Genomic DNA, 72089 nt, shown 5'->3' with positions numbered 1-72089 from the left:
GGTCTTTTTTTTTATGTGCAGAAGATACTCTTCAGAAGATAACTTTAGTTTTAAAACAATAATACTTGATATAGTAAATTACAAATTAAAAAACCTAGCTCTTCCATAAGCTTTTAGATTTGACTTAAAATTTTTATTGTTCTATTTATTAGCCTAGCAAATTTAACAATTACTTTTTTTTTTTTTTGCGGTACGCGGTGGGCCTCTCCCGTTGCGGAGCACAGGCTCCGGACGCGCAGGCTCAGCGGCCATGGTTCACGGCCCCAGCCACTCCGCGGCATGTGGGGTCCTCCCGGACCGGGGCGTGAACCCGTGTCCCCTGCATTGGCAGGTGGACTCTCAATCACTGCACCACCAGGGAAGCCCTAACAATTACTTTTTAAACTGGCCTTTGAATACACTTGTTTAATTTAATTAATAAATTTAAATATCTTAAAATAATTTCAATTACATTTACTAATTAATGTACTTGATTTCCTTTTAAAATCTTTTGTTTGATAGACCAACCTTCTCAAATACTCAACTTGTTCTTATAATTCCAATAATTGAAATTTGTATATGGTGATTCTTAAGCTCTCTTAGACTATCCAGTAATATTTATTACCTTAGTTAGATTTCAACTTAAAATCACAAGTCTAAATCAATTACTGGCTCATACATCTTAATACTGGAATTACAAGGCTGATCAGTTACTCTAACAGGACAGATTCTCTTAAATAGTACAAGTAGTATTATATACCAAATATGCAGATTTCTTTCCACTCAAACATATTGAAACTACAAGTTTGAGCCTCTTAACACTTCTACATTTCATTCTGAAAGATTTGAATTATCTCAAGCCATGTTAAGGATTGAGGTCGCTTAATGACCAGTTTCCAAGTAGGACCAAGGCTGGATTCTTGTCAGCAATCCTGATAGAATATGCTGCTGCTTCTTCATAGTCATTATATTTAAACCCCCACTGCCAAATGGGTGATCCCAGATAGACCTGTGCCCTGAGTTCGAGTTTTGTCTTACCTAATTCTTCTGTAATCCGAGTCTGAACACCTCCAAATGAAATCACTAGATTACATTTGACATATTTTTGGCTCTTTATTGTATGTAAATTTCTCTTCTCCCTAATTCTAAAGATCTTTGAACTTCCCAGAAGTGTGCATTCTTTCCATATACTTTTAATCTCTTATGACCATACAACTTTTTCAGATATAAAATAATACCCAATTCGATTGTGGAGATTTCTCACGGCTTTGAGTATTTTGGTCACAACTTTCAAGGTCATTTTAATGACACAGGTGTTTTTCAGAAAGTCAAAGTCTAAATGCGATCAGATTTCTTCATTTCAAACCACTGATGGCATCTCCCAGATGGTGCGTTTCTCACTGCACAGCAAGATCACAGTATGATTTGAAGTTTTTTGAAGTATTCAAATGTAAATGACAAGTAATGTTTCCATAGCTTACTTTAAACCTTGTGAGTTGACCGAGAAATGCTGATTCCTCATTAGCAAATTTTGAATACATTTAAATATGGAAATCTTTATATGTTTACGTCTTGTCTCCTGAAGTAGATTGTAAGCTCCTTAAGGGATAACACCCAGTCTTACATTTATTAGCTGGAGAATAGTAGTTGGCTAGATAATGAAGACTAGTTATTTGATCAGGACTTGGACTCTTGCCTCATAGCAAAGAAGGGATATTTTTGTTCTTTAAATCAGATGCTCAGTCCTGTGGCAAGAAAATAAATTCTGGGGACAAAGACACTGCTTAACTTGTAAAATTTATTTAGAATCCTTAAATCCAGGACCAAGTACGTATTCTCAGGGGACATTGCACTCTCTCTAAAAAGTCATTGACTTTATGTAAAAGACAATCTTTTAAAAATGTAATATAATCATATTCTGGACCATCTGGATGACAAATATAATGGAGTCCTGCCATGTAATTTCAGCACCAAGTCTGTGATTGTAGTATTATTGGACTCCAGTAGTACTTTCACAGTTTCAGACTAATGAGTGGAGAACACCACAAACTCAATTTGTAAAATCACATATTAGGTTTTTACAACTGCATCAGAAAAATGAAGGAGAATATATATTGCCGTTAAAGATCATTATGATAACAATTACTCCAGGAAGTAATGCTTTGACCAATAAGTAATAAGGATCAAATGATGTCAACATATTCTGTTTGAAAAACACTTCCCAGGAATTCAGATAGTTGCATTGGCATGCCCAACTCAACAGAACAAGGGAGGGGCAGACAGCACTGTAGTCATGTTGTAAGTGGTAGTTCAATTTCAGGAAAACATTATGTATCTGTCTCATTAATTTAATGTTAATTTGAATTTTACTGGGTTTGCAATTTGTTTGTAATTAGTGCACAGACTTTGGTTTTATAATTGAATAAGAACTGTAATAGGAGTTCATCACTAGTTTTATGTTCATACATGTTTAAGTAATATTATTATAAACATAATTGAAGTCAACATCTGGGCTTCAATGAGAATTTATTTTTTTCCTTTTAGATTGATTTTACAGTACTCACACTGAGAAACTTTGGTGCAACATTTATATACTAGTATGATTTCCATTTTCATCACAGAGAACTTAAGTATTTTAAGGGCAATTTGAGTATAATAATTGATTAAAAAAAGAGTACATATCCATGTGTATGTGAGTGTATACATGTATACATCTTACCAAAAACTACAAAATGCTTTGAAATCCCAGAAGATAAATTATATTTACATATGTACGATTACAATAAAAATCATTATAACATTGCATCAGGAGACCTGAAAATAAAGCACAGCATGGCTAATCCTGACCCAGGACTATAAGTCTATGCAGTGAGGTATGTTAATTCCTCTCATGGAGTAGAGTTATGTTAACCCATTAGGACACCCTGTTGCTTGTTTGCATTTCTCTCTCTGGGATTTTCATGCCAAATGCAAGCACCAGAATGGAGAGTTCAGTCTGCTCTGCTGGAGGGATGTAAACAGCACTCCCTAGTTCACCTGTTTATTGTCACTGTGACACCGTCTGAGTGATGGGGCCCTGGGAGGTGCCTGAACCTGAGAATCATTTGATTGGGGAGATGCCTGGGGCCTGGTCTTTAAAAACAAACCCCAAAAAAGCGTTTTCAATCTGATTCTCTTAACCTGGGGTTCTTACTCTGGGTAGGACCCTGGGAACTGGGGGGAAAAAAAAGAAGGGGAAAAAACCTCCCCATACAGAGAAGAGCAAATTGAAAGTCACAGAGGGGTGTGCCTCAAGGCAGTGTGTAAATCCACTTCCTTTGTCATAACAAGGACAAATCCTATCTTTGAAGTTTCTCCTTCCTGTTACAAGGAGAATGTCTTTTGTTTAATCCATTTTAGCCCTTAATACCTGACCGGGATCAATCCCATTGGCTAGATTACACAGCATTCACACTGATTTTAAACTGGCCTGGGGTGGGGGTCGGCGGACAGTGGGTGCCAGGTACTGCCTCATTGGTGTGAGAATCTCAAAAACAATCAACATCTCTGTCCAGATCACCTTGATTCTGACCAACAAGCCGTCCTTTTACACTTAAATGCATAATCATAATGACCATTGTTAAACAGATTTTGGTGTGTTCTATAAATGGTATATTTTCAGTGGTCCTTTAAAAACATTCTTATTCACTCATTCACAGTGGCATAGGAGACTGTGAGGTTCATCACATAGAACAAAATGCCTTCAATTAGAATTCAAGGGCCACCTTCTTCCCCAGTCCCCATATCAACTGTGGGTGCCAGTTTGAGCAATAGGGGACATTGAGCTTCTCAGTCCCTAGCCTCAATGTCATATCTCTTTCACAGGGATCTGATTATTGAGTAAGAAAAAGAAAATAAGAAAGAAAGCCTTTTAATAAAATGCAGTCCTATTTTTTTCAATCTCTAAGAAAGCTTTCAGCGCCTTTTCTTACAAGAATTCTCAAACCCAGTGACAAGCAAAGGTGAGGAGCCTTCAGAGCAGACTTCAAAAAGGGCCATTTACGGGCTTCCCTGGTGGCGCAGTGGTTGAGAGTCCGCCTGTCGATGCAGGGGACACGGGTTCGTGCCCCGGTTCGGGAAGATCCCACGTGCCGCGGAGCGGCTGGGCCTGTGAACCGTGGCCGCTGAGCCTGCGCGTCCGGAGCCTGTGCTCTGCAACGGGAGAGGCCCGCGTACCGCAAAAAAAAAAGGGCCATTTGCTAATTAGGTATTTTTCTAGGCACGTGGCTATTAACTGGTTCTTAACCAATACACATTGTCTCTCAAATCACTTCAGGTTGCCTGAGTGCTGAGAAACTATCCCAGAAAACCAACCAGCAGAGCGGGGAGGAAGGAAGGTGGAGCAGGCTGCATTACCAGTGGGACTTTCACTTACTCTCTTATCCAGAAGGAGACCAAAACTTCACAACTACTTCTCACCACCCTGTTGTGTCTTTGAAAAACTTAATCACATAGGAATGACTAGAAAATAGCACAGTCAGTGGGGACAGGGAATGCACATTTGATGCTTGCGTCAAAGGCAAGACAGATTGGCTCCTGGTTTCTTCATTTTGGCTGGTTAGGTTTGCTCTGACAGTCACCCCGAGCTTCCCAAGGGCAGAAAACATGCTATTCATCTCTCCAGCCACAGGTCACTTCACAAGGGCTTGGGACTTCATGAAGTCTCAAAAAGAGGTTTATGGGTAACCAAATGAATTGATTTTGAGAGTACACTGTGTGCCCCCCTCCAGAAGAAGGTGAAAATATCATTTGTCACCAATAACCATATCAAGGAACAAATGTGAAACATGCTAGTATTTTTTTTTCTCTCTTTAATAGTCAGGAGAGAGAAGTACTGTCTGAGAACTGAAATTGTTTATTGGATGTCACGTTAATTCATTTATTCTTGTGATGCTTTTTTCATCTCCATCCTTCACACTGGCAGCTGGAATGCACTTTTGCTTGCACAAGGTAGGAAAAACTGACAAAGTAGAGCACCTTGAGTTACATGGATTAGATTTTAAAGTTTCTAATTTATCAATGTAGCTTAATATAAAAATATTGGGGTACAGAAATTGACAAGCTGATCCCAAAATTCACATGGAAATGCAAAGTACCCAGAAGAGCCAACACAATCTTGAAAAGGAAGAACAAAGAAGACTCACACTTCCTGATTCCAAAATGTATCACTAAGCTGCAGTAATGAAGACCGCAAGGTGCTGGCATGTAGAGAGACATCTAGATGGTGATGGTCAGTTTCATGTGTCCGCTTTGCTGAGCTACAGTCTCCTGTTATTTGATCAAACTCTAATCTAGGTGCTGCCTTGGAGGTCTTTTGTAAATGTGACTAAAGTCTATAATCAGTTTACTTTAAGGAAGATTATCCCAGATAATCTGGGTGGGCCTGATTCAATCAGTTGAAAGTCCTCAAGAGCAGAGCTGAGGCTTCCCTGAGGAAGAAATTCTGCCTGTGGATAGCAGCTTCAGCCTGTGCCTGAGATGTTCAGCCTGCCCTTCCTCACCGCCTGCCCTATGGATTTCAGATTGCCACAGTTGCAAAGTCAATTCTTTACAATAAATCCCTCTTTCTCTCTCTCTCTGTATGTATGTATGTGTAGGTGTATATATATACAGATGTGTGTATATACATCTCTCTACGTATGTATATGTCTGTGTGCAAATATGTAAATAAAGGCATACCTTATTTTACTGGGCTTTGCTTTACTGCACTTCACAGATACTGCGTTTTTTTACAAATTGAAGTTTTGTGGCAACCCTATGTTGAGCAAGTCTACTGGCACCATTTTTCCAATGGCATTTACTCATTTTGCGTCACTGTGTCACATTTTGGTAATTCTTGCAATATTTCAAACTTTTTCCTTAATTTCATATTTGTTATGGTTGTTAGTGAACTGAACTTGGGTCCACTCACCTGCCCTACAGCAAAGCCAATCTACTGACACTGGATTGTGGTGAAGGAACGTACAATGTTTATTGCAGGGCACCAAGCAATGAGAATGGGCAGCTCATACTGAAAAGATCCAAACTCCCTGATGGCTTTCAGGGAAGGGTTTTCAAAGGCAGTATTTGGGGTGAGGGTTGAAGCTCATGGAGTTTCTTCTGACTGCTTGGTGAAGTTTCAGGAATCTTAATCATCAACCTTCTGGTTCAAGCCAGTCTGGGGTTTATGTTTTTGTGGTCGGCATGTACTCACCATCCTCCACCTAGGTGGTGGTCTTAGTTTCTGCAGAACAACTCAAAGATATGCATCAGATTGTGATGTATATCCCTTGAGGAGAACTAGGACTCTGTTTTATTGCTGAACTATTTGCTTTTCCTTTGTTTCTGTATTCCCTCACTTCCCTAATGAGTAATGGCTTGAGTCTGCTCTTTGGAACTCAGGGAAGGCCTAGGAGACTAAAGCCTTTTTCTACAAACAAGAAATGGGATACAGGGAGGAGCTTCTGTACCTGGGAGAGCCCTGCAGGGTCCTGCTCTGTTTCAAATCCCCCCTTTTCTTTGATACTCCCCAATTCTGAGGGGAACAGGGGTGGGACAAGAAAGGGGATAAAGTTTTAGATAGAGAGGTTAATCATAAACTCGGCGGGGAAACTCAGTTTTAGGGGGATTCCGTTTCATGGTGATTGGTGATTTGTGATCGGTGATCTTTGATGTTACTCTCGTAAATGTTTTGGGAGCCACAAACCACAACCATGTAAGACATCAAACTTAATTGATAAATGTTGTGTGTATTCTGACTGCTCTATCAACTGGCTGTTCCCCATCTCTCCCCCATCCTCAGGCCTCCCTATTCCCTAAGACACTACAGTATTGAAATTAGGCCAGTTAATAACCTTACAATGGCCTCCAGGTGTTCCAGTGAAATGAAGAGTCACATGTGTCTCACTTTAAGTCAAAAGCTAGAAATGATTAAACTTAGTGAGGAAGGCATGTCGAAAGTGAAGACAGGCTGAAAGCTAGGCCTCTTGCACCAAACAGCCAAGTTGTGAATGCAAAGGAAGAGCTCTTGAAGAAAATTAAAAGTGCTACTCTGGGGGTCGGGGGAAGATATAAATTAGGAGTTTGGGATTAACAGATACACACTGCTATCTATAAAACAGATAAACAACAAGGACCTACTGTATAGCACAGGGAACTATATTCAATATCTTGTAATAACCTATAATGAAAAAGAATCTGAAAAAGAATATATATATAAAACTGAATCACTTTACTGCACACCTGAGACTAATACAACATTGTAAATTAACTATACTTCACTTAAAAAATGGTTTTAAATAAAATCCTACTCCAGTGAGCACACAATTGATAAGAAAGTGAAACAGGCTTATTGCTGATATGGAGAAAGTTTGAGTGGTCTGCATAGAAGATCAAATCAGCCACAACATTCCCTTAAACCAAAGCCTAATCCAGAGCAAGACCCTAACTCTCTTCAGTTCTATGAAGGCTGAGAGAGTTGAGGAAGCTGTAGAAGAAAAGTCTGAAGCTAGCAGAGGTTGGCTCATGAAGTTTGAGGAAAGAAGCCGTCTCCATAACATAGAAGTGCAAGGTGAAGCAGCAAGTGCTCCTGTAGAAGCCGCAGCAAGTTATCCAGAAGATCCGGCTGAGATCATTAATGAAGGTGGCTACACAAACAACAGATTTTCAGTGTAGATAAAACAGCCTTATACTGGAAGAAGATGCCATCTAGAACTTTCATAGCTAGAGAGGAGAAGTCAATGCCTGGCTTCAAAACTTCAAAGGACAGGCTGACTCTCTTGTTAGGGGCTAACGCAGCTGGCAACTTTAAGTTGAGCTCTCATTTACCATCCTGAAAATCCTAGGGCCCTTAAGAATTATACTATATCTACTCTGCTTGTGCTCTATAAATGGAACAACAGAGCCTAGATGACAGCATATCTGTTTGTAACATGGTTTACTGACTATTTTAAGCCCACTGTTGAGATCTACTGCTCAGAAAAAAAGATTCTTTTCAAAATATTACTGCTCATTGACAATGCGCCTGGCCTTCCAAGAGCTCTGATGGAGATGTACAAAGAGATTCATGTTTTTTCATGCCTGTTAACACAACATCCATTCTGCAGCCCATGGATCAAAGAGTAATTTCTACTTTCAAGTCTTCTAATTTAAGAAATACATTTCATAAGACTATAACTGCCATACGTAATGATTCCTCTGATGGATCTGGACAAAGTAAATGGAAAACCTTCTGGAAAGGATTTACCATTCTAAATGCCATTAAGAACATTTGTGATTCATGGAAGAGGTCAAAATATCAGTATTAACAGGAGTTTAGAAAAAGTTGATTCCAGCTCTCATGGATGACATTATTCAAAAGAATGAAATTGTACCCTTACCTCATAAGCTTTGGAAAAATTATCTCAAAATAGATCAAAGACCTAAATGTAAGGGCTAAAGCTATAAAATTCATAGAAACATAGGTGTGCATTTTGTGATCTTGCATTAAGCAATGGATTCTTAGATATGACACCAAGAACACAAGCAACAACAACAAAAATAGATAAACTGGCCTTTATCAAAATTAAAAATTTTGGGGACTTCCCTCGTGGCACAGTGTTTAAGAATCCGCCTGCCAATGCAGGGGACACGGGTTCGAACCCTGATCCGGGAAGATCCCACATGCCACAGAACAAATAAGCCCGCGTGCCACAACTACTGAGCGTGCATGTCACAACTACTGAAGCCTGTGTGCCTAGAGCCCGTGCTCTGCAACAGAGAAACCACAACAATGAGAAGCCCACGCACCACAATGAAGAGTAGCCCCCACTCGCCACACTAGAGAAAGCCCACACACAGCAACGAAGACCCAATGCAGCCATAAATAAATAAGTAAATAAATAAATAATTTAAAAGTTTGTATTTCAAAGGACATTATGAAGAAAGTGAAAAGATAACCCATAGAATGGGAGGGAAAATTTGCAAATCATATATCTAATAAAGGTCTAGTACCCGGAATATATAAAGAATGATTGCAACTCAACAACAAAGACAAATGGCCCAATTAAAAAATGGGCAACTGATTTGAATAGACATTTCTCCAAAAAAAAAAAAAATTCAAGTGGATATGAAACACATGAAAAGGTACTCAATATTATTAGTCTTTAGGAAAATGCAAGTCAATGAAATACCACTTCATACTATTAGAATGGCTAAAATTAAAAAAACAGACAAAAATAAGTGTTGATAAGGATGTGGAGAAATTGGAACCCTTAGACATTGCTGGTGAAAATGTAACAGCCACTTTGAAAACAGTTAGCAGTTCTTCAAAAGTTTAAACATAAAGTTAGCACGCAATCCAGCAGTTCCACCCCTAGGCATATACCCAAGAGAAATGAAAACATATGACCACATAAAAACTTGCACACAAATGGTCATAGTAGTGTTACTCATAATCATCCAAAAGTGGAAGCAACACAAATAGTTATCAAATGATGAATGGATAAACAAAATGTGGCATATCTCTATAATGAATATAGTTTATTCAGCCATAAAAGGGAATGAAATACTGAAACATGCTACAACATGAATGAACCTTAAAATGATTATGCCAAGTGAAGAAGCCAGACACAAAGGTCACATATTATGGGATTCCATTGATATGAACTACCTAGGATAGGTAAATCCATAGGAATAGGAAGGAGATTAGTGCTTTCCAGTGACTGGGTGAGGGATGGGTGAGAGTACAGAAGTGACAGCTAATGTAGATGGGGATTTCTTTTTGCAGTGAAGAGAATATTCTGGAGTTAGACTATGACAATGGTTGCACAACTCAGAACATACCAAAATCCACTGGATGGTATACTTTAAAGGGCAAATTTTATGGTATGTGAATTATATCTCAATGAAAGAATGAATGAGGGATAATTATAAATTCTTTGATACTTATATAGAATACATATGACCTTACTATAAGTAAGTCTTCATGCTTACATAATATCGATATGTAAAACACACAGCCATTCCTATGGAGATATTCTGTGACATTTCCTTGAAACTGGGACTATAATTATCACCAGGTTTGTTTTTTTTCTAATATAGAGGTGTCTAGATACATAAATGATATGGAGCTAAGAAGTTTCTCAGCTTCATTGTGTGATACAGAACTTTTTGGCTCTAGGGCAGTGAAATAATCTGCAAATGAGAGAACTTTGACCTGACAAAAGTATGTTATTGACGATCCAAGATTCTTTCACTAATAATAATAATATTTTGAGTATCTACCATGTGCTGAGCATTTTACATATGCTATGTCATTTAATACTTATAATAACCCTCTGAGGCTATTATTCATATTCTATTATATCACATTCTACCAATAAGCAAACTGAAGATCAATGAGGTTAGCTAACAGGCTAACTCGTATTGCTTTCTAGTAAAATTCGATAATGGCTGAGCCAAGAATCAAACCTCCGAAGCTCAGACTCTTTTCCCAGTGAAACACTGCCTTCCCAGAGATGGCCCATGTATGAGGGCAATCTCACTCCACCATGTACATTTGGGGAGTAGGCGTAGGTAAAGGGATGGTACCAGAGTGCAGCAGACAAAGGTAGAAAAGTCATCCAGGATCAGCTTCTCTTTGAGACAGAGCACCTCTTCCTTGAAAGGGGTGCTCTTTTCTAACTGCAAATAATGAACACTTCTGTATATGCTTTATCCAGAAATGCCATTTCTTAAGGAATTACAGCATGTAGCAAAACGTTTTGGAGCTCTCATTTATTCAGTTAGTATGTGCCAGGCTTTGTGCTCAGTCTTGGGAATATGAATATGATATATATGAATAAGATTCCGCAAGAAGCCCAATCTGGGGGTGAACAAAGATATGGAAAGAGACAGCTGCAACTCAGTGTGATACATGCCAGGGTAGAGTTGGTTGTGGGAGCAGAGGCATGGACATGCGTAACACTGGGATGTGAGGCCAGGAAAGGGCTCATGAAGATGATTTCAGTAGGATCTTAAGGATGAGAAGAAATTTGCTTGTAATCTACCTGTGCGTATAAGAAGAAAAGGTTAGTTCAGAAGAGGGAGGGAAGGGAAGGAGAAGAAGGTATTCAAGGCAAAGAGTGATGAAGTCCATTGTATTTCCATCCCACAACAGCTAAAAACCATTGGGTCCGACATGGCAAGGGATTGTGACAGACACTGTTAGTTGTCTACCCAATAACTCTTCTTGTTTCTTGCTACTGGAATCCCAATTTTGTTTGTGATAACAAACGGCCTGGCTCTTGGAGATGATTTATGGCTGGTTTAAACCAGTCATGACAATCCTCTTCTTCTTAGACAGACATTCATTTCTCCAGCCTCCATTAGAGCTTGGGGTGACCACATGACCCAGTTCTGGCCATAATATGTAGAGGGAAAGTCTTCTCCTTTCCTGATAGAAGAAGCAGAAATGGTTGGTGTTATATGAAGGGATAAGCAAAACCTAAAATGCCAACATGCTAAGAATGAGGGGCAGAAAAGAGAGAAAAACTACCCATATAGGACTTCTTGGTATGCAATAAAATAGTAAGCCATCGATATTGGGTTTGCTGTAACGTAGCAATCAAAAGCATTTCCATACGATATAGAGTACTTCCAACTAAAAACAAAGAAGCAAAGTTTTCTCCCCACCCTTTCTTTAAAATCCACCCATAAACAGCTTTCCTTAATATGGTGCATGGAATTCATCTCTGATTAACCACCAACAACATAGGCTGAGCTCTGTGTGTGTCCTTCCTAATGTCCATTTCCAGCTCCATTTGCTCTGGGAAGTTACGAGAAGAACACGACCTTGGCAATTTCATGATAATGCAGCAGCCATGGGGGCCATCATATAGTATGAGGCCCTTGGAGCCGCTACAGATAGTAAATGGTTATGGTAGCGATGGCCCGTGATCCTGGGGCCATACACATGTCAGGTTGCCATTACCAGAAAGATTTAGCTTTTGCTCCTGGCAGAGGACCTTGTTTATCTTTGTCACTGGCACTATTGCTTCCATCACTGGGCCAAAAGCTTATTAGCCACTGGAAGTTGGCAGAGGTACACGAACCAGAGCAACCCCCTGTGACACAAAGAACCAAGATTCTTTCAGACTTAACAGGACATCTTCCCATTGGTCAAATCTGTGACCTTAACTGGCTAGATTTACTTATCTGTGTCAAATTCATCTCCAGCCCAAAAGACAGAAGTAAGTTAACACTAGACTTGGATGGATTCTGCCAGTTTTTTTTTTCTTTCATGCCCAAAGTGAGAAAAACCCACAAGAAAAGCAGTCCCAAATGACTTCTGCCCCTGAACTGAAGCCACCTCAGTTTTATTCATCCAAAAGCTCTGAGAAATGACAGAAATTTGAAGATACATATATTCTTTTCTGTGACTACCAGAGACTTGATTATGTATGATCTTCTTCAGGAAATTGTAAGCTTATCAAGGGCAGAATCAGGGTCCTTATCTTAGCACCTCCCCATAATTCAGGGCCTTGTCCTATAACTTCAATTTGTACTGACTCTTTTCCTCTTTTCTTTGCCTGTGCTCTATATATCCAATTCGCTTTGAGTTATCTCACCTTCATATGTTTGCTTACTCTGTCCATTTGGTGTGGGATACCCTTTCTTTCATCACCCAATTCTATCAACCTAAACTTGATTTCCTCACACTGGAAGCTTTAAGTGTTTGTCCTTTGAATTCTCAATAACATTTTTCTGATACCTCTCATAACTTAATTCTCCATTTCCATTTGTCTCCTTGAGTGTAGTAACTATTCTGTGAGTGCTCAGCAAAAGATCATTTGCCAAATGAGTACATGAATGTATCTTTTTTTTTTTTTTTTGCGGTACGCAGGCCTCTCACTGTTGTGGCCTCTCCCGTTGCGGAGCACAGGCTCCGGACGCGCAGGCTCAGCGGCCATGGCTCACGGGCCCAGCCGCTCCGCGGCATGTGGGATCCTCCCGGACCGGGGCACGAATCCGCGTCCCCTGCATCGGCAGGCGGACTCTCAACCACTGCGCCACCAGGGAAGCCCTGAATGTATCTTTTGCGGTGGAAAATTGAGAACATGGGGGTGAAAGATAATGTTCTCTTTCCTTAGTGAAGGAGGCCACAGGGGGCTCATTCTCATACTTTTTGCATCCTTTTACTGAGTTACTGGCAATATATTATAATAGGTCTGAGGATTCAATAGATCCTGCCCTACTCAAAAGAATTGAAAGAAGCAAGCAAGTTGATCTTGATTATTGCCTCCCACCACACACATGGTGAGTGCCCTGAACCACTCTCATTGTTACTAAGTGCCGAGAAAAGCTTAGGCCGCTCTCCTCCTCCAGTGCATCCCTGGAAATGGGTCCCTGACAGTCCCAGCCTCATCTGACCCACCCCTGCTCCCACAGCCATCAGCACTCACATTTTGGGAAGACTTTCTGCCATAGTAAGTCACATGAGCAGATTATTTTACATGAGGAAAAAAATGTTTTCCCACCTAGGGTCAAACTTTTCTTCTATAAGTCATTTCTCACCCCTAGAGACAGAGTAACAAGAATCTCATGGATTCCAGTACAGCCTTCCAGTTGTCGTGGTGACCGACCCAATGTGGTTTTGGAAACTGTGCTTACAGTCAACCAACCATTACAGGAATCCTTTACTGAATAGTTTCCTCAGCGGGTAAATTCATTTCGAGTATTTCTACACTGCCACCTGGAGGTCACTGGGAACGCTGTGTGCTTCTCTTGTCGCCGAGCCGACCGAGCTGTGTGACGACACATTCTCTGTGCCTGCAATGACAGGAGCTGCTGCGGGGTCAAGAAACAGAAACCTCGTCCTTATCGCTGGACATTAGTCACTCGGGCTATTCTGGCCACGAGGCAGACCTGTCAATGGAACAGTTGAGGCCTTATTGCTCTCTGACATTTCCTGAACATAACCAGGTTGCTTTCTTTAAAAGAAAAGCTTAGAAGTAAAAAAGCTCAGAATGAAATGGAATTACAAAAATAGAAAAAAGAAAATCCCTTTCAGAATCTCTACTCCTATGAGACTGACCAGGACTCACTTTTTACAAGCAAAAATCAGAACAGTGACCAAAGAATACATATTTTTGTGTGTGTGTGTATGTGTAGAAGATGGAGAAAATACAATGTTGCTCAATTTCCTTCTGACTTCCCAAACAATTCCATAGCACTGAAGTTAACACTTTCTTATTTTATATGATGAGTTTTTTTTTTAAACCCGAATAATATCTTTAAACAGAAAGTACATTTAAAATTATTTCACTATTTGAAACCCTGGAGTAAACTTTTTCTCCTGGGCTTGTACCAGGTGACTGGTTTGAAAATCTAAAGGATCTTTTTTTTCTCTCTCCACTCCTTTTTTTTTTTTTTTTGAGTTGGAGTGTTTTTCTTAAATAAATGTCTGTTACATTAATGATTAAAATCAATTAAGTTCACCTTGGAAGGTGGTATAAAAGGACACACCAATTTGCTCATTTCATTTAGGTGATGTATTGCCCTCTAGTGGTATGAGATGCTAAATATTGATGTAAAGTGAAGGCAATGAATTTGAAACGACTCAGTTCTTTATTGAACAGCTGCTCTGTGCCATGCACAGTTAGGCTCTGCGGTTAGAATTATGCTGTGGGCAGCAGCAAAAAAGATAAGTCAGGGGCTTCCCTAGTGGCGCAGTGGTTGAGAGTCCGCCTGCCGATGCAGGGGACGTGGGTTTGTGCCCCGGTCCAGGAAGATCCCACATGCCGCGGAGCAGCTGGGCCCGTGAGCCATGGCCGCTGAGCCTACGCGTCCGGAGCCTGTGCTCCGCAACGGGAGAGGCCACAACAGTGAGAGGCCCGCGTACCGCAAAAAAAAAAAAAAAAAAAAAAAAAAAAGATAAGTCAGGATTCTAACTTCAAGGACCATACATTTTAATGGGAGAGACAGAAAATTACAGTTTAAACAAGAAAAATCTTAGATAGCGATACTCTGCAGAGAATTAAAATAGGGTGATGTGGTTGAAAGTGACTGAGTGGATCATTTAGACTTGGGGTAACAAGAATAGTCTCCCTAAGAAGGTGATATATGCCTTTAGATCTGAATGCCAAGACAGTCAGCTACATGAAGATCAGGAGAGAGACAGAGCATTCCAGGCAGAGGAAACAGTTAGTGCAAGAAGCTTAAGACAGAAGTGAGCTTGGGGTGTTCAAGGAACAGAACGATGATCAGAGTGGCTGGAGCATGGTAGATGGAGAGAATGGTTTAAGATGAATATGGAAAGACAGGTAATGGCCAGAACATGTAGGGCCTTGAAAAGCCAAAGAAAAAGTTGAAGGACAACAAGCAGGGGAATAACATAATTTGGTTCACAGTCTTTAAAAGCTCCCTCTGGGTACGATGTGGAGAATCAGCTGTAGGTGAGCACAGGAGGAAGCTGTGAGACCGGTTGGGAGGCTGCTATAGTGATCCTGTGTCAGAAATGATGGTGGCTTGCTCCAGTATAGCAGGGGTAGAAATGGAGAGAGCCGACATATCTGGATATGTTTTAATGGTAGAATCAACAGGACTTGTTGTCCTGGCTTGGATGTAGGTGGTGAGGGAAAGCAAGGACATAAGCGTGAGATCTTGATTTTTTTAATTGATGAACTGAGTGGAAGGAAATGGTATATACCAAGATGAGGAAGATGGCCTGAGGATTAGGTCTGGGAAGCAAATCAGGTCATGGCCTTCATGACTTTGATACAAAATATAGTACAAAGGGGCTTCCCTGGTGGTGCAGTGGTTGAGAGTCCACTTGCTGATGCCGGGGACACGGGTTCGTGCCCCGGTCCGGGAAGATCCCACATGCCGCGGAGTGGCTGGGCCCATGAGCCATGGCCGCTGAGCCTGCGCGTCCGGAGCCTGTGCTCTGCAACGGGAGAGGCCACAACAGTGAGAGGCCTGTGTACCACACACACACAAAAATATATATATATATATATATATATATATATAGTACAAAGGATTAAAGAATGTGTTGTCATGCAATAAGACCAGACCAATACATGTAAATGTTAAGATTTCAAGAGGTACAGGAGAGCTACAGAGTTTGCCAAAGGAAATTAGGAAGAACAGCTCCCAGATTGCAGTGTGAGTCATCCTAAGCAGGTAGGGAAAGAGAATTTAGTGCCAGGGGGCTGAGAGCCAAGGGCTTTGAGACCTTCTATGACCAGCATTTGTGGCACTCCTGAAATATACCAGATACTATATGAAGAACTTCACATACCTTACCTCATCAATTCTTTGAACAATCTTGCAAAGTATTGGGTTGGCCAAAAATTTGTTCAGGTTTTCTGGTAAGATGTTACGCATTGATCAGCTGAACAACTCCGGTGTGAAATCGTTAAGGGCTTGAGATGTGGAAGAGGAAGAAACATGTGTGAAGCATGGCCCTTATTCTTCTGAATCTGGTCCACTAACTTAAAATAGAGCAAAGTTTTTTATTACTTTTTTTTTTTAAGAGTCTAAAACTAGATATGCCTTGGCTATTGTTTACTGCTCTGGTGAAAATCATGGAGCCAATAGAGGGAGCTAAAGCAGCACAAATGGGACTTCTGGATACAGAGACTCATTGCAAAGAAATTCCCAAATACTTGGAGAAGGGCTTAAAGTAACTTTATTTCAGGGAATTTGGGATGCAGTGGAAAAGACACAAAAGACCAATAAAAACATTGCTAACAAGATTCTCTGAATAAGCGGTGATTACTCCAATACCTAAATATTTAATTAGAATGAGTATCATGAATGAAAGAAAAACTTCTTGGCTATCATGCTGGTGACTAGGGTACAAAAAATTTTGTCCTTTTCTCTATTTTGATTGGTCATGCTAAATGGGGTTCTCTGGGTTTATCAAATCTCTGGATTTACAAAAGCTGTGATAAATTTTAAATAGTTCAGGCTTTCTGGAAACAATAGGAAATAGAACTTTTAACTAAAGAAACAGTGAATGTATGGGTATTAATAGACACTAATTTTTTCCACATTCACCCACTTTGGCCATGAAAACATTAGGCAGGACCTATTCATTTACTCTGGAATGAGCTCCATAATTGTAGTAAAGAAAGCAACCTGAAGAAGAATGGGATGTTCAGTATCAATGATTGAACCTGACATTGTCTTAATAATACCTTCTTCTCCACCCTAAGAGAGAGAGGTCAAGCAGGGACCATTTGCTTTTACATGGACCAGAATGCAGTATACTTTTACTATACTATCTTAGGGATACACTAATTCTTCTATTTATGGTAATAAGTAAGAAGAAATCTGACCATGATAACCACAGTCTTTTTTTTTTTTTTTTTTTTTGCGGTACGCGAGCCTCTCACCGCTGCGGCCTCTCCCATTGCGGAGCACAGGCTCCGGACGCGCAGGCTCAGCGGCCATGGCTCACGGGCCTAGCCGCTCCGCGGCATGTGGGATCTTCCCGGACTGGGGCACGAACCCATGTCCCCTGCATCGGCAGGCGGACTCAACCACTGCGCCACCAGGGAAGCTTCCCCACAGTCTTTTTTTTTAAATGATAACTTTTAATTTATTTGGAATAGTTTAACCATATTTTAAAAAATTAATTCTCACAAATTTTAAGAGAACATTCTTATTTGTACAAGATGATAGAAAATATGACATTTTGTTGGCTGGTGAATATACCTAAGTATAAGGACTGGTAAAAATCATAAGCATATCTTAAGCCTACCCTTGACTAGAATAATAAGCTGAGCATATTTCTAATTCCACCCTAAGATGGAAACAGATGTGCTGATAGAGTTATTTGGATATTGGACAAGCCATTCCATACCTGGGTGTATTTTGGAGCTCTGTTTGCCACATTTCACATGAAAAGACTGATTTTTAAGTGAGGAGAAATATAGCACATGCCACTGCATCCTTATGAGCTTCTTGACCCTATAATATTTCTAGTGTCCATAAGAGAGACCTATGGAGATTGGAGACTGGCAGAAACAAGGAGTGTTAGCCGTGGGACTTAAGGATTTGATGATTACCTAATGCAGTTACCCATTGCTCCCTTTTTGAAAGACAATTGTCTGCTACTGATCACTGGTTAAGATCGCATCTCCTATGAAAGGAAACCGAAATAATTCTAATACCAGGAACACCCAAACTGTCTTGGGTAATATTTGAAAGATATTTGGATATTAGTGGGGAAGCACAAACAAGCTTACTGATTAGATAGAAATGAACTGATAGTGGCCCGTAGGATCCACAATGGCAGCAACAGCCCTGGAGCCCAAAGTGTCCCCACAACAACTCAGGTGAGGAAATGAATGCCACCTGTACTCTTTCCTCATACTTTGTCCCTGCTTCTCTGAGTGACAGCGGCATTCTCCCCTTCCACAAACGAGTTTTCTCCTTGGGGCCAGAACCGAGGCGTCTGACAGTTCCTGAGCTCACATCTTCCTAAGTTTGCCATTCAGGAAGAAAAGGACCCAGCTTCAAGAATCCTAGAGAAGGACCCTGACTGGCCCAGCTGTCATGCGCCAGCATCTTGATGCAAACTCCATGACCAAGGAGAAGGAGAATTGTGATCGACAGCTCCCACTGGAGCCACCTATAGGGCTGTGGGCAGGGGGATGGCGTGCGGGGAGAAAGCAGTTCCCCCGGAGGAGGATGGCCTGCTTCGCAGGTACCGCATCTGACGTGCATTGCAAAGAACTGAAAGAAGACATAAGACAGGTACAATTTGTCCCAGCCTCCTCTCCGTTCTTTGCTTCTCCCACCCTCAGCAGAGTCCCAATGTTTCCCCTGCAGCCCACCCCCACCCAAAGGTCAGAAACACTTTGCTTCTCCCTGGTAGCACATTCTCACCTTCCTCAATCCCCCTCCTCAAGATGCATCTTCTCCTAGAAATGTTACTCATGGGGTTTTCATGTTGTGAAATGACAGGAGCTACTCAGAGAAAGTAAGACCCAGCTCTCTATTAGGGACCTTCTGGATACAGTGCCCACAAGGAGACATTTTAATGGGCGATATAGGCAGAGCTTGCAGCATCCCATATTCAGTCAGCCACTCCTGCCTGCACATCTTCTACCAGGAACAAATGAACCACAGGCTCCAATATTTCCTTGCAGGGACGATGAGCTAGCAGTGAAAACTTTGAGGAGTTCTGAGGCATAACTTGCTGGACACGCCGGAAGACAGAGTGGGATCATTCGTTGGTTCCTAAACGTGGAAATTAATACTGTGTATTTGTGTGTGTGCGTGTGCGTGTGCGTGTGTGTGTGTGTGTGAAGACCTTGGGACATCTATGAGAGCGTTCACCTGGCGCAGGACAGATTTTCAGTCCTGCTTTCTCACTTGGGAACCTGTTACACTGTCAGCAGAAAGCGATGCCTTTCAGTAAAATGCAGGTGGAGCCCCTAGGACCTCAACCAAATTCTTCTGGAGACAAGACTGTCAAGTAAGAGCTCAGGCACGCTTCCGGAGCTCTCCGCATAGAGGAGTAAGGTACCCCCTTCCACCAGCAATAGCAGGAGAAACTGCAGGGTGCCCAGGGAGGTCAGAGCAGGCTCCTGGCAGAGAAGGGGTCTACGAGATGCATGATTCATTGTATTTTGTGTGAATGGCGCCCCCGAGGCATGGAAAGGAACAACTATGGCATAGCCCTGGCAGGAGAAGTCAGAGAGTGGTGACAACGGACACTGCAATAACCAGGAAATTTTAACTGGTCCCCAAGCAAGCGCATGAGGTCCTGGATCTCTGGAAAGGAATAGAGGAATAGTCAGGATGTGGTGCATTTGGAGACCTAGTAGTGAGCTTACTGGAAGCAGAAAGATGGATGGGGTCAATGTCAATTACAATCGGTAGCCATGTGCTTATTTGCTGTCCCCCACAGGCTGGTGTGGTCAGGGGAACTGAAGGTTACATCTCTCTTCTGAGTCCTTAGGAATAGAAATCCTAAGATCAGTGAAGAGGACCAAGCTTGGAGGTGACAGAGGAGAAAAAGAGAGCTAAAAATTTCAGTGTGTGAGGTTGACATTATTTACAGCTACAGCTAAGAACAAAGGAAGCATTTTATAACCACACGCAGCCTTCACAAACAAAACAAATGGAAAAGCGGTAGACAGATCATAAATTTCCCAGTGCAGCCAGTGTTTTTATTATTATTTTAATTTTAATTAGCATCTTCTTTTATTCGGTTTTAGGACTGTCATTAGATGATATACCAAGGTCAAACTGAGTGCCAGTGGGCAGACAGCAGCCCTGTGTCAGCCAACTATTTTGGTGATTAACGTTCTTCTTGGCTCAGAGAAAACAACATCCTCTCTCCAAATTCAGAGGGTTTTTTTGGCATTAAATTTTGGAAGCTTGGCCTAAAATTCTCCATGATGACCATCTTGTCTATTCTCAGCCTAGTCATAAGATTCATATTTGTAAAACCAAGGAGAAATTGTAGAGGTCATCTACTCCAACCCTTATATACTTCCTCCCTCCCTTCCTTCCTTCCTTTCTCCCTTCCTTCTTTTTCTTCTTTCTTTCTGAGAATTCATTAATACATTTAATTTTAGATTGCATTTTAATTTGACTATAAAACATACATTAAGATTTTTAAAACCCTGGAAACAGAAAATTTAAAGTAAAAGCCTCAAAATCCTCTACCCAGGGATTAACACTGTAAACTTTTTTTGGTAATCGTTATAAGACTTTAATTCACTACCTCCTTTTGCTAAATCTCAGGCCTTTTCCTTGGGACAGTGGCCTCTAAATTTTTGATTAGACAGAGGCAGCTATCCGCTAGGGGGAGCCATGAAGAACCATCCTGGGATCTTGGGAACTTGAAGACCTGTCAGAATATACCAGCCTCACCTCATTTTCAAATTAGCTAAAAGTCAGTGGCTCTGTTAGGACTCCTCCAATGTAGGTGATAATTACTTCAAAATTCACTGTGCTCCATTTCAAATGTGAAGGGCAGGAGATGGACAGAATATGGCATGTGATAGGATGCCAGAAAAACCTCCAATTTTCTCTTTTGAAGTTATGGCACTTCAAAGTGTAAGAACAAAGTGCCAAAAAGGAACATTTCTTAGGTTAGATAAAAATAGGTAACAATTTTATATCAATAAAAATACAGCAAATTCTGTCTTCTATAAAATGAATAAGTTGGTAGGTAAATACGGTTTAAGGTGTGTCTACTGATATTAGTAATGTCCAGTTTAGTTGAAATATGTAAAAATGTCTTTGAGGAAAGGATTTTTATGACTGTCAATGACCTTTAAGATGTCATACGTACTTTGGATGTCCAATAGAGATTAACTCTGTATGTGGAAGTGGTGGTAGATTTCATTATTAAATGCAACAGTGATCAAAAATAAATAAACATATGGGAATGGAGGTAAATGCTCTCAAAGTCCAAACCAATGCCAGGTAAATATCCTATTATCTACTTTTAATTTTAGATTGTACGCCATTTATTGAAAATGTATATGAGTTAGTAACAGAAAGTATTCTGAAGCCATCACACACAGTCTCTCCCTAATCCGCTATCCATGTGCGAAGCTGACATCTGGGCTGCTGTTTTTATCAAGGGTGGTGATAGCTTTGTGCTGACACAGGTGACCCTTCCATCAGAAGTACAAGGTGAGACACTGGATGGTTCGCTGATGTAATGTGCTACCCCAAAGAGCCTCACTTGGCTTTTGCCTTCTTATCAGGCTGGGTTAGCTCCTACCAGACACTGGTCCAAATCATAGAGTCATAGGATTTAATACTAAATGCAATCCTGAAAATCCTCCAGTCTGAACCCTTCAAACGGCAGAGATTGCTAAGTGTTCCCCACTATATATTCTCCCCTTCTTTGTTTTAGTCGTAGAACTCCCCAAGATTGAACTGAGCACATGACCACCCCAAAATAGAGTGCATATCCTGTGCTCCTTTGCAGCTAGGGATGGCCGTGAGACTAAGTCTGAATCGAGAAGATGTCAGCAGAAGAGATGCATGCAACTTCCAGTCAGTTCTGTAGTAAAGTAGCTGTTTGTTCTCAAGCTTCTTTTATCCCACTGGACGGGAGGCAGCAACAACTGCTGTAGATACCTTGGGCCAAGAGATGCATGTCACATATTGAGAACATAGAACTGACTAGCCGTCCTGGGTCAGTCATGGTTTTGTGTAGTCGACCTGCCCAGCTATTTCAGAGTGCCTGTTCAGCTTTGGATGTGGAAGAGAAACCAAACTTTGCCTTTTCTAACCCACTGAAGCCACCATGATTTTTTTTTTTTTTTTTTTTTTTTTTTTGCGTTATGCGGGCCTCTCACTGTTACGGCCTCTCCCGTTGCGGAGCACAGGCTCCGGACGCACAGCCTCAGCGGCCATGGCTCACGGGCCCAGCCGCTCCACGGCATGTGGGATATTCCCGTACCAGGGCACGAACCCGTGTCCCCTGCATCGGCAGGCGGGCTCTCAACCACTGCGCCACCAGGGAAGCCCAACCACCATGATTTTGAGTCTCTTTTTTTACGGCAGCTTCAGCTTCTGTGACCTGATTAATAACTTCATAAATTAGGAACTGAGGCCCAGAAAAATTATGATTTACAGTGAAAATACCACCTATAAATGCAAAAACAAATCTGTGGAAATTATTTTTTAAAATTTAAAAAACATGTACTCAATTTTATAATGAAAATATTTTTTAAAGATTCCAGACCAAGAGTGGTAGAACACTTTGGCTTTCCTGACTAAGCTATTTGGCTTTGTGGTTTCATCTTAATTACCCTTGAAGGAGAAATCCATGCTTGGTTATCACACAGTGGCTCCTTGGATGAATGAATAAATGAGTGAGAGGATAAAGCAAACTCTGTTTTTACTAAACCAACAGGTATTTTATATTCGCTTGGCCCTTGCCTATTTTAAAGAATGTAACCTTAAGGTACATCTTAGTTTGACTTCTTGGTCAATTTACCACAAGGAAATGCAGTGGCAGCCAATAAAGGTTTCAAATAGGCATATCTTTTATAGTTTTAAGAGTTTTTAATTATAGTTGATTTGTGGGAGGCGGTTGTAGATCTGTGTGTTTGCTGCAGGTTAGGACCACAGCTTAGCACTACTTTTTCCTGTTTGTTTTACGGCTGTGCCTTAATAGTCAGTAAACCAAAGTCATAAAGACAATTGATGGTGTCAGGGCATGATATTATCTACATGAGCACGGCTTATTGGTGCCAGAGTTCAGTCATTTTTGAATTCAAGGTAGTCTTTGGCTGGTACCAACTTCTAAACAGGTTTTTCTAGAATCATATTTCGACTAACATAAGTGAAATTATCTCCTGCTATACAAAGATAAAGACTCGCGCCCAGTGGCCCAGTCATATTTATTAAGTTAATTTAAATATTAATTATTAATTAATTAATCAAACCATTAGGTTATAAAAATAGAAAATTTGACTATATGAGCCAGTTATGGAAACAAGAAAATAACAAAGCCCCAGTCACCCCAGATTGTCTTCAAGCACAGGTAACCCATTGTAGGGTTGTCCCCTGAGGCAAAGTCTGAAAGAGTTGCATGCATAGGGATGTGAACAATATGTAGACTTGTTTTATCTTTCTGTTGTTAAAAATTGTCCATCACTGACACAATGGACCAGGTATCATCTACCTTAGGGTGTGTTTATAATATTGACAGTAACTCCATAAATTCAACATAAAGTTGTCTAAAACGGTTAAAAATGAAAAAAATTTAATGTAAGCAAAATTATAAAATGTTTTAAGTTCATGATAAAAATTCTATAAACAATTCACATCTCTAGTTTGTTTTAGTTTTTGTTGCGTTAATAAATCATATTCCCAAATCCATCCAAGTCTCTTTCTGCTTACACTGGCCTTCTCGATCTTGGTTGCCTATTAAAATCACTTGGAGAGCTTAAAAAAATCCCGAAGCCCGGGCCAAAACCAAGAAATGATGTCAGGCTCTCTTGGGGCGGGACCTCAGTATTTTCACCTTCATTTAGATGTAGGGAGAGGTTTGGCTGGGTCAACAGGTGTAATCTATTAACCCACTAGACAGATGTTCATTCAAGATAAAGGGACACCAGATGTTCACCGGGCATTCCATTCCAAGAGACATTATTTTCCATCTGAAACACATTTGCCTTCATCAGTTATTTCATGTCTCTTTTACCGAAGTCACCAAGAGGATTTAGTGCTTTCAAAATAGAGGGGCCTCCTATTTAGAGGCTCTTCTGAAAAGTTACACCTGAGAGAAATGAATAGTTCCTTGTCCTCTGCATAGAATTCCCATTTAGCCCATTGAACTACAGAAAGGTTTTTAAATAACCAGGTGATGTCTTGGGCAGGTGCCTTGTCGGCAGCATTCGTCCTCCCAAATGACCAGCCTGGTCCAGCCAGTTCTCCCATTTCCCCTCTGGCTCAGAGGCTTCATTCCTAATCTGTCAGCACAGGAAATTGCTGGCAGGTATCTTCTTTCATGCACGAGGCAGGGAACACAAAGAGATTATACTGCTCAGTGCTTTGACTGTGTTCAGCTGAGACCGGAAAAATGTCCCCAGAACAAAGCCGTTCCGTTTCTGATGAACCAGGCCACCACACATAAAGGACCAAAGACAGCATCCAATTCTCAGAATGCTTCTGGGCAAAAATGAAAATGAGCAACGTTTTAAATAAAATTAGTAAAAAGCACATGTAACGTAGCCACTAAATATAAAATCATTCAAATTTCTGTTCACAGACTTCATTTAGTTTTCTCAATCATTTGGCAACCTGCATTTCAAAATATAGTTCTTCTGGACATACCTGTTCTAAATCAATTGTTTAAAACTGAACATTTAAAGTTGGATGTTTATAGAAAACAAACTTATGGTTGCCAAAGCGGAAAGGGGGTGGGGGAGGGATAAATTAAGAGTCTGGGATTAACAGATGCAAACTACTATATATAAAATAGATAAACAACAAGATCCTACTGCATAGCACAGGGAATTATATTCAGTATCCTGTAATAAACCATAATGGAGAAGAATATAAAACAGAGTATATCTATATATTGAAATATATAGTGAATCACTTCACTGTACACCAGAAACTAACACAACATTGTAAATCAACTATACTTCCATAAAAATTTTTTTTTAAAGTTGGATGTTTAGAATCATTAAATTAGCATGAACTGAAGTGTAGTGAAGAGTAAAGAAAGATGAGAATTTGGCTAGTCAAGGTCCCCTTGAATTCAATAGATCTTTGTTGACAACCTAATATGTACAAAGCAGGTACGTGGAATGAAATGGGTTCTCCTCCAGCTGCAGCATTTCCCAGTCGTCCTCAGAGGCTAATCTCCAGCTGACGATGAGCCTCTTAGTTTCATGGTTTTGTTTTCTTGGCTTATCCAATAACTTCACTTATCTGAAACCAATATTGGTATAGACATTCTTCAGAGACTCCAAGGAATATCTGTTCTTTTAACGAGTCTGTATATTGCTCAAATGGTTATGTGTGGAATCCTTCCAGACTTTTCCTCAGGGGGCAATCCAATTTTTTTTTTCATCTCTCTGGCTTGCTTTATTTAAAGAAGTTAACTTTGCCATGATTCTTGGTTCTTATTTTTTTTTCCTCCAGCTTCAAATATACAAAGACTCCCTGGCATTACAGCTATTTCAAAGAAGACAGATTTTAAATTTGTGAAATTTCCAAAGGAACATAATTTTCAAATATTTACTTTAAATATACAGCTAGTTTTCTATCATACACTTCTTACCCCAGTCTTCACGAAAAATATATCTGAGCAAAATAAAACATTTCTTTGTGTCTTTCATTTCAGAGAAGAGCTTTTAATACAGTCCAGGGGAGTTTATTGCGTATTGTGGGAGATCCTAAGTTTAAAATACAATTCCTTTGTAACTAGGCATTTATAATATTATTGGAAATATATAAAATATAATGTAAAATATAAATCATCATCATCATATATATACATATATATGTGTATATATATGTGTGTGTGTGTGTGTATATATATATATATATATGTTTAAAGGGTTGAGATAGCAACGAAAAGTAGTTTTAACAGGCTTTCTAGAAGAGAGCCAGAGAGAGAATGGGGAAGAGGAAATATAGAAAACTTTTATTGAGTTTGGGATGGCTGTCCTCACACATGGAAGAACTCACTGCAGAAGTCTTATCTAACTCATCTGCTTTGCAAGGGAAGGCTCTTGATAATAATGATAAAGTTAATAATAACAGTAATAGCTAATATCTATTGAGTGTCTGTGCTCTACAAATTCTGATATACAACAATTATTCATTCACTGTTCACATAAATGGTCACATAAAAATTTTATTAAGCATTTACCATGGTGCTAGGGAAGGAAGAAGGAGGGTAAGAGAGAGCTATGCAAACAAACAAATTAAAAAAAAAACTATAATAGAGGAAGGCACTGGGTGTGGTCATGCATTTCCTCTTAACTGGCAACACATTCTTGCATTTTTAGGCAAAGATAGAACACAGTGGTGGGACTTTTCAGTGATAACTGAGAACTTGAAATATGATGGGATGGAGCCTTCATCGCTGTGGTATTAACTTTGCTCAAAAGATGGCAGCAAAGTTCAGCTAATTCTTCAGAAGCCACTTAAACGCTAGGGGAGGAGGGAATGGCTGTTCACATCCTTTAAAGGTTAATGGGTTAAAAAAAAGGTTAAGGGGTAAGTTGAAGAAAGACTGTCTTGGTGGTTTTACAAATGGACTTTATTTTCTGATCATTTATCACAATATTTATTAACTATTAAAAATATCACAAGTTTAATGTAAGCCAAGTCACAATATTAAAATTACATTTATTCATTCATTTGTTAATTTACAAATGTGAAGAGCCATTAGTTCCCCAAACGTTTGAGTATCTGCTGGGAGCTAGCACTGTACTGAGGGCTGATGATACTTGACAGAAAAACAGACACAATCCCAGCTCTCATTGGACATAGGGCCCAGTGCAGGACAGACATTAAAAAGGTAAGCACTGAAATGAATTTATAGTTACCCATATAATGTAAGCCAATTTAGAGCAGGGAGTTTTGTCTGTTTAGTTCCCCAACGGATCTCAAGAGCCTAGAACTGTGCTTGGCACAAAGCAGGTGCTCAGGAAAGGATGGTTGACAGAATGAAGGAGTATGATTACAAGTCTGAGCTCTGTGTATCCAGGGTGTCACTCTCTGTGCGCGTTGAACAAAGGAACAGAGCCTGGGGTTGAGGAAATGATGCTTGGGCAAGGCTTGGAGGATAAGCAGGAGGATGCAAGGTGGTTGTGTGTATGTACGTGCACTGAGAGTGGGACAGAGAAGACCATGCGTGAAGGCCCTGTAACAGTAGCTGGGGAGGAGGGGGCCAAGGCAGTCAGCTTGGCGGCAGCATAGCGAGGGAAGGGTGGTGCAGGGAAGCACCATAGAAGCAGATGAGTGATGTGCAGAGCCTTTGGTGTAAAGAGGAGTAAGAGAGGAACAAGAGTGGATTTGAGGAGAAATGCAGGCTATTTATTGCAAGTCCAGATGAGTGACGATGGTAACTTAGGTCGGGGAGATGCAGGTGGAGTGGGGAGAAGTTGTCACTGTCACCAGATACTCAGCCGGCAAAACCAGCAGACTTGGTCATGCATAGGCTCCAGAGTGGAAGGGAGAGAGGAGTTCCCGGGACTTTGCAATGGGATGTGTGGTAGATAGGAAATCAATCCTGCAGGAAAACCAGTTTGGGGGAAGAGGGAAGATCCTGAGTTCTGTCTGGGGTGTGTTGAGAATTTGAGAAATCCTAGTAGACACAGTAAATCCCTAGTTGGATTTAAGGGTCGAAGCTCAGAAAGGATAGGGGTCAAAATGGTTTGGGAGTTAATGGCATGTAGGTGACATCTGAAGGAGAGGGCAAGGTTGAACCCAGTTCGGTAGTGAGTATAGCAGAGGAAAGAGGGGCCTAAGACTCACCTGGAGGAACTCCCATGTTTAGCGGCCAGGTGGAGAATAATGGGCCTGCAAACAAGGCAGAAGTAGTGGCCCGGGAAGAAAGGAGGAAACCCAGAGAAGACAGTGTGAGCACAGGGGAGAGAGCTCTCCAGGAGCAGGAAGACCTTTCCCCGAGTCCTGAGAAAGACAGGCCAGCGTCTCCATCCTCCACCACTGTCCTTCCCTTCAGTAGGTTCATTCATTCATTCATCCATGCAACAGGGGCCCCTACCAGGCCCAACACAAATATCCTTGGCTCCAGGTAGAACCAGGCCCTGGGAAGCTAAAAATTTTACAGCCATAGGTAAAGGCAAACAGGAGTAAGTAATAATGGCATGGACAGCAACTCCTGTTAATTAGTGAAAGAAATTAATGGGGGAATTTATTTACAGATTCAAAAGGAAAGCCCCCTGGACTATGGGTCAGGAATCCTGAGAGCCAATCCAAGTTCCCCCACTGGCTGCCATACCAGCTTGGGGATCTCTCCCTAGACTTGATTTCAGTGTTATCATCATTAAATTTCAGGGCAGAGGATTGCTGGGGAGTGAGCAGGTAGGTGGGGAAAGAGAGGAGAGAAAGGGAAAAATAATACTCACTTTGCGTACTTCATGGGGTTCTTAGAGAAGATCTTATGAAATCAAGTGTCTAAACGTGCTTTTGAAAGCATATAGCATCAGATATGTTTCTATATGGCTGAAGGAATTTTTTTATTAGTCTTATAAAAATAGAAATATATAATTTCTAAATCTGGAGTGTTGCCAGGGATTTATTCCTAAAAAGCTATGTGACTGCCTTTTACCCCTTTCTAGCCTGCTGTGAGCACCATATCTTTTTCCAACTAAAAATAAAACAAAAAAGAGAAAACATCTAAAATCTATCACTGATGCAAGGAAAAAGATAAAGAATTTTAACAAAATAGATTCAGGACCACCCAAGTTAATGGATTTCAGGCCAAACAGTGAAAACAAAAGGATTACCACTAGAACCTCAAATCTATTTTAAAAGCTGAGGAGAAGTGAGAGGCCTCATCCAACATTACTAGAAAACCCTACCTATCTGTGAGGGCTATTTTGACCTTTCTTTCCGAGGGCCACCTGGTGCCTGGCCTTTTAATCTGCTGTCTTCTGAGTGATGGCTGCGGTGCCAGTCCTGACGAGGCAAAGCTCTTTCTTATTTGCAGCAAATTATCTCTAGAGCAGCACCACATTAGCTGATAGAATCACCGCCCTGGAATAAGAAGCAGGTGGTTCCAGCACCTTCCGTCATACACCCTTGTGTTTGAACTGCTCTGAAAGGACTCAAGCTTTCCTTTTCTAAATATAATCTTGACTTGAGAGGTTAGATATGTCATTCATTTCCTTAAACCCTGCTTTAAAAATACCTCGAATTTAGAGACTGATGTACCACATTGCAAATACCACATTGCATTCGGGGCTCTTAGATTGAGAGGTCCCTGCTCAGGCCCATACCTTGTTTTATTTGAGTAATTTGGTGTTCTTTTTCTTAAAGGGTCAGCTCCCCCAGACCTGCTTTGCCCCTGCTCTGAACCAGCAAGAAGATGCCTAGACTTGCGAACTACCCAGACAGTAATCGGGTTGGAGATAATGGCTTCAATCCACTTTCCATGGTCCATTTCACTCCAGATTTTTAAGGTATATTTATGTAACCGGGATTCTCCAGCTCTCTAGGATTCTGGGATCATTCTATCTTTTAATTAAGAAAAATGAATTGAACCCTCCTTTCATATAAATGTAGGGAATCCAGCATGCTTTCCCCATTTCTAAGGTTTCTTGGGAGCTGGGCAGAGGCGGGGTGACCTCCTGTGACTTCTCAGGCCGAATGCCTCCTCCTGGCCACCTCAGCTCTTGTGGCTACTGTCCCCTCCTCTCTACACTTCTCCTGCCTGAGCTTGGCCCCCTCCTCCTTCATTCCCAAAACATCTGCTTAAGGTGACAGATTTCGACTGAAAGGCTGAGGGGACTGAGTACAATCATAGAGCAGCAGGAAAAAATTCAAAATCAAGTACTGGGCATGATTTTTGTTCAAGATTTTTCTCTCTGTGGAAGGATCTGCCTCTGCGGCCTTGGGGCCTGCTCTCTCATGGAAACTTCTCTCTTCTCCTCACTTTCTCCACATCCCTCAGGGACCACACACTTCCTCCCTCTAAAGAAGCTTCCAGAAAACTCATTTACTTTATTACCGAGGCCAATTTCTCTCTCTTCATTTTAATCATCTCCTCTCTGTTCAGGTCCAGAAAGAGCCATTCACTAATGAACCTCATCATGACCCTTTAAGGAGGAAGGAGTATTGATCATTTCCCTCCCCCCAGTTTAAATATAAAAACTTCCTTTTTGTTCTATCTGAGGTTGAATTATTAATAGGAATCCAGTATTTGAGATTATACAGCATAGCTGATGCCTTTTTGGGTTTGTGTTTAGAGCTCTTAGGTAGCAGACTGGTCCTTCCTGTTCTGGATTTCTTAGTAATTCTGGACAGAATGATCTTTTCACTTTGCTCTCCCTGCTTCTGCCCACTCAATCCTCTCCTGCCCACTCGACCACTGTGATGGTGAATTTGGAAGGTCTCAGTTCAATGCTGAGGCAAGTTGCTGGTAACTCAAAACCCATCTGGACTTTGGGCATGCTGTAAAACAAGCAACACTGATGTTTCATGGAAACTCATTTTTTGGTCTTTGAGAACACTGGCTTCTAACCAGCATTATCAATGACTATTGGTTACTTGCCTTCTTAGGCTTTGAGAAGTACATCAGTGTCAAAGTATAATTTTCATAAGGTTACAAACATAACTGTTGTACAAAAGTAAAGTAAGAACACACTAATGGTCTGCTTATCTCTTCATGAAAGACCAAAACTGGTTCTAAGGAATATAGGAGAAACATCATCTGTAGTCACTTTAAAAAAGTACTTGAATAAATGACTAAATTACACACAAAAGTGGTTAATATCATACAGGGCAATAAACCTTAGACCTTTGGGTTGTAATCTTTTTTTCAGGCACAAACAATTTCTCTGTGGACAAAATTCATTTGTATTGCCACCAGACAAGAATCATTTGCATTGCTTAAATTTACTACAGGTTAACATATACAAATCAGTAGGAAATAAAGTCAAACAAAGGTATATATCATACCCTAGAGAATTAGGTAATCCTTATGTGGCCCATTGGACATTTCTCCAGTGTGATGTAGAAAGGATATGCAGTCACCTTTTTCTCTATTTCCAAGTTTTGGATATGTTTTTTTCCCTAAATATAAGAAAACAATTGTATTTTCCTCAACTTCTCTAAGCTATACCAATCATTTAAAAGTTCTTTGCTCAACAATGGCTTCTATGATAGTTATTTTAGAAAACAATATAGTTAATATACTTCTGAGTTTTAAGCCTTCCCTACCTTCTCCCCCTGCAATGCTCTCTTATTTATTTAGAATAATCTATGAATGGGTTAGTGTGTTTACCTTAACCTCTAGAACAAAATATTTATACACATGCAGAAAAATGAATAGTATTGACTATGGTTTCTGTAACATGACACCTAGTGTGATCGGACACTGGGCTAAAGGTACCACGATTATGCTTTCATCGGATATAAAGACAGTAATTTATTTCCTCTCCATTGACTTTGACATACTAAAGTAAAGTTATAGAACCTTAAGAAGAAATGAAACGATAGATTCTTCTGGGTGATAGGCATGATTTTAAATATATTAAAGGGAGGAAAGTGTAAAATGTATTGATATTCTGACTGCTTCTCTTCCGATGGTCATCATAACTATAGAGCAAATATACAGTTTTCTTTTGTTGTTGTTCTTTTGTGGTACACCGCCCTCTCACTGCTGTGGCCTCTCCCGTTGCGGACCACAGGCTCCGGACACGCAGGCTCAGCGGCCATGGCTCTCGGGCCTAGTCACTCCGCGGCATGTGGGATCTTCGCGGACCGGGAATCGAACCTGTGTCCCCTGCATCAGCAGGCGGACTCTCAACCACTGCGCCACTAGGGAAGCCCAAAATGTACTCTTTTGAGAGAGCAGATGACTGCTATAGCTGAGCATGTGAGCTGTGCTTACTTCAGTGACTGCCTGACTGTTTCCCAGCAGATGTCCGGAGGATACTGCTGTATGATAAGCAAGGGATGTTTCCAGCAGTTCCTGCTTATTAGTACTAGAGGAAGGCGACTATTCAGAGATAAGCAAACATAGGCAAGAGTTAGCTGTGGTTTGGAAATATGACGTTAACAAATAGCCTAAGTGTCCATCTGCAGCATCCCAGCCTCTGGGCCTGAGCTTCAAATTCCAGCTCTAATCCTACAGAATTCCCACCGCTCCCCTTGGGCTGAGCTATTGCAGAAATTCTTTTTGCAGCTGTTGGGGAGACTGGTTGCCATCAGAGGAGAGTAGCAATGACGGCACGAGCTACTGCACATCCAAAACATAATACCCTCAACCGTGAAGGAGAAATGGGGTGAGAAATTTTGAAATCTACTGATAATCTCTACACTTAAATATTGATTAGACTGTGATAAACCCCATGTTGCAAGAGGACCATGGATTAGATCAAAAATCAGCAGTATTTATAAGGTTAAACTTCCTCTCCCTTTATTTCCCTTGTTGAAGAACAATATAGGACAAAAGGCCAAAGGATGACTGAGGGGGGAGGTGGCAGTAAATATCTCTGAGTTTTACAAAATTGCATAATGTGCCTATTTATATAATTTGGAATGCACTGGCGTCACACAGGAAACACTGCTTTTTTGGTATTTTTGTTATTGTGGTAAAATATACATAAGATAAAATTTACCATTTAAACCATTTTTAGGAGTATAATTTGGTGACATTAGGTACATTCACGACGATGTGCAGCCGTTACCACCATCCTTTTTCAGAATTTTTCATTATCCCGAACAGAAACTCTGATCCAATGAACAATGACTCCTCGTTCCCTCTTCCCCCTGCCCCTGGCAACAATTTGCTTTCTGCCTCTAGGAATTTGACTACTCTAGGTCCCTCATATAAGTGGAATCACAATATTTGTCCTTTTGAGTCAGGCTTATTTCATTTGGCATAATGTTTTCAAAGTTCAACAGTGCTTTGCTTTTAAACAAATTTACTTTCAATACTTTATTGGTGAGTCTCTTATAGAGACAATACCTTAGTATGTAGTATCTTGTGATGTGATTTAATATGTCTCAAACTCAAAAGCCTCAGTTTTGCGTTACAAAAGAGCTAGCAGTTGGGCTCTGATTATTTTTTTTTTTTTAAAGCCAGGTATTGGCTCTGTAAAATATGAACAGGGAAAAAAGAACAGTAAGAATCTTCACCAAGTGATTAATTTTGGCTGCAAGCATGACTTGCAATTCAGTAATAAAATGAAATCTTCCCCTTGTACCTAGATTGAAAAAAATCAACAACAATATGTTCTCTGCCCTGCTCCTTCCTGTGAGCCAGGGAGGGATGGGACCATGACTGATGTCACTTGTTAGTTGATAATGAAATGCAATTCGTGTCCAGCAGACCCAGCAGAAATAATCCCAGGCACAAGAGAAGTATACCCAGATGGTATTCTCCATTTTTCAAACTAAAAAAGCCGGTTGCCGCTCCATTACGCAATGTATCCTTACGTGTCCAGGATTTTCTAGATAGAGGCTCGAGCATTGATTTTCATGCCCAATGAACCAGTGTACCTATTAACTAGCCAATCCAAGCTTCTTTCATGCCTTGAATACTGAATTGGGGAGTGGGAGGGTATGAACGGAGAGAACAATATAATGTGAAAATAAGATCAAATATAATCACGTAGAAACCCCCAAACTAGTTCATCCCACCTGTACTCCTACTGCGATCAGTAGCTTCCAGGTGTACCTCAAAACAGCCGTAACAGAGAAGTAAATTCTTCTTCAGGATTAGCTTCCCATGAGCGGTTCCAGTTGTATCCAAATTCATGCCATCAAATGAAAGCCTCAAATTATGTGAAGCTTAAAACACAAACACACGCAAATACACATGCAAGACCAAAATGAGATACAGTGAAGGGAATAAATTAGCACCAGCTGCAGGCCAGTTAAGCAAAGTCTTCCACAAGGGAAAGCTTACTTATAATTTACCTAAACAAACCCCTTCCTTTTGGTTGCAATTTGCTGCTTATTAATTTTTCTTATTCAAATGACTGCAAAGAGGAACCAGGAAAATTGTTATCGCATCGGGAAAATACCCCCAGTTCTTCCAAATCAAAAGAATGCTTTGAAATGGTCTTTTTAGTCAAAGGTTTGTGTTTGTAACATTTAAAAAATATTTAAAATTTAAAAAATCAAATTACATATGCACATATTTTAAAGGGTCAAAGCTTATGATGAAAAAACCAGTAATTTCCAGCTCCATCCCTTCTTACCTCCTCAGAGCCCACAACTTTCAAATCTTTTAGCCATTTCTTCTAGAATTTGTCTCTGTATTTCCAGATAGTATGCTTCCATTGTGATTTCTGGATTTATGAATTTTTACTTTATCTGTTAATTTCCTTCATGATGAAGATTCTGCTGGTTTTCATCATGAGTCCTACTGCTACCAACCTCTCATCTCTCCTCCAAACTCCCAATATTGAAGGGAGGAGGGAGAAAAGGGTGAAGAAAGTCTGAGGTCTTGTTCTACTGCATATTGTGAGGTGCGCATATGTGGGCAAAGAAGGAAATAAAATCACAGCCAGCTTTTACAGTTCTAAGCATGTTACAGATATCCATTTACCCCTCACAACGATCCTACAAAGTAGGTACTAGGATTTTCCTCATTTTACAGATGAGAAAACTAAGGCACAGAGAGTTTAAGTAACTAGGAGATGCTATAAGTCATCCATAGTCTCTACACTAGATGCAAGGTAATAGATGTGACTGCTCTTTCAAAGTCAGAAGCAAAACATGCTTGCAAAGGAGATAATGATCTTGTGGATGATGACAATGTTGGGGATGCCTGGCCAGTACTGGACACACACATGCAGCTGGGTATCAGCAAGAAGACGTACAAAAGCTGGGCCAGGTTTTGTGGGGGAATGATGTGTATGCAATTTAAAGGTCCCTCTTTAAGAAAAAGAGTATGAAATTGCTACCAAATGAATATTTATTTAGAGTGAAAAAGAAATAAGAGCAAATTAGAAATCTAAAATAGTGACCAATGACACAAACATTACAACACCTGCATAAACAACATCATATATTCATTAACAGTCTGACATACCTCTCTAATTTCCCTATTTTAGCTGCCTGCTCTTTGAGTGCCTTTTTATATATCAACAATTTTTTTTTTTTTTTTTTTTTTTTTTTTGCGGTACGCGGGCCTCTCACTGCTGTGGCCTCTCCCGTTGCGGAGCACAGGCTCCGGACGCGCAGGCTCAGCGGCCATGGCTCACGGGCCCAGCTGCTCCATGGCATGTGAGATCCTCCCGGACCAGGGCACGAACCCGCGTCCCCTGCATCGGCAGGTGGACTCTCAACCACTGTGCCACGAGGGAAGCCCCTCAACCATCTTTTAAGATATAATTTTCTAAAGAGAACCTAAGAAGCAAATTCATTCTTTCCTCTGCCATGATTGATAAAAATGTGTTTTTAATATTAATGGTTTAGCACTTTATTTCAGTTTTACAATTTGTTATTGGAAATATATGAATTTTAAGATGTTGTCTAATTTGAGGACATCTCTAGTATATAGATCTTTCATAATGAGCTGACAATTTCAGGGCATCTCCAGTTTTATTGTGTTATGTCTGTCTTGCCTACTCTTTGAGTTGATGACATTCATAAACCAGAGACTGGAAAGGGACCCAAAGTGTGGAGCCCTTCAGCTCGCCACTCAAGGCCTTAAGCTCCCAACCTCTAATGAATGCCCAGGCTGATATAGCCCTCACCTTACAGCTCTGATGCTGCAGCTCAGTTCTAAGAGACAGAGTCTGTTGTTTCTTCAGGAATCTGGCATCCTGCCCCCAAGCGCCAATCAGGTTTCATCTCCCAGGTTGGAGACTGAAGTGCGTCGGCAATGATGGCTGTGTGATTCAGGTCATGCTGGCTGCGCTGGCAGCAGCATCGAGGGGCAGGAGGCTCAGGTAGCGCCTGGAGTTCAAGCCGTGACTCATTCCAGGAAGGAGGCCAGGGCTTGATGGTTAAAGACTGAGCCGAAAATGCTAATGAGAAGACTTACCAGACTGTGCATGAGCTGAAAGGCAACTATGCATTTCATCATTCAAATCAAACCCTTGAGACATTCCACCAAAATAAAGAGATACATCTTCATTTGAACAACTTTCATCATAAAGCCATGGAAAGAGCAGAGTGGGGTTTGCAGAGACCTGAGTTTTGCTGCGTGTTCTAGGCTGCAGTGAATAAGCCATTCACCCCAGCCTCCAATTCCTCACTGTAAATGGGAATGGTGGAACAGCTTACCAACTCAGTCCCTTTCAGGACTCTGGACCAGCCAGACAAGAGAGTGAATGGGAATCCCGACCCCTCACATCCCAAACCAAACCAAACAGGCAGTTACAGCTGAGTGGAAAGCTGGTCCTTGCCACATTTCCTAGGTTGACCTTGGAGCAGCCAAGGTCATGCACCAGCCTGGGATTTTAAAAGGAAATCCAAGAGAGGGCACCATTAACCATTTTATAAGAGTGGAATAGTTTCCATTGTCATCCAGAAGTTTTAGAAATTGTACAAATTCACAAAAACCTTGGTGCTTGAAAAGTTAAACAGAAAAGAGGGAGTGTGAAAAAACCTTCAAGCATCTTCTTTTCGCTAAAGGCTTGCAGAGTGTACTTCTAACGATGGAGATAAAGAGAAATATCATTTCCTGAATACAACTTCCAAATGCTCTTTTTTTTTTTTTAGGTGAATGGGATTTACTTTATTTATTTATTTTTTAACATCTTTATTGCTGTATAATTGCTTTACAATGGTGTGTTAGTTTCTGCTTTATAACAAAGTGAGTCAGATATACATATACATATGTTCCCATATCTCTTCCCTCTTGTGTCTCCCTCCCTCCCACCCTCCCTATCCCACCCTTCCAGGCAGTCACAAAGCACTGAGCTGATCTCCCTGTGCTATGCGGCTGCCAACCATTAGCTATCTACCTTATGTTTCGTAGTGTATATATGTCCATGCCTCTCTCTCGCTTTGTCACAGCTCACCCTTCCCCCTCCCCATATCCTCAAGTCTGTTCTTTAGTAGGTCTGTGTCTTTATTCCTGTCTTACCCCTAGGTTCTTCATGATATTTCTTTTTTTCTTAAATTCCATATATATGTGTTAGCATACGGTATTTGTCCTTTTCTTTCTGAGTTACTTCACTCTGTATGACAGACTCTAGGTCTATCCACCTCATTACAAATAGCTCAATTTCGTTTCTTTTGATGGCTGAGTAATAGTCCATTGTATATATGTGCCACATCTTCTTTATCCATTCATCCGATGATGGGCACTTAGGTTGTTTCCATCTCTGGGCTATTGTAAAGAGAGCTGCAATGAACATTTTGGTACATGACTCTTTGAATTTTGGTTTTCTCAGGGTATATGCCCAGTAGTGAGATTGCTTGGTCATATGGTAGTTCTATTTGTAGTTTTTTAAGGAACTTCCATACTGTTCTCCATAGTGGCTGTACCATTTCACATTCCCACCAGCAGTGCAAGAGTGTTCCCTTTTCTCCACACCCTCTCCAGCATTTATTGTTTCTAGATTTTTTGATGATGGCCATTCTGACTGGTGTGAGATGATATCTCATTGTAGTTTTGATTTGCATTTCTCTAATGATTAATGATGTTGAGCATTCTTGCATGTGTTTGTTGGCAGTCTGTATATCTTCTTTCGGGAAATGTCTATTTAGGTCTTCTGCTCATTTTTGGATTGGGTTGTTTGTTTTTTTGTTATTGAGCTGCATGAGCTGCTTGTATATTTTGGAAATTAATCTTTTGTCAGTTGCTTCATTTGCAAATATTTTCTCCCATTCTGAGGGTTGTCTTTTGGGCTTGTTTATAGTTTCCTTTGCTGTGCAAAAGCTTTGAACTTTCATTAGGTCCCATTTGTTTATTTTTGTTTCCATTTCTCTAGGAGGTGGGTCAAAAAGGATCTTGCTGTGATTTAGGTCATAGAGTGTTCTGCCTATGTTTTCCTCTAAGAGTTTGATAGTTTCTGGCCTTACATTTAGGTCTTTAATCCATTTTGAGCTTATTGTTGTGTATGGTGTTAGGAAGTGATCTAATCTCATACTTTTACATGTACCTGTCCAGTTTCCCCAGCACCACTTATTGAAGAGGCTGTCCTTTCTCCACTGTACATTCCTGCCTCCTTTATCAAAGATAAAGTGACCATATGTGCATGGGTTTATCTCTGGGCTTTCTATCCTGTTCCATAGATCTATCTTTCTGTTTTTGTGACAGTACCATACTGTCTTGATTACTGTAGCTTTGTAGTATAGTCTGAAGTCAGGGAGCCTGATTCCTCCAGCTCCGTTTTTCGTTCTCAAGATTGCTTTGGCTATTCGGGGTCTTTTGTGTTTCCATACAAATTGTGAAATTTTTTGTTCTAGTTCTGTGAAAAATGCCAGTGGTACCTTGATAGGGATTGCATTGAATCTGTAGATTGCTTTCTGTAGTAGAGGCATTTTCACAATGTTGATTCTTCCAATCTAAGAACATGGTATATCTCTCCATCTATTTGTATCATCTTTAATTCCTTTCATCAGTGTCTTATAAGTTTCTGCATACAAGTCTTTTGTCTCCTTAGGTAGGTTTATTCCCAGATATTTTATTCTTTTTGTTGCAATGGTAAATGGGAGTGTTTTCTTGATTTCACTTTCAGATTTTTCATCATTAGTGTATAGGAATGCCAAAGATTTCTGTGCATTAATTTTGTATCCTGCAACTTTACCAAATTCATTGATTAGCTCTAGTACTTTTCTGGTAGCATCTTTAGGATTCTCTATGTATAGTATCATGTCATCTACAAACAGTGACAGCTTTACTTCTTCTTTTCCAATTTGGATTCCTTTTATTTCCTTTTTTTCTCTGATTGCTGTGGCTAAAACTTCCAAAACTGTGTTGAATAAGAGTGGTGAGAGTGGGCAACTTTGTCTTGTTCCTGATCTTAGTGTAAATGCTTCCAGTTTTTCACCACTGAGGATGATATTGGCTGTGGGTTTGTCATATATGGCCTTTATTATGTTGAGGAAAGTTCCCTCTATGCCTACTTTCTGCAGGGTTTTTATCATAAATGGGTGTTGAATTTTGTCAAAAGCTTTCTCTGCATCTATTGAGATGACCACCATATGGTTTTTCTCCTTCAGTTTGTTAATATGGTGTATCACGTTGATTGATTTGCGTATATTGAAGAATCCTTGCATTCCTGGAAGAAACCCCACTTGATTATGGTGTATGATCCTTTTAATGTGCTGTTGGATTCTGTTTGCTAGTATTTTGTTGAGGATTTTTGCATCTATGTTCATCAGTGATATTGGCCTGTAGTTTTCTTTCTTTGTGACATCCTTGTCTGGTTTTGGTATCAGGGCGATGGCCTTGTAGAATGAATTTGGGAGTGTTCCTCCCTCTGCTATATTTTGGAAGAGTTTGAGAAGGATAGGTGTTAGCTCTTCTCTAAATGTTTGATAGAATTCGCCTGTGAAGCCATCTGGTCCTGGGCTTTTGTTTGTTGGAAGATTTTTAATCACAGTTTCAATTTCAGTGCTTGTGATTGGTCTGTTCATATTTTCTATTTCTTCCTGATTAAGTCTTGACAGGTTGTGCATTTCTAAGAATTTGTCCATTTCTTCCAGGTTGTCCATTTTATTGGCATAGAGTTGCTTGTAGTAATCTCTCATGATCTTTTGTATTTCTGCAGTGTCAGTTGTTACTTCTCCCTTTTCAATTTCTAATTCTATTGATTTGAGTCTTCTCCCTTTTTTTCTTGATGAATCTGGCTAATGGTTTATCTATTTTGTTTATCTTCTCAAAGAACCAGCTTTTAGTTTTATTGATCTTTGCTATCGTTTCCTTCATTTCTTTTTCATTTATTTCTGATCTGATTTTTATGAATTTTTTCCTTCTGCTAACTTTGGGGTTTTTTTGTTGTTCTTTCTCTAATTGCTTTAGGTGCAAGGTTAGATTGTTTATTCGAGATGTTTCCTGTTTCTTAAGGTAGGATTGTATTGCTATAAACTTCCCTCTTAGAACTGCTTTTGCTGCATCCCATAGGTTTTGGGTCGTTGTGTCTCCATTGTCATTTGTTTCTAGGTATTTTTCGATTTCCTCTTTGATTTCTTCAGTGATCAATTCGTTATTAGGTAGTGTATTGTTTAGCCTCCATGTGTTTGTATTTTTTACGGAGCTTTTCCTATAATTGATATCTAGTCTCATGGTGTTGTTGTTGGAAAAGATACTTGATACAAGTTCAATTTTCTTAAATTTACGAAGGGTAGATTTGTGACCCAAGATATGATCTATCCTGGAGAATGTTCCATGAGCACTTGAGAAAAATGTGTATTCTGTTGTTTTTGGATGGAGTGTCCTATAAATATCAATTAAGTCCATCTTGTTTAATGTATCATTTAAAGCTTGTGTTTCCTTATTTATTTTCATTTTGGATGATCTGTCCATTGGTGAAAGTGGGGTGTTAAAGTCCCCTAGTATGAATGTGTTACTGTTGATTCCCCCTTTTATGGCTGTTAGTATTTGCCTTATGTACTGAGGTGCTCCTATGTTGGGTGCATAAATATTTACAATTGTTATATCTTCTTCTTGGATCGATCCCTTGATCATTATGTAATGTCCTTCTTTGTCTCTTGTAATAGTCTTTATTTTAAAGTCTATTTTGTCTGATATGAGAATTGCTACTCCTGCTTTCTTTTGGTTTCCATTTGCATGGAATATCTTTTTCCATCCCCTCACTTTCAGTCTGTATGTTTCTCTAGGTCTGAAGTGGGTCTCTTCTAGATAGCACATATATGGGTCTTGTTTTTGTATCCATTCAGCCAATCTGTGTCTTTTGGTGGGAGCATTTAATCCATTTACATTTAAGGTAATTATCGATATGTATGTTCCTATTCCCATTTTCTAAATTGTTTTGGGTTCATTATTGTAGGTCTTTTCCTTCTCTTGTGTTTCTTGCCTAGAGAAGTTCCTTTAGCATTTGTTGGAAAGCTGGTTTGGTGGTGCTGAACTCTCTCAGCTTTTGCCTCTCTGTAAAGGTTTTAATTTCTCCATCAAATCTGAATGAGATCCTTGCTGGGTAGAGTAAGCTTGGTTGTAGGTTTTTCTCCTTCATCACTTTAAATGTGTCCTGCTACTCCCTTCTGGCTTGCAGAGTTTGTGCTGAGAGATCAGCTGTTAACCTTATGGGGATTCCCTTGTGTGTTATTTGTTGTTTTTCCCTTGCTGCTTTTAATATGCTTTCTTTGTATTTAATTTTTGACAGTTTGATTAATACGTGTCTTCGCATATTTCTCCTTGGATTTATCTTGTATGGGACTCTCTGTGCTTCCTGGACTTGACTAAGTATTTCCTTTCCCATATTAGGGAAGTTTACAATTATAATCTCTTCAAATATTTTCTCAGTCCCTCTCTTTTTCTCTTCTTCTTCTGGAACCCCTACAATTCGAATGTTGGTGCATTTAATGTTGTCCCAGAGGTCTCTGAGACTGTCCTCAGTTCTTTTCATTCTTTTCTCTTTATTCTGCTCTGCAGTAGTTATTTCCACTATTTTATCTTCCAGGTCACTTATCCATTCTTCTGCCTCAGTTATTCTGCTATTGATCCCATCTGTAGTATTTTTCATTTCATTTATTGTGTTGTTCATCGTTGTTTGTTTCATCTTTAGTTCTTCTAGGTCCTCATTAAATGTTTCTTGCATTTTGCCTATTCTATTTCCAAGATTTTGGATCATCTTTACTATCATTATTCTGAATTCTTTTTCAGGTAGACTGCCTATTTCCTCTTCATTAAGTCTGGTGGGTTTTTATCTTGCTCCTTCATCTGCAGTGTGTTTTTCTGTCTTTTCATTTTGCTTATCTTACTGTGTTTGGGGTCTCCTTTTTGCAGGCTGCAGGTTCGTAGTCCCGTTGTTTTTGGTGTCTGTCCCCAGTGGCTAAGGTTGGTTCAGTGGCTTGTGTAGGCTTTCTGGTGGAGGAGACTAGTGCCTGTGTTCTGGTGGATGAGGCTGGATCTTGTCTCTTTGGTGGGCAGGTTCACATCTGGTGGTGTGTTTTGGGGTGTCTGTGGACTTATTATGATTTTAGGCAGCCTCTCTGCTAATGGGTGGGGTTGTATTCCTGTTTTTCTTCTTGTTTGGCATAGGGTGTCCAGCTCTGTAGCTTTCTGGTCGTTGAGTGAAGCTGGGTGCTGGCGTTGAGATGGAGATCTCTGGGAGATATTCGCCGTTTGATATTATGTGGAGCTAGGAGGTGTCTTGTGGACCAGTGTCCTGAAGTTGGCTCTCCCACCTCAGAGGCACAGCACTGACTCCTTGCTGCAGCACCAAGAGCCTTTCATCCACACGGCTCAGAATAAAAAGGAGAAAAAGTAGAGAGAAAGAATTAGTAGAAGTAGGAAGAAAGAAAGAAAGAAAGAAAGAAAGAAGGGAGGGAGGGAGGGAGGGACGGTGGAAGGAAGGAAGAAAGCAAGGAAGGAGGGAAGGAAGGAAAAAAGAAAGAAAAGATAAAGTAAAATATAATAAAGTTTTTAAATTAAAAATAATTATCAAGAAAAAAATTTTAAAAAAAAAGGACAGATAGAACCTTAGGACAAATGGTGGAAGCAAAGCTATACAGACAAAATCTCATACAGAAGCAGACACATACACACTCACAAAAAGAGGAAAAGGGGAAAAAATCATAAATCTTGCTCTCAAAGTCCACCTCCTCAATTTGGGATGATTCGTTCTCTATTCAGGTATTACACAGATGCAGGTACATCAAGTTGATTGTGGAGCTTTAATCCGCTGCTCCTGAGGCTGCTGGGAGAGATTTCCCTTTCGCTTCTTTGTTCGCACAGCTGGCGGGGTTCAGCTTTGGATTTGGCCCCGCCAATGCGTGTAGGTCGCCGGAAGCCGTCTGTTCTTCGCTCAGACAGGACTAGGTTAAAGGAGCAGCTGATTCGGGGGCTCTCGCTCTCTCAGGCTGGGCGGAGGGAGGGGTACGGATGCGGGGCGAGCCTGTGCAGCAGAGGCCTGCGTGACGTTGCACCAGCCTGAGGCACGCCGTGCGTTCTCCCGGGTAAGTTGTCCCTGGGTCACGGGACCCTGGCAGAGTGGCGGGCTGCACAGGCTCCCGGGAGGGGAGGTGTGAATAGTGACCTGTGCTCACACACAGGCTTCTTGGTGGCGGCAGCAGCAGCCTTAGCGTCTCATGCCCGCCTCTGGGGTCCGCACTTTTAGCCGCGGCTTGCGCCCGTCTCTGGAGCTCCTTTATGCAGGGTTCTTAATCCCCTCTCCTCGCGTACCAGGAAACAAAGAGGGAAGAAAAAGTCTCTTGCCTCTTCGGCAGGTCCAACTTTTCCCCGCACTCCCTCCCAGCTAGACGTGGCGCACTAACCCCCTGCTGGCTGTGTTCACGCAGCCAACCCCAGTCCTCTCCCGGTGCTCCGACGGAAGCCCGAGCCGCAGCTCCCAGCCCCGCCCGCCCCGGCCGGGGAGCAGACAAGCCTCTCGGGCTGGTGAATGCTGGTCGGCCCTGATCCTCTATGCGGGAATCTCGCCGCTTTGCCCTCCGCACCCCTGTTGCTGTGCTCTCCTCCGCGGCTCCGAAGCTTTCCCCCTGCGCCATCCGCAGTCTCTGCCCGCGAAGGGGCTTCCTAGTGTGTGGAAACGTTTCCTCTTTCACAGCTCCCTCCCACTGGTGCAGGTCCTGTCCCTATTCTTTTGTCTCTGTTTTTTCTTTGCCCTACCCAGGTACGTGGGCAGTTTCTTGCCTTTTGGGAGGTCTGAGGTCTTCTGCCAGCGTTCAGTAGTTGTTCTGTAGGAGTTGTTCCACGTGTAAATGTATTTCTGGTGTATCTGTGGGGAGGAAGGTGATCTCCGCGTCTTACTCTCCCGCCATCTTCCCCTCGTCCCCCCGCCAAATGCTTTTCTTCTTCCCCTTTCTCTCTTCCTCCTTCTCCTCCTATTCTCATTAATGTATAATATAGGAAGGCTTGTCACTTTCCAAATTGTGTTCATGTAAGCATCTCAAGACAACTTGTGGACTTTTCTAGTTAAAATCATAGGAAATAACCTATTAAGCTACTGCTTCTCCAATCGATGGAAAAATACGTTTTGGTGATGCACAGTGTCATTCCAAGACAAATTAGAATATAATTTGAAGCCGTAAAGAAACTTCCCTTCCCAAAACTTAGTCACTGGTGTGCAAATCTGGTCAGAGGAGCAGACTAATTTTTAACAGTAACTTTACAAGCTTCCTGATGTCAGTTGCCTTTAAGAATGAGTGTGCAGCAGTTTTTTTCTGATCAATATTTTTTCTTATTTTAAAAATCATTGTTATCTCTGATAATAAAAGTAACACATGACTATAATAAAAATTACAAAGTGTATGCTATAAAACAGTAGAAGTCCCTATAACCCCAGAGACAAACACTGCTTGGTTTATACTTGTCCAGCTATCTTTTTAGTGCATGCTATTATAGATCTTTATAGTATATATAAATTGATATAAGAACATACATAATGCTTTTTCACTTTTTCTTTTTTAAAAACCTTGGCTCTTAATTCTGGACATCTTTCTATGTCAAAACATATAGAGCTGCTTCTCTTTATGCCACCACAGTATCCCATTCTACAGAAGTATCACGATTGTTTAATCTGCTATTGACATGCACTTCGGTTGTTTCCAATCTTCCGAAATAGGAACAGTAATGAATAAAATTCGTGTACAATAATCTTTGTGCACATCTGCAAGTGTTTCTGCAAAAGGAATTCTAAAAGGGGAATTGCTGCATCAGGGACGATGCACATCTTACTTTGAACAGATACTGCCAAACTGTCTTCTAAAAAAATTGAGCTAACTTATACCCACCACCACTACTACATAAATAAGCCTGCCTTTTCCTCTCACACTTTTGCTAACACTTGTACTCCCAAACTTTCTTTTTTTACAATCTAATATCCATAACTGTGTATTAAGTTTCTGCTGAAACACAACATTTTTCTCTTTAGAATCACCCTCATTTCTACCAAAGACAGCCAAATTAAGACTAATTTATTTGCAAAATAAGTTTAGTCTCATTAAACTTGGCCTGATTATTTACATAAGTCCAGCAAGAATAGCAATTGACAATATAGGCTCTTTTGAATCTGCTTTGCTGGAACTTTTCATAAGGAAACTCCAGATCGAATATTTAAATGCCTCTCAGGGCCAGGAAGCCACGCCAAGCACTTGCCATCAGAGTTGCCTGTAAAAACCTATAGATTTGGGTGAATTCCTCTTTTCTTAAGGTTCCCCAAATATCCCGAGGTTGCTGCATCTGCCAGGAAATAGTGTCCCTTACTCACCTGGTAAGGCTGCTGGAAACCCTGGCTGCAGGGTACCAGGCTCTTTTTCCAAGGGACTTTTTGGCTCCATAAAGTCAATCTTAGTTCCTTAAAGCTGTCTGGTCATATCTGATTGTATACATATTCTCAAATATGACATTCCAGTCAAAGCCATGGTAATGTTTATAACCAGTGTTGTCAATTGTGTCCTGTTACAATGAGAACAGATTCTTAGTGAACTTATGCAAATAACTATATTGGCATGAAAGTAAGAATACTTACTAAGAGTTTCTAAATTCTGGAGGGATTAGGTAGGGAGGAAAAAATAAATGTTTCAATTCTTCCTACAAAGGTATAGTTCACCAAATTGCTGTAAGTCATAGTATAAGAGGAAAGGTTTCCTTATATCTGGAAAACAAAGATTTGTAAAAGCCAGCAATATTTCAGGCAAAAGTTTTAAAATTTATAATCATATTCATCAGTTCATTCAGTTCTGTGTAACTAATTCTTGTTGAACTTGATCTTCTGTTAACAGTTTTATGAAGCCATCAGGTTTTCCATTAGAGTTCTGTGATTTCTTACCCAGTTCTGTGATATAATCTGAACATTATCAGAAACCTGTATTTGTCAAAAAGTCCTTTTTATGAATCTTCTTGAAGCTGAAGCATTTTTGCAAAAGCATTAGATTAAAACAATAACCGTCTACAAATCACAAAAGAATTAAAATGACATGGTTGAATATCTGATTACAATGCAATTGACAAGGAAATTTGGTTATTTCTGTAACATACAGCATTTTAAGATAATATCTAGAATATAACATAACATACTAGGACATATTCAAGTTTTAGGAATTTCATACAATTTTTAGAACACATATTAATAACATTTACCTATATAACCTAAGAAGGTTTATCATCTTTATTTGATAACACTTCCCATGTAATTTAGCATATAAAGCCCAATTAGTTTAATATCTCCTTTTATAAAGAGAGAAAAGAAATTTCTTGAGGTGTTCCAGGGGCTCTCTGGAAAACCTCAAAGTTATTTCCAGGTCAATAACACTTCATTTAGAATTTGATTTGGGGGAAGTTTATCGAAAATATCAAAAAGGTTTTAAAACACTTCGTCAAAAAGACCATAGGTCACTGTGAAATAAATAATTATCCACTTAACCAAAGTGACAATAAAAAATTTCAAAAGCAAATACAGAAAGTTACAACAGATTACTTAAAAGGTAAGGAAATTTTTACAATCTGTTTTCAAAAACAGATCAATAGTCCAAGAAAACTTTGTTCTCTCTCTAGAAAACCAGATTGTAGTTTTGCACAGCTTACCTTTGATGTTAGAATTCAATTACTTTCATTCCAATCTGAGCCAGTTTACCATATAGAACTCTTTTCTCAAGGTTCCCTTTCTAAAAACCTTCTGTAACTCCCTTTCTTACATTCAGAGTGTCTTGTGCTCCCCCTAACCCCACACCCGCTCCTTTTTTAAATCCTCACTTTAGGACAAAAGTACTTTGTTTCCTCTTAACAAAATGCATTTCCATTCCTTATACTTTTTCCCCTTGCATATGAAGATGTTATCCTTATTAACTGTAGTAGTTTTAATTAAATGTGTTAGTTAGAATTCTTAACCTTAGAAACATTAATTTCTAGTGAAAACTAAGAAGAAAGCCATTGTAAACTGTTTATCATACCAGTATTTTTTTGATTGCAAACTTATGAATACATATCATAATTTCTAAAAACATACATTTCCTCATAGCATAATTTTTTTTCAATGTGGTATAAGACATGTTTCTAACAAACCCCCCAAATCTTTAGTTTTTCTGCAATAAGAAGACAAAAGTAGGTAAGCTTAGACTTTAGCAATTAATGTTTCAGTATTTTATCTTATTTGGAAATGATCTATATGTTTAATGAATTTCCATCATGTAACTTAGCTTAGCAAAACTCTAAAGTTTTAAATCACTGAAATATTTGGAGAAACTTTTTTAAGTAGACATATGATAAAACATCATTATTCTTAAAGAGTTCACCTAAAAACTCTTATCCCTTTTACATTTATTTAATTTACTTATTCCCAACAGTTATGTTTAGATTACCCATGAAAACTTCATGAAACATTAGACAAAGTCAACCATCATCCCAAGCTACTTTTCTTGCTGACAAATTTTGTAACACAGATAACATGATCTTATTTGACTTTCAGTAAACCTAGGTACAATATTATTACACTTAATGTTGATAACTCTAAAGACATGTCTGTATTAAACCAACAAATTTAAACTAGCTTTAATACCAAATATTTTCCCAGATCACATGAAGCTGAAATTCATTTGGGTTAGTTCCTATTATATTTCTGAGAATTTAATTACACACTTAATTTTCTTTAAGCAACTAAATAGAGCTCTTTTACAAATTAATTTTGACAATACCATCCAAAGGTAGAAAATACCACACATATATAACACATGTATATAGACCTGTACAAACACACAAACAGAATCAAACAGAGACTCCATAGTGCCATACTAAAATTTCAGCCATGAATCAGGTACAATAATATAAAACACACCAGTTACAAAAGAGGTTGGATTCAAATTGGGTTTCTGGCAGATTGAACAAGTCAATGTCACCTGTTTAGATGGCTAAACCCTTTTTACTAATATTTATGAAGACGCTTAAGATTTGCATTTGTCCGTGAAGAGTCAAGTTCCAAATGTCCTTTCCCCGTTTTGTTCTTTCTTTTGATAAGATTTACCTACCTGAAATTTGTATTTTAAAGAGATGGTCTAGACCAGGTAGAACATTTACATCTCAAAAGCACAGGGAGAGAAATGCAAGTTCCTCCTAGGAGGACTTTTGTTCCCTTAAGGCCAGAATTATTTTTTGCAATATTTATAAGCCTCTTAAGATAAATAGGGGAGGTTTGGGGAGTGGTAAAAAGGATTGGTGGGCTTTGAATTATGTCTGGAGCCACACCTCTGATCCTGTGAAGACTAGATTTGTAAAACAAGGACAGCTGTTTTTAATTCCTCGAAGAATTGGGTGAGGGCTTCCCTGCTGGCGCAGTGGTTGAGAGTCCACCTGCCGATGCGGGGGACACGGGTTCGTGCCCCGGTCCGGGGAGATCCCACATGCCGCGGAGCGGCTGGGCCCGTGAGCCATGGCCGCTGAGCCTGTGCGTCCGGAGCCTGTGCTCCGCAACGGGAGAGGCCACAGCAGTGAGAGGCCCTAGCACCACAAAAAAAAAAAAAAAAAAAAAAAAGAATTGGGTGGCCACCTAAATGATATCGAAGGACTGACATACCCATCCACCTATGTTAGAATGTTTTTCTTTCCCTCTGGGTACATTTAGCTTAGGAAGGCCCAAAAAATTCCTATCAGGCTCTGAATATAAGCTATGGTCACCGGTAGCCTTCCATTTATAAAAATCCATTTACAAAAACTTTTGAGGATCTTCCCTGGGTTTAAGAAATTCTTTAACTATGGCCCTCAGTTTGGTCTTTGACCTGAAGATGATTGCCTATAACCTCAGATGGTCCCATTTCTGAAGGTAATTGTTTAACAGTCTCTCCAGAGTAGAAAGGCAATTTAAAGAGAGAATGAGTCCTCAAAGGAGGATAGAGGGGAGCAGTATTTATATCAGTCTTATAGTTTTAGGTACCTTTTGTATATTTAATATTTCATTAGCCTTTGACAGCAAATCATTCAATAAAGCTATTTTGGAATTTTGAAGGCTTTGGGGGCTTTGCATACCAAATAGGTACAATTGTTTGGGGTAAAATCTCTCTAAAAATTTACCAATTTAGAATTTTTTCTAATTCAAAGGGTACATCGTCTGGCCATTGACGCATAGGAGCTTAATAGTGACTCAAACCAATAAGATACAAGAGGCATGCCTACAAGAGAGTGCAAAGGATGCAGCTCTTGCAAGATCCAGAAAGTCCACTCCCCAAAATAGTCTAAGAAAACAAAGACCTTTGTGGCATCATTAACAAAGCAACAAAGGTTGAGATGCCAAAGGCCCCTTGTGAACTGGGACCCCTTATAACAAATTTCCCTGAGAGCTGACAAAGAGATGCTTAGAATCCCAGTCTGTCTGACTGGCTGCCAATTGCACACCATTTGGGGTACCTTCAGGATGGCAGAGATCAGAGACAGTTTTCTCAATGGTCAGTAAGCCAAGCTATATACAGAACAAGATGAAAGAAAAACCTAATCAGACCAATGGTTTTCCTCCTTTATGACAAACGGCACAAAGGGCAAAGACAACAAAAGAGACCATATGTGGGAGGAAACAGATCCACAAACAAAGAGCCCTCTGACAAACTTTAAACCAAGAGTCACCGAGTGCAAGAAATTAGCCCTACAAATATTTTCTCCAGCTAAATCTAATTTTTTTTAAAAAGAGAAAAGCTCTTACCACTTTCATTTCCAGTAGACCCTGTAGACAGACTGACATATGTAGTAAGAATTCTCACCTCCTGCTGGCTTTTGTCGGGTGTCCCAACGTCTCTTAGCTGCAGCAGCATTGGGGCAAGTAGGGTCCAGCCAGTAAAGTTGCATCCCATCCTGTTACCAACTGTTCAGGGAGGAAAAAAGTTTCTTCTACCCTTCTAGGCGTTTCTGGCAAGCCTAAGAATTAAATTGACGTACACAGATTAACAGGAGAAAGTCAACCAGAAATTTAATAACATGTATACATGGGAGAGACCCAGGAAAACTGAGTAACTCCTTCCCAAATTTTAAAGCTTTACCAATCTGATAAACATGTCTTGTTTAAATTTCTCACACTTGGATTTATTGCCATATAACATAAAAAATATTACATATGGAATCACTAATAATAAATCATTAAATAATAAACTTATAAATAAATAAAGCAGTAATGAAAAAAAATTAGCGTAGTACTTTATTATGCTTTCTCTGATTTCCTAAGCTTTCTCTAAGTTTCTTAGGCTTTCTCTAAGCTTAGGCACAAAAATTAAATCATTAAGTGAAAGTACAGATGACTAAAGTGGCAGTTACATATTGGAAGCAGCATGAGCCCACTTCAGTTTCCCAAACTTAGGAGCTTCCAGAATTGAGGCTGTGCTCTGAGTCCTGCCACCTTCTGAGCACCCACTCACACCCACGAGCCCACACATCTGCATACCATCTACAGCCGGAGGACCACACACAGAGAGGAAGGCTGGGCAAGGTGGCTAACAGCACATCTCAACAAGAGCGTGAAGGGAAAATGTCTCCATGATTCCTTCCTTCAAATTCAAACAGAACCCCAAGTTCAATATCTGTTCTTTCTATCAGTGGACATGGCTGATCTTTAAAATGTGATTGGCTAGAAATGTTGCCAAAATCTAGGCTCTCTGTGCACCGATGCCAAACAGAAATACGGAGACAGAGTTATGGAGGAGGAAAAAAGAGTGGCTTTATTTCTTTGCCAGGCAAAGAGAACACAGTAGGCTAGCTCCTCAAGAACTGTACCCCACTCCCTGGGGAATAGGGAGAGGTTATATAGTCAGGACTTGTTGTCAGAGTTATGTGATATAAGGATCAAAGTTTCTTCTTCTGCAAAGTTTCAAAAGGGTGGGGTTGCTGACAAGATTAGGGTGCGTGCAGGGTCACAGGTGGGTGGGTCTCCTAACTTTGATTAGCTTCTCTGGTCCCTTTAATCTCGCCTCAGATGGTTTTGTGGCTGCTCCTCCCTTGATTAGCAACTGTTCGAAGCTGCCCTTTGGAACTCAGGGAAGGTAATGGAGGTTGGAGTCTTGCCTACAAGAAGTGGGGGACAAAAAGGCCTCTGTGCCCAGGAGCCCCACAGGGCCCTGCTTGGCATCAGAAGGGCAAATGAAAAAAGATTCTCTCCTCTACAGAACCAATGCTGCTTATTCTTGGTTGGCAGCATTGTTGCCTTGGAAATGGGGGTTCCCTCTGAAAGGGGTCTATTTGTTTGTTCTCTAGTGTTTTTCCCTAATTGAGAAAGAAGTGCATGGACAAGGTAAAATAAAATCAAACAGTATGAGAAGACCTGTTGGAAAGTAAGCTTCTCTCTCTGTCCAGCCCTCCAGTCTTGCTACACCTGCTAATGATTTCTGGTGTATCCTTCTAGCAATTTTCCCTGCACACACACCTGTCAATTTTGGACATAAATGAAAGCATACCATGCACACTGTTGTGACCCTTGCTTTTTTTTTTCCAGCTAATGTATTGTGTGGATTGTTCCAAATCTTCATGTAGGATGTACCTCATTCTTCTTAATATCTGCACAGTGTCCCGTGGTAGCTCTGCTATGGTTTATTTCGCCAGTGCTCTGCTGAAGGGGACTGAGGTTGAATCCATCGCTGGATATGATATGACACATAGCCCTTTGTACACACATGCTAGTATATGCACAGGATCTACTCCTAAAATGGAATTGCCATGTCATAGGATTTTTCCATTTTTAACTTAGCTAGATATTCCCAAATTGCTTTCCAAAGAAGTTTTCCCATTTCACGCTTCTCCCAACAGCGTGTAGAGGGGCTTTTCTTCATTCTCTCAAAAGAAGTTCTTTAAAGATTAGCAATCCCACATATAGTACACAAAATAAAACCATCCTAAGGAAATGGATTTCTTAATGAAAGATCCAAATTACACAAATTGAAAATTGTCAGGACCCCTTGAAGGGGTCAAATCGGGTCCATTGATATGTCTCCCTTTGTGATGACGTTATTTGTCTCCATTTACTCTGAGCTCTTTGGGAACCACACCAGTTCTACAATTTTACACAGAAAATTTCACTGAAAAGTCTGCAAATTTATCACTGTCTCTGAAGGAGGTGACTGTCCCCAACACCTCTTAAGTGTATCCTGAAACAACTTTTGAACACATTCTCCCATTCTGAAGCTGGAGCTTGTCCCCTAACCCCCAAGTTACTATCAGAATCATTCTCTATTGCCCCTAAATGTCCTCTGCTCTAACTGAGCCACTGACTGCCCAAGGAGAAAATGACCACATTCACTGTCGTTCATAATAATGCTGCCTTCAGATTATGTGGACCTTCTCCACCGAAGTGCTCATAACATTTAAATATATGCTATCTTGTTTATGTCCACATTCTGTCACCGGGGTGGGGGAAGGTACTGCTGAAACTCTGCAGAGATACGAGAGAGGTTATCTTGTTTTCCTCTGCAGCAGCTGTGAAAATGAGATCCTGGGCCAAGGTCCCAGGATAAATCAAGGTGGATCCAAGGAAACTAGGTGACAGAACTTAAAAGAAATCCATTAAGTGATATTTATTTTTTTAGTTTTGGATTTCCTCAGAATCTGTGGGTGACTTTTAAAACTGCAGAGTCAGGGGAGAAGTGGGGCACTGAGATGCCAGACCTCCTTCCATTGGGCATGAATGTGTTGGCAGATGATCCCATGCTTCCATCTGGCCCGCTGGAGGGGACAGGTGCCAGGACTCTTTTAACCTATGGATAAAAGGATAAGAAAGTGCTGTGAGGATAGTTAGGGAAGAAGAACAGGTGGAAATGGGAAGACCCAATTTGGCAGTTTCAAGCCTGCTGCCAGCTGAGCAGGTACATGATTGCAGTGTGTTAATCTTCAGAGGTAAATTTACATTAAGATTCTTCAGCGTTTACAAAGGTCAGATCGAGTAGTGAGTGGCTGTTTGGATGAAAGAAACCCCTCTGGTCTAAGAGGGACTGTGAATCTCGTCCAGGACCTAATTTGTTTGGGAAAGTAATATATACAGTGGGAGGCTTGGTTTTGAATTCTAGAGAGTACCAGGAAGGGACCTGCTGGCCGCTCTGAGCTCTCCAGCCCAGGAAACTGCAGACATCACTTGTCTTTTGGAAGGCCTCCACCAGCTCACCTGGATGTCCCAGGGCTGAGCCCAACCAGAGAATCCTCAGAATCCCACTGTGTCCCCAAGGCCACCATCACCGAGTAGAACCAACCCTTGGCAGAAAGAAGAGACTCAGCCTGAAACAGCATGACATCTTCAGTACCACTCAAGGTGTTCTTTGAACTTCCCCGGGGCTTCCAGGAGAGGGCCAGAGACAGGGAAAGGGAGGAGGGAGGGAGTTAACAGTTATTACACCTACATTCTGTGCCTGGAAGCTGTGCTAGAAGCACACTTAGTATTCGTCAGTTCCCTAGTGGCAGGTACTAGTACAGACATTCTAAAAGGGGAAACTCGAGGATCAGAGAGGTTCAACAGCATGCCTGGAGTCACAGAGCCCTTCAGTGTCTATGTGGACATCTGTTGATTTGGCCTGCCCTGCATCCCTTCCTCCTTAAGCAAAAGCACCATCTCTCCTAGGTTCAGATGGGACCAATCTCCCAACCCTCCCACCCAGGGGTGTACATATGACTCAGCCCTGGCCAATTAGCAACCTCATCGAGACCTTTGTTGAACCCCTTGGCAAAGACTCTCTTTCTTGTGCTAAGGATCAGGTGCGTGTAGAATTGCTGAGGAAGATTCTCCTTAGTGTGAGGCCAGTGGAGAGATCATCAGAGCCAGAAGGGAGAAGGAGACAGATTTCCAGTGACATCTTTTGAGTACTTGGATGTTAACTGTGCCTGAAAGCAAAACATCCCCCTGGACTTTTCAGTTACTTGAGCCAATGAAGCCCTTGCTTATACTATTTTGATTAATGCAGTAAAAAGCTGGAATTTGATCCTAGTTTTGACTGACTCCAAAGCCACTACACAGAGCAGCTTCCCCCAAAGGCAGCACTTGCTGAGTCAGCATTTTCTTAAGGCCCTTTAGCATTCTTCAGGGTGGAGTACAAGTCCAGCGCAGCTGTGAGCTTCAGGAAACTTCTGATACTGGTCCATTGTTAAAGTCACCGCCCCCCGCAACAGACACACACTCACATGCACATATTCCTCTGGGGGGTGGTGGCTAGAAAATCTTCCCCTGGTATCTGTCACCAGTCATACTCTGTGGCCTTCGGTTTGCTACAAGCAACCCAAGCTGTGATGGTGTGGGCCCCTTGGAGGTGCCAGTTGAGATCTTGCTGGGACCCCAAGTGCTCTGGGGGGAAGGGAACACCAGCAATTGTCACAGTGTTCTTGGGAAAACATTGCTGGGAGATTGTCTTCATCTGTTTGGGCTGCCATAACAAAATATCATAGACCACACAGCTTAAACAACAGAAATTTATTTTCTCCCAGTTCTGGAGGCTGGGAAGTCCAAGATCAAGGTGCTGGCAAGGTAGGTTTCATTCTGAGGCCTCTTTTCTTGGCTTGTACAAGAGTGATGCCATCTCACTGTGTGCTCATATGGTCTTGTCTTGCGTGTTCGGGGCATGGGGATGTGCATGCATGGAAGAGAGGGGAGTGTAGCTGGGGTGAGAGGAGTGGGGAGAGTGGTTTCTGATGGTGTATTTTCTTACAAGGACACTAATCCCATTGGATCAGGGCCCTACCCTTATGACCTCATTTGACTTTAATTACTTATGTAAATTATTTCCAAATATAGTCATGTTGAGGTTAAGGCTTCCGCCTATGAGTTTGTGGGGAAGACAAAAACATTCAGTCTATAACAAAGGTGTACTGGAGGCTTTCAGGCCAAGGAGATGTGGAGAAAATGCAGAACAGAATATTCAGGAGAACTTGCAGGCAGGCAGTTGGTGTCACTTCCCAGGGCCCAGACTTGGGCACTTGGCAATGCTCAGGATGGGTACCTTCTGGATCCGAGCTTCTCTGCTGTCTCATTACAGGACAAAATGTTGGCTTTTCTTTTCTTGTTTTGGTGGCAATACATGTCGGGGCTTGCTGGTTTCAAGATAAATCCACGTCTTAAGGTTGCGGTATCCCACCTGGGAAAACTAAATTAGTTAACTGAAAATGAAAAATAGGAAAATTAAACCGACAAATTCTCCAAACATATTGGGCCAATTTAAAACCCAGGTTAACACTGATTTATTGTTTTAATAAGATTCCTGTGTAAGGAAAAATGACTGGTCTACAACATAACTAAGTACAGGGGCATGTGTTCATTTGTCTGCAATACACAGGAGCAACAGGGCAAGTGACTCCTCAAGCTTTATGCATTTTTTTTTAATTTTTAAAACCACTGGGCCATAAAGCATTTTTAACCTAAGACTAATGTCCACAGGATAATGTATATGACAGTGAATATTCTGAGTTTGCTCTTCACTGAAACTGATGGGGGTCTGGGAAAGCACTGGCCCACAGCTCTCCAGCCAGGACAGTCCCATGGCCGAAAGAGAAGACGCCAAGTGGAGAGACAGCTGGACCTGCCCACACCCTCAATACTAGCACAAGCCAAGGCCATCCTGCTGTCACAAAGCTGTCACTGTAGCACTGAGGCTTCAGGAGACAGTGGCACTCATTCCTCTTCAATGAGTCAAGTCCACCGCATGGTCCATCTCAGGTTCAGAGAGCTTGACCAGCTCACCTTGGTCTCCCTGGCCGCCCATAATGCAGTGCTACGGTTGAGGGCTCTGGGCCCTCTCACCGTACTCAGGAAGAGGCGGTCGTAGGAAGCTGTGTGCACTTCCATCTGACAACTTGTCCAGAGGGCAAGTGCCCAAAAGTCACAGCCAAGGTCCAGACGTTCCATGGCTAACCCACAGCCTCGAAAATCACATGGTCATCTCTGACTCTACCATAAAGGCCAGAGACATAAGGACCATTTCCAGGGCCTTGCAAAGGTGGGCAGAGCCAAGCATCCAGGTCCCTGGTTGCTCAGGAAATAACCTCTTAGGAAGTAACAGGCTCTATCAAGAAGCCATGGAGCATAAAATGGATTTAACTGTGCTCCCAGTGTTTCATTTCTTGAGCTGATCAGTGGATACCTGGGCATTTCTTGTATTTTTCCTCATCCTCCTTTTTTTTTTAACATCTTAAATATTGTAGAATACGTTTAAAAAATAAAATTATATTAAGAAAAGAAGGCATTGAGGCAAGAAGTAGGAATATTTTTTGAAACTCAATATGTTTAAGGAAATTGAGGGGTAACTAAAGAATTGTGTTTCGTAAGAAGTTCGGATAAGATACGTCCCATCTAGCGCCAACAATGTTTTAAATCTTTGCCCGGGGAAAAGAAATAAAGTACATCAGCTATTGAGTCAAACCTTAAAATATTAGCCATAGACTATTCTGCTCCTTGTTTGGACCCAACAGAATGGAAAAATGACAACTTCCATCTTTTTACATGCATTTCATCCTTACAAAGCTCATTTTTCATTTATGTGGTTCCACACACAGCCCCAGAAAGTAGATGATGGCCTTTTGTCTTTTCACTATGGAGGATGAAATTTGGACACATCACACGAGGAGGCTGAGCACACCCTGGGAAGGAGAAAGAGGGCTGGACTCAGAAGCAAAGGTCGTTTGCTCCATAACCCCTCAGTCCTCACCAAAGGCATTTTATTCCATAAACCTTCAATCAAGCTCGAAGGCTTTACTCTCGCCCCACCATTTAGCAATCTAGTGTGTATCAGGTGTTAGATAACGTCAATTGGAAACAGACATTTATCATTACTGATTTATATTTGATGAGTATTTATAACACTGCATTAACAACAAACAGTAGCAGACAAAAAGGCTGAGGAGTAACGGGGGTTGGAAAGGTTTCGTGAAAGGACGGAATCTCTATCATGAGGCTCTCTATCACTGGCTCATACTCACAAGTCCATGAAATTGATTTCCATGGAAAAAATTTAGCTGAAAACCCAAGGAATTATTTCAGAATTACTGCAACTGTTATCTTTCGGGGAATGTCTGTGCGTATGTATGTGCCTACGCATACCTATGTATGTGTTTGTTTATTTTTGGTTATGTCGCATCTTAGTTGTGGCACGCGGGATCTTTGTTGTGGAACACGGGCTTCTCTCTAGTTGTGGCATGCGGGTGTCTCTCGCTCGTTGTGGCGCGAGGACTCCAGAGTGAGTGGGCTCTGTAGTTTGTGTCACCTGGGCTCGTTAGATGTGGCAAGTGGACTTAGTTCCCCCGACGGCATGTGGGATCTTTGTTCCCCAACCAGGGATTGAACTCACGTGCCCTGCATTGGAAGGAGGATTCTTTACCATTGGACCACCAGGGAAGTCCCATATGTATGTGTTTTTAACTGAACTGTTTCTTGCTTTTGATAATAAGGAGGCCTAAGTAGAAAAGCCTTTGCTATATGCAGTAAGCACGTAATTCAAATAAGTTAAATGGGGCTTCGTTCATTGCTCCATTAAAAGTGATAACTTCAGTGTGATTAGGCTGATTAATGAATTACTGGTTGAGTTGATCAATGGCAATAAAACACATACGGTTATATAAGAGGAATTGGCTGGGGGTGGGGTGGTTAAAAAGAATACAGTAGGGGCTTCCCTGGTGGCGCAGTGGTTGAGAGTCTGCCTGCCAATGCAGGGGACATGGGTTCAAGCCCTGGTCTGGGAGGATCCCACATGCCGCGGAGCAACTAGGCCCGTGAGCCACAACTGCTGAGCCTGCGCGTCTGGAGCCTGTGCTCCGCAACGAGAGAGGCCGCGACAGTGAGAGGCCTGCGCACTGTGATGAAGAGTGGCCCCCGCTCACCGCAACTAGAGAAAGCCCTCGCACAGAAACGAAGACCCAACACAGCCAAAAACAAACAAATAAACAAATTAAATAAAAGAATACAGTGGACCTATCTGATAAAATGTACAGGCCTAACGCCCACCTGGAGAACGGTATCCCCAAACAGTTTACAAGAAAACCTTCAAAGCCGTAGTGTGATGTGGTGGGAAGGAAGGCAGTCAGCTGAGGCATCAGGTCAGTTTGGGTGGAATCTGGATCTCCGTTTTACTAGATGTGTGGCCTTGGGCGCCAAGCTCCTCCTCTGAAAATGGGAATAATAGATCCCCACCTGGGTAGTGATTGTGAGGGGAAGTGAAACGACGGGTGGAAAACTCCAAGCCCAGGGGCTGGCACATAGCAGGCCCTCAACACAGAGTGATTTCCCTCTCCGCCTCAGGAAAAGATGCTTGTATCTAGAAGAATGAGTCTAGGTTTGAATTCCCTGTAGGTACAATGAGCGAGAACGAAGAAATGGGATTCTATCAATCGTTTCTCTCCACGGCTTCAAAACCCTTACGAGAGTTGTTTATTACTGACTTAAACAGCCGATATGCGGGGTACAGCCTTTTCAGGAGTGAAGTATGGAAAGACTTTCTCACCAGTTACGGAGCTGCCTCTGAATCAAGTCCCTGCACAGCCGTCCCAACCACCTTGGAAAGCGTGACCTTCCCTTGATCCAGCAACCAAAGGGTTAATGCCTGCTCATTAGGGTGGGAGGTGAGAGGGGGCTGCTTTGCTGCTTCAGAACCTTCTGGGGGATCTTAATTCCCCGAACCCGTGGCCTTGCAGTGGAAGCGCACAAAGTCTCAACCGCTGGCCTGCCAGGGAAGTCCCAGAACCTTCTTTTTTTTTTTTTTTTTTTTTTGCGGTACGCGGGCCTCTCACTGTTGTGGCCTCTCCCGTTGCGGAGCACAGGCTCCGGACGCGCAGGCTCAGCGGCCATGGCTCACGGGCCCAGCCGGTCCGCGGCATCGGCAGGCAGACTCTCAACCACTGCGCCACCAGGAAAGCCCCCAGAACCTTCTTAACATCTCGGCTTCGTTGTCCATTCTGATACACCAGAATGTCTCACCACGTCCTACTGGTTTCTAAATATTTTTTCGCTCTGGTTTCTAACCAGTTCTCTCTTCATTCGCCTCTTCTTTGGTTCCCAACATATTTGCAGGATAACAGAGAACTGGCAGTCACTCTGCCCTGGGGAGGCCCCTTTTGTGGACTAGAGCTGGCTGTCCTGGCTGCTGTCTCATCTACTTGGATAGTTTCTCTTCTTAGCTCCAGCTGCTGCGGAGGTCACTTTTCCTTGTAAGATTTGTAATATAAACCGAAACGGTGTAACTGGAGTCCGAGCCTACGGGGTAGCTTTGTCTGAAGGATTCTGAACCGTGAAAGGAGGGATCTCAACAATGTGGTTTCCTGTGGGTGGGCCTGCTCTGAACTGCCATCTCGCCGGCCATCCCCCTTGCTCCACTCCCCCAGGGCACATACATCCTTGGAGAGAGCTGACTGGGGCAGCTCCCAGACCCGGCCCCCCCCCACACAAACTGGGCAAGTCTGGTCCCATTTCGCTCCAGTGGGGCCGCCTCCTGGGAGCCACCCTCTCTCTAGGGAGCCGAGTTATTGTCAAGATCCCATGTATCCACATTCACAAGGAGCACCATCTTTATTCTTTCCATTAATATTAAAGAGCACATGCTTTTTGTACTGGCTGCTGCCGCAGACTCTGCCCTGGCTGGGTTTTAAATGTTATTAGATACTGTTGTGATTAATAAAACACACATTTATCCAAAACTTACTGCACTCAGATGCTTTCGGTGACATATTTTAAAGAGCAACTGTTACTAAAAGTACAACTACGGTACTATCCTGTGGGAAGGCTGTAAAATTTGACATTAACAAGAGGTTCTCATCCTAGAAAAGTTGAACAGTATTGTCGTAGCTCATTATGGAGATGAGAGGAAGGTAGGGAAGTTAATGATTAGCCTATTAGTAAAGAGACGTAAGAATGTCAACTCACCGCTCTCCTGCCTGGGAGGCCACCGTTCTAGCCAGTGGGATCTTCCTTGTTCTCCGTAACTGCAGAATCAAGAGGAAGATTAGGGTAATTCCAGAAACTCAAACCTCAGGAAAGCGTGCCCACATCTAAATGGGACTTTTACAAGCAAGACCAGTGGTGGCTGCTGAATACATGTATGTCATCACCTCTGGGAGCGTGGAGATCTAAGGCAGCTGCGGCCAACGTGGTTAGATCTGCATCTTCTCTTCCCTCCCTCCTCAGTCCCCTGACCCCCTGTTCCTCCCTCCTCTGGCTGGTCTTCAGAAGAGTGTTGGCAGGTAGCACTAAGCTGGGACGGCTGCCAGGTTTCTAGATGGAGGAGCTGAGCTGCAGTTGTGTTGGCAGAGAAAGGCATGGAAGAGCCAGGGTAAATGAATTAAGTCCTGATTCTCCACAGGAGCTCCAGGACATTTCTAACACACGGGGGCAGCTGCTGGCCACACTGCATCAGCTGGTACCAGCACAGTGCTGCAGACAGATGGAAACACTGCAACGGTGACCAAAATGAAAAAGAATCACCACGCTAGAGCAATGCAGGGAGGGGTAGACCTTGTTTTAAACACAACCTCAACACAAATGATTTTTTAAAATAATCTCCTTTTTCTTATTATTTGCTGCTGATGGTGTAGTACATCTTCAGTTAAGCCACACTAGTTCAAGCAACCGTCTCACACCCTCTCTCTCCTCTAAGCCCAGACTGGCAGTATTTTTAGGGAGTGGCCAGTTTCCAAGGGCAATATGCCAGGTCTCTACAGAATTAAATAAAATAGAGAAGGGAAGACGACCAACGTAGGTAGTCATCTCTGCGTCTCAGATCCAAAAACACATTACTCTTTCCTCAAGAAATTAGATGAGCCATGACTAAGCAATGGAGTGGTGGAGGGTCGTCTAGAATAACCTTAGGCAACCTTTAAAACTTCCCTCAGGAGTTAATTTCTGACATAAAGTGGATGAAAATATTTAACAAAGAATATGTTAAATGGTTTAGGCTTCAATACCTTGTGGCAACAGAATAATGCCCTACCACCACCAAAATGTCCCCGTCCTACAACCCAGAACCTGTACATGTGTTGCCTTACCTGGCAAAAGTGTCTTTGTGATTAGGGATCTCGAGATGGGAAGATGATCCTGGATCATCGGGGTGGGCCTGATCGAATCACAAAGTGCTTGTATGTGAAAAAGTGAGACAGGACAGTCAGGGTCAGTGATAGGATGTGGGAAAGACTGGACTGGCCATTGCTGGCTTTGAAGATGGAAGGGGGTCATAAGCCAAGGAATACAGGCAATTTCTAGAATCTGGAAAAGGCAAGAAAACAGATTCTCTTCTAGAGTCTCCAAAAAGGAACATAGCCTTACTGATACCTTGACTTTGGCCCCGTGAGAGTGAAAGATAAATAAATGTGTTATAAATAATAATAATAATAAACGTATATTGTTTTAAGCCACTAAGCTTGTGTCATTTGTTACAGCAGCAATAAGAATCTAATACAATCACAATCAAATAACGTTAGAGACTAGATAAAAAGTTCTGTATTTCATTTAGAATAAAAGACAGTCTATTCCATTTAGAATAGATCCTCTGGCAATATTTAGTTACTAAAGAAATCTATATGAAATATCTCAACTTTCATAAGATGCTATTTTCTTAGTTCCTCTTCTCAACAGGAGGTATCAAACTTTACATTTTTAGCTGGGTAATATGGAAAAAGGGATTTTCACAAAACCTAAGGCACACAAAAAGTAGATCACAGAAACGGACCCTGAGGTCTCACATGGGTCACTGCTGGGAGAGTTTAACTCCTCTGCCTCACTAGTTTTGGAAATAAGCAAATGTTTAGATAAAACTTATTTTCTACACCCCCAAATTCGGAAATACATTAGAGATTCAGCCTTCAGAAGTGGTTAGTACATCAGTTAAGATCCAAAATTTTACTGGCAGAAGATGACGGCATGAAACTTCTCCAAATTTATAGCTTTCACGAGAGGAAAAGGATTAAAGACGCCGCTTACTTGAATTGTTCAGGTTAAGCTACTGTGTCCCAAGGTGCATTTCAGTGACCTTTCTTCGGGCCAGGTGTGCATTTCATGCAAAGTGATCTCTGATTTCGAAAGGTTTTGGAGTGGGCAAACAATGTATCTGTTATTGGCCTCACGTCCTAACAACCCAATCTGTGCCTAACTATGGGAAGATACCAACCTGAGTCAGATCGCAGGGGAGCATGTTTTCCTAGTTCTATCCCTATTCTAATGCCTTAGCAAGTCAATGTGGTCAGCTGCAAGTAATCCCAGGCCCCCAGTGGTGCCCTGCCATGGTTGGAGGAGTAAAAATATGCTGGAATTGGTAGGGGTCAGGACCAGGGGAAGGATACAGCTATAACGCTGGCCTCAGGAAGAGGACCAACCACCTAAATGTAATGAGCTGGGGACATGGGAAGCTTCCCGCCTCCGCCCACCCCACCCCCACAGGGATGGTATTGCTATTCAAGTATTCTAACCAGCGGACAATGTCTCTGGATGGACAGAATATCCAGTAGAACATGGGTAATAGCAGTGCCTTCTAAGAAGTGATGGAGTCCCTGTGGATGGGAGCAGAGCAACTTCAAGCTGGGGTGGAAGGGAGGTGGGTGTGTGAAAAAACAGTATATACAGCTCTGCAGGGAGGAAGCATTCAGCAGACAGCCATGGAGTTGAACTAAGGGGCTGGTTTGTGGCAGCTCCTGGCTACGGAGGAAAGAGATGTTCACAAAGCAGGGCGAGAGCTCCTTGCTACACAGAATACGCACAAAGGGAGTTACTTCCAAACATTGCAGCAACTCCTCGAGAAGCAACTACCAAGCTTAAGAACCTAATTCTAAATCTTGTGCATGATGGGTGTGGGACCCTGAATAAACCTCCCAGCTTATACAGATTAGCTTAGTAACTGGTTCTGGCTGGAACTTCTTGTTGAAAATCCTCAGACCTTTCAGCTGGGCAGAGCTGGGGGTGGGGTGGGAGGGGCCTTTCTCACAAGGTTGGCTTCGTCCAAGTGGATCATTACATTTTTTCAGTAGGAAGCTGCAAGAATTCGAATCTCACATCCCTTCTCCAATCTTAAAGCCCCTGAGTTCCCGTGACATGGACATTTCACTTTGCAATTCAATTAAGTGAGCCAGGAATGAAAAATGGAAAACGTTAAAATAAGTGACTGCCACAATTTAATTCTCAGGTTTGGCCCTGCATTTGCTTAGCTCGAAAACAGAGTCAGACAGCTCAAGAGAGATGCACCTGAGGAGACGGGAGTGAGGAAGGGAGGGCACAAAGTGAACTCTTTGAACTGAATCAGAGCAAATGAGTCAAAGTGCGGGAGTAAAAAAGGTCCAACAGAGAGGATGGAGCGTCGCTGTTCAGGGCTCTCTGAAGATGCCTAAGGAAACCAGCACACAGAGGGGGCCAGTAGTGACCCAAACACGAGGCCATGAAATATCCCAGCTCTTCTGAGACCTCAGGCAGCTGAGCCTCCTGGGAACAGCATGCGCTTCTGCAGACAAGGAGGGCAGGAGAGCAGGCGGAGAGTGAAGCGATCCACGCTGGGTGTTATGAGGGTGGAGAGAAGAGGTTTTGGTTCACCGGAGAGACTTTTAGGTTTCAGACCTGACATCTTCCTAAACACAAGGGTGGCTGATTGTACACTTCAGTGGGGCGGAAGTCCACCCCAGGGTTTCCCCGGGAGTCCCATTCCGTGCGGGCTCGTGGAAGGAGAACAGAAGAACATTTGCACAGAGCCTGGAAGTACTTCATGGCTGATACGGCCGATCAGCAATCTTCTTGTTAACCTCAGATTGCTGTTGTTTCTTCAATTCTCTTTTCTCTTCTGTCTCATCACCCCTTAAGACAACCTTGACGTGCCAGGGGTGGAGAGTGGGGCAGAAGAAAGGGGGAGGTGGGTGCAGAGAAGACTCAGTGATCCCCTTTGTCAAGGCTGCGAGTGGCCCTTGGGGCGCCCTTGGGCAAACGCTGATTGTAAACTTCAGGGCTAGAAAGGTCCCGTGCCTCACACAAGATTGGGCCACTGAATTATGAGGCGACAGGCTAAATAATAGCTCCTTTCTTTTTTTTTTCAGGTTCCCTACTGGCTTAGCTTACGCTAGCCTGCCTGTCAGACTGAGAGCGGTACGGAGCTTTGTAAATGAAAATGGCAGTCACGGAAACGCGTCTGGCAACCGTCTCAGGTGGGGTTTACAGGAAACAGAATTGGAGGTGGAGAGTGAATGCAGGCGATTTATTGGGAAGTACCATCCGTGGAGGAGCACAGAGGGCAGGATTGGTCAGTGGAAGAAGTTTGGCGACGTAGTCATCTTAAAAGCCTCAGCTAATCCCACTCTGAGTTTTGGGGCTGGAGGGCGCTGCAGAGTTGTCCTGAAATGGGGTGAGCAGGCCAGACTTTGATACTTCTGCATTGCCATTTAATGGTTGTGGATTCAGGGTCCACCCTGCTTCCTGGAGGATGGTACCACCCATCCTCACTGGGTATCCTCTCCCCCAGCTGGTCCCTCTTCCTCAGATCTCCTTGTTCTCAATTTTCTTTATCTTTGTCCTTCCAGGCCCCTGACCAACCAGCCAAGCGTTCACCACTGTCTGAGTCTATATATATGCTAACCTCGGATCACTTCTCTTTCTACACAGAGCAGATACGCAGGTGAATCACACAAAGCTCTGCCCCTTGTGAGGGTTTCCAGCTTAAGCCTTCATGCTGAGCTGATCAGTCCATGAAGCAAACTTGACTTTTCCTCTCCACTGTCAGGTGCTCATGGAGCTGAGGGAGAGGTCCCAGTATAGGAGTGGATGACATGGGGACCTGGGCTACTTCCTTATGCAGCTTACCTCTGACCTCTGGCCCTGTTTGTGCCCCTTTCCAAATGCACCACTTCTACCTTTTTTAATTTTGGCCACACCACGTGGCTTGTGGGATCTTAGTTCTCTGACCAGGGATTGAATCTGGGCCCTTAGCAGTGAAAGCATGAAGTCCTAACCGCTGGACTACCAGGGAATTCCCCCATTTCTACCTCATTTATGGCAGAGGGTGGAAGAGTTCACATAGTTCTGGGAAAAGACCATAAATGCATTTTCTTGTCTGTCCAAAGTGACTGTCCACTATTTCTGATCTTCCTTTCTGATCAAAATTTTTTAAAAAACACTCATTCATATTAGTAGCCACAGACCACGTACCAAGGCCATGTTAATTTGTTGTAGCAAAAATGGTACATGTGGCATAACATCTGCAATTGGGGCTACTATTTGGTTAAGTTTGCAGCAGTTCACTCTCACTCTTCAAGATCTGTCTGGCTTTTGTAGGGGACAGACTGGTTAATTAACGGGGATATGATGGGGACCCCTCCCCATCCCCTGTATCCTTTAGGTCTTTAAGGATGGCACTAATCTTTGTCATTCCCACTTGGTTGTGAAGTTGTTTTTTATGTACTATCTTGGCCAGTGGGGAAAGGGGACTGTTTCTGTTTGGCCTTCCTCCCAGTGATTGCCCTTACCTCACAGCTAAGAAGCTAACGTGGGTGTCTGCCAACTACCGATGATTCCTGTTCCAATTCCACATTCCGGGTCTGGGGAAGAGACCGCCTAGTGTGTCTGTGCACCCAGTGGACTCACTGAGAATTGGACCTGACCGGGACCTCATTTATCACCCAGACTCCATGTCTACCCTCGAACAGGGGGCCTAGAGGACACCTCCATTCCCTAGGGCGTCCAAATCAGCTTGGACCCTGTGTCCAACAGTGTCTGCAATGTTGGGGGTCTTCCCTTTTGCCCCGTGTGTGAGTACCCAAGCTCTGGAGGCGGCATATTCCGAGAACTTTCTGGCCTTACAGAGAATATCCACTCCAGTGTGCCTGCTTCTCTGAGTCCTTGGTCCTGCCTTCTGCCATCTTCCATGGCACGTCTGGCATTTCCTTCATATAGTGTGAGCCGTTGATTCCTCCAAGCGCCATCCTAGAAGCATGTTAGACTGTTTCCCTGGGGTCTTGTCAAGGTATTACACTCTCTGCCCACCGGCAGTGTTCCCATATCCATAACCTCTCCCTTGTCCAACTTTATTTTCTGCCCCCATGGACCCAGTATCTCAGGATCCGGTGCTATCAGCAGTGTCCCGACTCTTTTCCAGTCTATGTCAGCTAGGTACTGCAGCTCCTTCAGAGGAGAGCCCTTTTCTTTTTTAGCAGACTCGGCACTTCCCCAGCCAAATTATGGTGTGACTCAAGCCTCGTCATTTGTCTGTTGGTCCAGAGGAGAGCTGTGAATGGAGTCTGGGGAGAAGGAGTGTGTTGTCTTGCAAAGCAGAGAGCTCTGCGCCATCTTTGGGCAGGGGAGGTGCAACTAGTCTTTAACATGCAGGAATCGGCCACATCTGTGAACCCAGAGGGTTCAGAAGAATCTGGGAATTCACAGTTTTTAGATACACCTATCCCATGTCTCAAGACATTAGCACAGCAGACCTGTTGGGGCCAAGAACCCAACCTTCTCTGAAGCTCTGCTACTTTCATACCTAAGCCCTGGGCCTGTTCCTCAGCTTTTCTTCCCTCCAACTGCAGAGGCATCTCTATATGCTCTCACAGAGGCCCTCTGGCTTTCATACTTGAGTTCATAATTTTTCACTCTCAGTACCAATTGTTGCAAGTCTGGTTCTCAGGGAAGCCAAGTCCAAGACAGAGATTTGCCCATGGAAACTAGGAAGTGGAAGAGCTCTCAGGATCAACCTTTGTTGGGGGAAGAAAGGAAGCAGAGGGAGAAGATGCACAGAGACCACATCGCAACAAATACCTCAGCTGATTGGAGCTCTGGACCTGGCATGGCTCTGCAGGGTGATCCCAAATTGGGATGAGGGCCCAGGCCTTTATGCCCTGCATCAAACAGTCACCCAGTACGGGCTGTCCCTGGGAAGGAAGCAAGGTGACCTTGAGCAGGGTCTTCAGCCCAGAGCAAGTCCCAGAAAAGGACTTAGCTGAGAGTAGGACTTACCCTCTGGCACGGAGGGTAGATGGGGGAACGAATGTTTGAGTCCTCCAGGGAGATCTGGGTGAGAATCGTGACTCCACCATACCAACCTACCTACTAACATAAAGTTTTAGAAATCTTAACTATACAACAAGCAATGACTTTCAGATCCTCAGGTAAAGCTTAGTGGTGAAATATGCCTCTGTCAATTACAGAGCACTTAGGTTTTCCAGGGGTCCCAAGTTTCAAAACAAACCAAGATTCTTTTTTCTTTTTAACCTAGACAACAAAAAGGAGTGCCTCTGACATTTGGAGTAGACAACCACATTGATGGTTCTGCCACTGGTTCTAGAATTTCAATCCTCTTTTCTACCCTCTCTTCTCTGCTGCTTGGAGCTAAAAGCCACACCCACTCTCTAAGCAACTCAAAAGGTTAACAGCCTCATGGAATATATACATGTGTTCCGGGGCCATGCTGAGCCATGCCTTGTGGTCCTGAGCTTCCCAGAGCATACACTGTTTGCACTGTGCCTGCAGAGAGCACACTGACGCCCCCCTGTCCAAAGAAGCAGTGTAACACGCATGGCCCATTCCTTAGCAAGGAAAAGCAGTTAAATTCTGTGCGCTGAAGACACATTGGCCATAAACTCTGCAAGCCACGGAGGTTATTTCAGTTAGTAAATGATTAAAGTCCCTAATCTCTGGAGCGGTGATAAAGAACACCAGAGAAGAGGGCTGGGTTTTTGATATTTGAGGAAGGTATAGAACGTCTCTCTTGAGACCATGCCAGAGGAAGCCCACCCCATCAAAGAACCACAGATAAGTAAGACATCATTAATAAATCAATGACAGGAAAATGAAAATGGAAGCAGATGAATCAGCTAGTGGATCAGGTCGGAGATGAAAAACAGCACATCTGTTGCTACCATCGGTGCATTAACAAATAAGTCTGCTGTATCAGACAGCCTTTCGGACTAATACTTGGAATAATGAAGCTTCAAGAGCGATTAAGGCATAAATCAATTTTTAAATGTATCTTGTACCTCCCGCAAACAACAGGAGGCATATTTTTTCCTTGCTTTGAATTCTTTCTGGCAGGCATTGGGGAGGTGCAGGGATAAAAAACGCTGCCTCGTTTTGGCTCTGCTGTGATGTACAGCACACAGCAAATTTAGTGTTTAGCCTCACGCTTTGATTCTCACCAGCTGAAGGCACTGAGCTGTGCTTAATCAATACGTTAAACCCAAGCCAATGCATTTCAGCTCCAGCAAGACCCTCCAGCCCCTTGTCCAGGACAGCTTGGTTCTCGCTCCTTTCCCTCTTCATGGAGATATTGATTTACATTTTATTTTGTTTTTATTGAAGACTTCAGCAAAATTAACAATGGAGGTGGTGACGCGTTTTTCTCCTTTGAAGCATAATTTTTCCTTCATATCCAATGAAAAGTGTTGCTTCTCCATGATGGTAAAATGGTCAGGTTTTAGGACGTTAAGGATACACATGAGCAATTACTTTGATGAATTGTACATCCACGTCCAAAGCGGGGAGGAGTACTCTCCACATAATAATCTTTGATTTAGAGATGTTGGGATAAGGTGAGACTGAAGGGAGATGGCTTAGGTTGGGAAACCGGGAAGGTCCAGAAAGGACACAGGGCAACACAATCAAGAAAGGCAACTAAATTTATGTCCAAAACTTCCCTGAAAAGCAGAAAGCTGGCTAATAAATGAGTTTTTATTGAAGAATACAAATGGGGAGGGCACAGGAAGAAAGAAGGACAAAGAAAGAAAAGGTAAGAAATAAGATGATTAGAAATAGTGGGGGAGAACCCCAGATGAGGGAGAGGAAAACCAGGCCATGTTTCTTTTCAGAGCATGACCTTCACTCACATTACACCCCCAAATCAGCCAGAGGACAACAGGACCCCAAGGAAGTAAACTATCTTCCCTGCTTGCTCTTCCCCTGGAAACACAACAGTTCTTTCAGAAAACAAGGAGAAGCCAGGGGAGATACTGTTTTGTTCATCTTGACTGCCCTCAGGTCAGCAGATATGGTATTTTGAGTTCAGTTAGGACAGCCACCAGTACTCACGTTTCCTAAGAAGACTCCAAAATATTGTAGCAAGTGTAAACTTTTATACTGATTGAGCGGCAAGCAAACATAGCATCAAAGTTCATACAAATATTTCCAGATGTAAAGCACTAAGTTAGAAAGAGACTGTTTGAGCTTTTGAGCATAGGATCTGGCAGTATAAACTTTTCGTATTAGGTATTATCGACATATGATTAGAATCCAAACCAGCTGAAAAATTCCACAGCCACCTGATAACTTCAAATGAGGGTATCTGGAAAGTTTAGGGGCCAATGATGTCCTGTAAACCAATTTCTCAGACTTTCGTGTGCCTACAAATACCTGGGGATCTTGCAAAATTGCAGCTATGCAGCTGCTTCTCACTGCCTCACAGAGTTGTTATAAGAATTAAATGAGATAGAACACATGCCAGTCCCTGGGACATGGTTCTAGTAATCTTTACTGATTGCTTACTCTGTGCCAGGTACTATGCCAAGCAGTTTACAAAAGTTAGGTCACTATTCCTATAGCCATGGCAGATAATCCACCATGGTTTGCACCCTGGTTTGCACTTACGAGTTTTTACAGCCAGTGTCTATCCCCATTGGCCCAGCATCCATTCTGCTTGGTTGGTGTCTGTGATCATAGTGGTTAGCGTCACCACTGCTCTGAAGGCTCTGTGTGGTGAGGAGTGTTTTTCAAATGAGGAAACTGAGGCACAGACATACTGAGGACACTGCCCAAGTCCACACAGCTTGTAAGTAGACTAACTATTAATGTCATAACCTCTAGTAAAGGGCAGAGACTCTAAAAGTGAAATCTTTTAACTTGAAGTTTAATGTTTTATCCTTCAGGCCCCCAGGATCCTTCGTCACCAAGGAGTTAATAATGGAGTGAGGGTGATAAATCACATATAAACCTGGTGACCTGTCTACTGTACAAGGTCATGGTCCCAACTTTACCTGCCAAACACATGCACCTAACGTGCTTATAGTTGCCCTGTCAGGTCTCCAGGACTTCGAGTTTTCCCTCATCTGAAGGCTGTTCCCTAGTTCCCAGTCTTCATCACTCTCTAATTCCTCTCTAATTCCTTTTCTTTCCAGGCTCAACTGAGGTGCCTCATCCCTCTAGAAGCCCCTCCTCTGAGCATTCTGAGTATCTTGTGCATAGCTCTATCACAGCATTTCTCACGTAAATTCTAATTGCTGGCTTTCTGGTCTGCCTTCCTTTAGGCCTGAGAAATCTTCGATGGGCAAAAATGGTATATTGCTCATCTGGGTGTACCCAACACTTAGGAAAGTGCACCTGACACATAACTGCTCTTCAATAAGTGAGGGATGCAAACATGGTGCTATTTTCCGGGGACCAGCAAGTCTTTCTGTTTGTTCAAAGGAGAGAGAGGTGAACTCAACTGATGGATGGAAGCTTCATGGAGGAGGTGGTCTGCATGTTAGGTCTTGAAGGATGGGGGAGACTGAAATAAGTAGAATTAGGGATAGAGGCAGGAAATCAGTCTAGACAGAAGGAACAGCTTGAGCAAAAGTGGGAATACAGAAAGGTTGAAGACAAAGCTTGTTTAGAGAACAGCAGGTAGACCATTTGGCCTGGAACTAGGGAATTTCACTGAGCAATGAATCCCAAATTCAAATGTTTCTTGGAACCAGGCTTGTAGCACAAGAACTAAATAAAGAAATCATGGCCCCATGCAGACAATAGGGAGGGGAAGGGACTGTGGCAAACTAGAAAACATGCCCTACTTAAAGGCAGGCGGCTGCTGTTCCACACCAAATGGTCATATGTAGACGTTTCAATTTTCCCAGATACCATGGAAATTCAGATGGTGTGTATGTGTGAAATATCCTGGGGATTTTTTTTTTTTACTTTTTATTTAAAAATAATTTTAGACTTACAGAAAAGCTGAAAAAATAGTACAGAGAGTTCACGTATACCCTTCACCCAGCTTTCCCTAATATTAATGACTTACAGACACATAATGATTTAAAACTAAAAAATTAAGATTTCTATCAGAGTACTAATTAAACTATAGTGCTTATTCAAATTTTACCAGTTTTTCTCCTAATGCCCTTTTTCTTTTTCTGTCCCAGAACCCAATGTTGCTTCTAGCGGTTGCATTTCTTTGGTCTCCTCTGACCTGGGACAGTTCCTCAGCTTTTCCTTGTCTTTCATTATCTTGACAGTTTGGATGATTACTGGCCAGTTATTTTGTAGAGTTTCTGTCAATTTGTGTTTGATGTTTTTTCATGGTTAAGGTGAGATGATGCATTTTTGGCCAAATACTACAGAAGCAATGCTGTGCCTTTTTTCAGTGCATCATAACAAGTGTACATGATGTCGATATGTCTCATTACTGGTGAGGTCCACTTTGATCATTTGGTAAAGGTGGTGTCTGCCTGTGTTTTTCCACGGGAAAGTTACCATCTTTTCCTCTTTCAGTGATAAATATTTGGGAGAGATACTATGGGGGCTACATAAATGTCCCATTTCTTCTCAAACCTTTCTCCACTGATTTTAACATCCATCGGTGGATACTGCCTACAACAATGATTACTGTCATGTTTGCCTAATGGCGATTTTGTGTTTCCCTCATTCATTCTACTTTTATTAGTTAGAATATTTTTTAACATCTTTATTGGAGTATAATTGCTTTACAAAGGTGTGTTAGTTTCTGCTTTGTAACAAAGTGAATCTGTTATACGTATACATATGTTCCCATTATCTCTTCCCTCTTGTTTCTCCCTCCCTCCCACCCTTCCTATCCCACACCTCTAGGTGGTCACAAAACACCGAGCTGATCTCCCTGTGCTATGTGGCTGCTTCCCACTAGCTATCTATTTTACGTTTGGTAGTGTATATATGTCCATGCCACTCTCTCACTTTGTCACAGCTTACCCTTCCCCCTCCCCATATCCTCAAGTCCATGCTCTAGCA

Source organism: Globicephala melas, chromosome 2, assembly GCF_963455315.2.
Source record: "Globicephala melas chromosome 2, mGloMel1.2, whole genome shotgun sequence".
NCBI lineage: Eukaryota > Metazoa > Chordata > Mammalia > Artiodactyla > Delphinidae > Globicephala > Globicephala melas.
The sequence above is the reverse complement of the archived record's forward strand: the minus strand, read 5'-3'. Positions refer to the sequence as shown.